At 44.3% G+C, this 71332-nt stretch overlaps 5 protein-coding genes across 5 annotated transcripts; all 5 read left to right on the forward strand.

The window, feature by feature from the left end:
• The first annotated feature begins 4057 nt into the window (after positions 1 to 4057).
• On the forward strand, positions 4058 to 4990 carry LOC136653942 (olfactory receptor 4Q3-like). The gene has a single exon (XM_066630807.1). It carries the CDS (start codon positions 4058 to 4060, stop codon positions 4988 to 4990), a length of 933 nt encoding a protein of 310 aa, XP_066486904.1.
• A 10336-nt stretch (positions 4991 to 15326) lies between these two features.
• Positions 15327 to 16265, forward strand: LOC136653943 (olfactory receptor 4Q3-like). Its single transcript, XM_066630808.1, has one exon. It carries the CDS (start codon positions 15327 to 15329, stop codon positions 16263 to 16265), a length of 939 nt encoding a protein of 312 aa, XP_066486905.1.
• Positions 16266 to 31954: 15689 nt separating this feature from the next.
• On the forward strand, positions 31955 to 32893 carry LOC136653944 (olfactory receptor 4Q3-like). The gene has a single exon (XM_066630809.1). The coding sequence runs from the start codon at positions 31955 to 31957 to the stop codon at positions 32891 to 32893; it is 939 nt and encodes a 312-aa protein (XP_066486906.1).
• Positions 32894 to 38267: 5374 nt separating this feature from the next.
• LOC136653945 (olfactory receptor 4Q3-like) lies at positions 38268 to 44597 on the forward strand. The gene is made up of 3 exons (XM_066630810.1): positions 38268 to 38413; positions 42569 to 42669; positions 43645 to 44597. Exons 1-3 carry the CDS (start codon positions 38268 to 38270, stop codon positions 44595 to 44597), a joined length of 1200 nt encoding a protein of 399 aa, XP_066486907.1.
• Positions 44598 to 49575: 4978 nt separating this feature from the next.
• On the forward strand, positions 49576 to 50514 carry LOC136653946 (olfactory receptor 4Q3-like). The gene has a single exon (XM_066630811.1). The coding sequence runs from the start codon at positions 49576 to 49578 to the stop codon at positions 50512 to 50514; it is 939 nt and encodes a 312-aa protein (XP_066486908.1).
• The last annotated feature ends 20818 nt before the right edge of the window (positions 50515 to 71332 follow it).

A 71332-nucleotide genomic window follows, 5' to 3' on the forward strand; every position in this document is an offset into this window, starting at 1 on the left:
GATCTTTAGAGGTAATCTGTTCCTTATTTCATAAGCACTGCAAAATGTTCAGAAGAATATAATCTCCTATCTCTTGTGCCCATTTAAACATAAAATCTGCAAACTGTTCTAGTTTTGAGACATATTTTCACAATGGTTTGTACAGTTGTGGAAGACCATTCCTTTCCCAGCCATCAATATTTCTTCCTACTCTGTCAGTCTTCCCTTTTAACAATTTTTTTTTCACAAACTGTCATGAGGGTGTCCTCTAAACTGCAGGGTACAAAAACAAAGGTTTTTGTGTTTGGGGCTATGAATAGTTAAGGAGAGGCTAATTAGTTTATGAAGAAGGTTCATTGTTTTTTTTTGCTGGATAGAATTTTGCTAGACAGAGAACCCTGCATGATAACTAGACCTAAAGTTAAGAAATAAACTGGAAGAGCTATATGAATAGAACCATGAACCTTGAAATAACAAATTCAGTTTGATCATAAACCAGAAGCAAAAAAATACTATTTCATTTTCTGGTGGAAAATCAGCAGTCAGAATGTTATTAGGACTTAAACTGAATTTCTTTTTTCATCATTTACCAATCACAGTTCAGTATCCCCAAATCAATCATTAGTGCCGTAGACCAGTGGTTCTCAAACTGGTGGGTCTTGAGCCATCAGTTTGTGTAAAGTTACCCCATCCCTTTAAGGGGCCGGGGAAGGGGGGAGGTAACGACGCGATCTCCAGGATTGCATCACTAAGGGGGGGGGCAAGGGGATGCTTTTACTCACACAGGGTTGCAGGATGTTGCAGGAGGTGCAGGGAACCCCACACAGCCATCTGCAGGGCTCCCCAAGCCTTGGAACATTAAAAAAAAAAGCACAAAGCACTTCCGGTCAGTAGCATAGCTAGGAGGGTGCAGGGGATAGCAGCTGCACCGGGCTACAGGGTGGGTGGGGGCAACACCCTGGCTAAGGGGGCAACAACTTGCAGGCAACAGCACCTGTGTGCAACAGCACCCTGCCAGTGCCAGGCACTCTGGAGGGAGAAGGGGCAACAGCCATGGAGAGGGGCGAAACTGCATGTTGACCCTCCCTGCAGCTGAGATGGAAGGTAGGTTGCTGGCAGGCAGGAGGAGCTGGCCCTCTCCCCCTCCTGCAGCTGAGATGCTAGCAACGGGCACAGACCTCCACCTGCCAGCCCTCATTTCCTCCATCTGTCCTACTCAACATGCTGCCCCCTGAAGCCCTATTTGCCTTAAATGGCAAGAGAGGTGCATGGGGAGTGGAGCAGAGCATGTCAATGCTTGTTTGTGTTTAGAGAGGAGGAAGAAGTGTGTTGGTGAGGGGAGAGGGCTGCTGGATGCTGATCAGGACACTGTGTGTGTGTGTGAGAGAGAGAGAGAGAGAGTGAGATGGAGCCCCCAATAGGCAGCCATAGCCCCCAGAGACCCTTGTGGAGCCCAGCCTGGACTGAAGAGGGGGTTCCCCTTGTGCAGCATGACCAGTTGCTCACCACTCCCCCGCCCTGCGCAGCTTACTCTCCTCTGCTCGTCACAGTCCTCTCTCTACTTGCCTGCCCCCTTATCCTCCTCTCTCCTCCTGGCAAGGCTGCAGCAGCCCAATTGTCTCTGCAATCTAAGCCAGTAGGGCTTGCTCCTGAGTAGGCATGCAGGAGATTGGGTTCTTGCTTGCTTCCAAGTAGTCAGACAGAGGATTGGGCTCCAAGGCTGCAATCTTCTCCCCACTTTCCTGGGAGTAAGCCCCATTGACTAGACTGGGTTTGCTTCCAAGTAGACATGCAGAGGATTGGGCTCTGAGTTGGCTGACTGTGACAGGTTACCTGCACATGTGCAGAAACCTGAAGAGGGTAGCAAGCAAGGCACAGCAACCTGGGAGGCAAGTTGCAGCTGGAGCACTGAGCAGCAGGTGGTTTGGCCTCATCATTTATTCCCATAATTCCTCAATTCCACTTCCTAAAGGTCAGCTGCTGGCCCTTATGATTGTCTCCAGTCCCCTCCTGCACATCTCAAACTGTGTAAGGCTGCAATCCTACCTTACTTCACTTACCAAGAAGTAAGCCCCATTGAACACAATGGGACTTACTTTTGAGTAGACATGAATAGATTGCACTGTAAAAGTGCAATAAGTACTTTCAACAAGTGTTTGCTATTTTAAAATATTAGCTAACATTTCTCACTCACTGTATGTATAAGACCCAATGTAATTAATTAAATTTGATGTCATTGCCAGGAGGGGGGCTACAGAATTTTTTTTTGCACCGGGAAGCAACTTGCTTAGCGACACCACTGCTTCCGGTTTCCAGAAGGTGATTTATGATAACTTGTTTTGAATGTTCCAAACTGTGGGGAGCCCTGCGGAAGGCTGTGCAGGGCTCCCTGAATCCCCTGCAACATTCTGCATCTCCGTGTGAGTAAAAGCACCCCCTTCTCCCTCCCTTAGCAAACGTGATCCTGGGGGTCACGCCATTGCCCTCGCCTCTCCCCTGCAAAAACTTAGGGAGTAAATCTCCCTAAAAGTTTGAGAAACACTGCCGTAGACTGTTAATGAAATATATCTTGACCAAAACAAAACAAAAAGAAAACAAAACAAAAAAACTCATATTCAATCCCCCAGTTCCATGTGATGACAGAAACAGAAGGGTCTACTGGATTTGAGTATAACATTAATATTTAATGGAGGACAAACAATTACTTCAATATTGATCAGGATGTCATTGAACAGAGTCATATGCTGAAATTACGAGTGATAAATGTTTTCTGGTTCAATAGTGGACACTGTCTCAATCCATATTTTTATCTGCCTCCAGAACTCCAGTAACAAGAAGAGGTGGAAATCTTTGCAGAGCACAGAAAGCTGCCAAGTGTCCAAATCAGAATAGTGGTATGTGCCGTGCTTTTTTCATTTATAACCCATCCTTCCTCCAAGGAGCTCAGGCAGCATATATATTCTCCTTTTTTTCTTCTCAACATTCTTTTGAGGTAGGCTGGATTGAGACAGAGTGACTGGTCACGGTCACCCAGTGATCTCCGTGGCTGTCTAAGGGTTTGAGCTTCTATCTCCTCAATTTTGCACAATACTCTGGCTACTCCAACACGATGGCTCAGTAGCCCAGAACTGCCTTGCTTTTTGAGCTCTTTTGAATTGTACTAGTAGAAGTGGAACTTTAGAACTTCTCCATGCAAAGCTTCTATCATTGAACTGCAAACTATCCTCATTAGTCAGTACTATGCTAGTTATTGTGAAAGGTCTTAGCTAGCTTTGTGTTGATACAGTGCCCTTATTCCTCACAGGCACACAAATCTGTCATAGGCACATAAATCAGAATACACTCAGAAATGCTGAACTTTCTTTAAAAAAAATTGTTTCTAGTCCTCAGGATATGAAGATATGCTTGCAATGTCTAGTGAAATTGGAGGAGTCAAATCAATCCTAGTGTCTAGCAAGAGGAGAGAACGTCTGCTGTATCCTGCATTGACTCTCACAGATTCCTTAAGTGGAATTCCCCAATTCCCTTAGTTCAGCAGTTCCCAAACTGTGGGCCGGAGGCACCAATTTCACCAGTGGGTTACAACTCAGCTTTTGGTGGGTTGCAAAACTAACAAGGCAAATTAGGCTATGTGAATCAAGGGTTAAACAACCTGCTACTTGACAGATGGGGTGGCTGACCACCATTATAGCCACAGAGGCTTAAGTGGCTGGTAAACATTTTTTTGTTAGTGAGTCCCGATGCTCATAGGTTTGGGAACCACTGTTCTAGCAGAAGCAAACTCTCCCAATTGTAAATTGGCCAAAAAGACATTGATGCCATCAGTCTGCAGCTTTTTACATAGAAATTCTTCAGAAAGCAAGCATAGTCCTCAATACTTTGCTGAGATAATTGTATGCCATACAATGAGACAGGAGGAAAATAAGAGCAAAAACCGATTTACTCTTCTCTTCTCTTCGAAATTCAGTCTGATTCTATTCATAGCTCGAGATGCGCTAGTGAGGCAGGTAAGGTGAGCAAGCCCTGGAGGGTAAACAGTATCCCATTTCCCCCCCCCCCACTAGAACCAGCCATCAAGATGAATGGATCCACCGTTACAGAATTTGTCTTCTTGGACTTCTCCGGCTCCCAGTCTGCCCAGCTGTTCATTTTAACTCTGGTCTTCACCTGCTACACCATCGTCCTTGTGGGGAACTTGCTCATCATGGTGACTGTGTGGACTGAGCCCAATCTCATTCACTGCCCCATGTATTTCTTCCTTGCCAATCTGTCCCTCCTCGACATATCTTTGGGCTCAGTGGCTGCCCCAAAACTACTGACTGACCTATTGTTCAGTGGCAGGACAATTTCATATGGAGGCTGTATGGCCCAGATACTTACCTTCCACCTTTTTGCCGGTGTAGAAATGTTCCTCCTCAATGTCATGGCCTATGATCGCTATGTGGCCATCTGCCAGCCATTGAGGTACACAACCATCATGGACCGGCAGCGCTGTCTCGGTCTCCTCATACTTTGTTGGATAGGAGCAATCATTCATAGTATTTTTCAAACAACAGTCACGGCCCAGCTACCATTCTGTGGACCGAATGTGCTGGATAATTTCTTCTGTGACATCACACAGGTAATGAAGCTTTCCTGTTCAGACATCCATGTCAGTGAGATACTCTTAGTGTTCAGCGACAGTGTGATCATTATACCCTGCTTTCTGACCCTGCTGGTTTCATATACCACCATCCTGGTCACCCTCTGTGGCCGTTTTGGAAAGGGCAGTAGGAAGGGCCTCTCCACCTGTGGCTCCCACCTGATGGTCGTCTTCCTCTTCTATGGGCCCATTGCTTTTGTGTACATGAAGCCTTCCTCCAGCAACCAGGTGGACAAAATGGCTGCCGTGTTCTACATGGTGGTCACCCCTGCCCTCAATCCCCTCATCTATACTCTGAGGAACAAAGAGGTGAAGGGAGCTATGGGGAAATTGAAAAACAAATGTATACATTTCCTGCTGCCTCAATAGGAGTAAATGTGTGAAACTTTCTTATTTTGCCAAATCAAATGCTGTGCATTTGAAATCAAAATTCACTGTCAAGTGGGCTTCAAAGTGTTGCATTTTTCGACAGATTGACCCTCCTTACCTGCAGGATCAACACCCATGGATCTGACTTGCCATAGGTGCCAACCTGCTGGAGGGCTTCAATAGACCTCCTGGACACTACCGGAGGTGCCTTCCAGTTGCATCTGGGTGGTGTTCAGAAGCTCAGGGAGGCCTTGTGTGGCCTCCTTGCACCTTAGAAGCCCTCTGGGAGGCTTCCAACAGGCACTTCTGATGAAAAACCAGGTGCCTGTTAGAAGCTTGCCAGAGACTTTATGAGGTGTAGGCAGGCCACATGAGGAAGGCACTTCTGGTTGCATCTGGAGATCCTCTGACCACCACCCCCCCCCCCCGCAGATCTCAATATCCATAGGTTCGGTATCTGTGGGGGGTCCAGGAACGGATCCACCATGGATACCGAGGGCCAACCTGTATTTAGCATGGCGAAAGCAATTGCCTCTGTTCACTCCAGACAGTGTCTCCTCTGTTTGGGTGTTTACTGGTGTTTCTTCTTCTTTGTTAGAGAGCCCTTTGGGAGAGGGGACACTTTATGTAATAATTTTTTGCTTTGTAAACCACTTTGTGAGCTTATTTTTTGCTGAACACTGATCTATAAATATTTGTAATACTAATTTCTGAAGATGCATAATTGATACAGTTCAGGTCTACCTTCTACGCGTATCACTTCTTGGATAGAAGAACACTATTCTGACTCAAGATTCCTCTGGACCTTCTATGAGGAAACCAATGGCAGGGAAGGGGGGAAGAGGTTATTAAGTTCAATTGCCAGCTGACCAGGACTGGAAAATGAGTGCTACACTAGGCAGATGTTTTATTCTGTCAAGCACAACCTGTCCTTCCATTTCTAACTTGATTGTCCTCTAAGCTCTACCCTATATGACTTGCAGAGGGTATCAGCAATTTTCTAGCTGGGTCCGGATTTAGCTGGCATGCTGTGGATATTTGATTTTAGCTCAGAAGGTTTACAAGAAGGTTGCAATTTATGAAAAGTTTCAGTGACTTTCTCTCCCAATAACCCAGTAAACCACCCCACACCCAAGCATCTGAGATATTGGGACCCACTGTATGTTCAGGGGATAGGACAGAACAGAAATTTAAGTTCATTGTTACAGGAATCCCCTTCTCATTTGCAATATCATTTTGTTCTATGAAGATGAAGCACAAGTTTGATCTTCATATATTCATGGGTGAAATCTTTCAATTTCTCCAAATCTGTGTCACATATGCTGTGTGTGTGTGTGTGTGTGTGTGTGTGTGTGTGTGTGTGTGTGTAGGGGGTACCTGAGCAAAGAATCAGCCAGTTTCAAGCTGGATCTGGATTTTTATGCATCACTTGTCACCTGTAGGGCTCGAGGTGGGCAGGATATTGACCAGACACCTGAAAACCACTTACCTGCCCTCTATGATGATAAGCGAAGGATGCAGATTCTTAATCTCTGTCTCCATAATGGTGCACAGTCATTATGAGCAGTGGTGTGGTTAGAGGGGGTGAAAAGCACTAAGTTTTGCAGGGAGCCTTGCCGCAGCGTGCAAAAGGTCCTTCCCCCTTCCCTTCAGATTCATTCCAGGCGAGGGGAAAAAAAACAGAGGCTCCAAAGGGGAGTAGTAGGGGCTGCTTGCATGCTGTAGTGAGGCTCCCTGCAAAATCTAGTGCTTTGTACCCCCTCTAGCTATGCCACTGATTATGAGCACCCTCTCTCTTTCATACACACAATGACAACAGCACTAGGGTTCACTGCTCCATAACTAGTAGGCACCTCCAATACTTCAGAAAATGTGTACCACTGTAAAATGGTAAGGTGTTTCTTTTGGAACTTTAATGGCCTCTGCCCTTGTGTGTGCTTATTGATAGCAACAAACTAGCTGGGTGGTGGAATTTCCCCTAGGAAAGGGCTTCTTCTGCAGGTGGCTACTCTGCTTTCCAACACAGGTAATACTGTGCCAAAACCGCTGTGCTGTGCCCCGCAGTAAATAAATAATACCTCTAGTGATTGGACAACAGCACTGAGCAATTTCTTCTCCTACAACTTGTGCTTTGAATGCACATGAAAAAGGGTCATCCCGAAATAGTTATTGTAAAAAAGGGCCAAGTTAATCCACTCTCTCCCATTGACAGTTTTTGTTGTTGTTGTTGTTGTTTTGGCATCCTTCAGTCTCGGAAGACTATGGTGTCACGCTCTGAATGGTGGTTCTGGAACAAAGTGTCCTCTCCAGTGCGCGAAGCCTGGGTAAAGTAGATATGGAGGATAGACTGTTTCCCATGCAGCAAATTTCCCCTCCACGTCGCTGAAATGGTCCAATGGAAAGGCAGAGGCCAATATGGTTGGTTCCAGCAGTGTTGCAGGAGTTGCCAGAACATGACTGTCTTCAGCCATGAACTGCCTCAGGGACTCCGGCTCCAGATTTTGCCTCGAGGTTGACTCCTGAAGCCTTTTCCATAACTGGATGTAGCCACAAGGCAGTGGAGGTTTGGGATCAGAGTTTTCCTCCTCTCAGATGAGCTGCCTTCCCAGGCTAACGAGTCCCATCTACCCATTGACAGTAGTGGCTTTAAAAGGGCTTGGCCTGGCTCAATCTTGCCCATTAGTCCTGCGGTTGCCACTGAGCATTCCCCCATGCTAAAGGCCAAGGCAGCATTGAAATGAACGATGGGTCTCACATGTAAACCACTGAAGGTAGACCCAAAGGTGCTGCCCCCTAGTTTCACATGTGACAGATTTAGCAGCACTTGCATCTAGAGAACAAGATCAGCCACTGCATGAGAACTGGCAGCAAGTATTTAAGGGCTTTCTTGCAAGCATGCATTGGCCAGTCCCCTGAATGTGTGCAGGGGAGGACATGCAACAGGGACAGAAACCCAGTGGTGTCTGGGCGTCACACTTTGTGAAGATTGCCCAGTCTTTCTGAGGCCAAATAGGCAAACTTCAAGTTGATTATGAGGTAGATTGAAGTGATCACCTCAGTTGACAGATTGGCAGGGGGCGGAGGGGGCAGTCACTGCCAACCTCTGGGTCATTTCTATCCCTTCTCACATGCTCTCTTGATTTGAAAAGGAAAATGCAAATGGATTGCAAAAGGAAGTGGAGGGCAGGAGACTAGTGGGCTAGAACATCTCCTGGGAGACAATCTAGCCCTCTCCTCTCCTCCACCTCCACTCTCCTGCTCCATTCTCATTTTGTCTTTTCAAATCCAGAAAGTGGAGGAATAGCAGCCTGAGTGAGAGCAGAGGCAGTGCTAGCATTTGGCACTTGCTGATGTGTAACTGAGGAAGGGCTGGTGGGAACTTTTGGCTTGCAATCTCCTGTACTGGAAGTTCTGGGGCCACCATGCTCATCTCCAAGTGTCCCAGAAATCTCTTTCTAGAAGAATTCCAAATATCCCATTCCTTCTCCAAGCTCTTCAACAGGCCCAAGAGATTTGACATCCAATTGAGTTTACTCTCAGAAGCTTTGATCAGTTTTCTCCCTGGAACATTCTGTTCTTCTGCTATGTTGAACTATGGATCCTGGGCACATTGTATAGACTGGGAGAGACACACTTGCATGTGTTCATTGCAAGAGGCACTGAGTGCGTTCCATGAAAACTTTGAGTGATAACCTGTGTGGTTTTGTAGTTACATTACTGAACTTATGCCTCTGTTCTATCTGTGGCTTACAGTAGTGATACTGCATGAAGCAGTAGCCCCCAGACTCACCACCGGAACAGCTAAGGTGCAGGCATGGGCAGTTTGGAGAAGAATCAGGGCAGGGAGCAGGTCAAACTCTGGGATGCTTGAGGGTTTTAGCAGCATCTGTGCATTCCAAGATCGTATCCCTCTTTTCCCGGACTTATCAAAACTTCACATATAGGCTGATGGGTTCTGAGCTGTCTGTGACAGATCAGGAGAGAGATCTTGGGGTGGTGGTGGACAGGTCGATGAAAGTGTCGACCCAATGTGCGGCGGCAGTGAAGAAGGCCAATTCTATGCTTGGGATCATTTGAAAAGGTATTGAGAACAAAACGGCTAATATTATAATGCCATTGTACACATCGATGGTAAGGCCGCACCTGGAGTATTGTGTCCAGTTCTGGTCGCCACATCTCAAAAAAGACATAGTGGAAATGGAAAAGGTGCAAAAGTGAGCGACTAAGATGATTACTGGGCTGGGGCACCTTCCTTATGAGGAAAGGCTATGGTGTTTGGGACTCTTCAACCTAGAAAAGAGGCGCCTGAGGGGGGACATGATTGAGACATTATGCATGGGAAGGATAAAGTGGATAGAGAGATGCTCTTTACACTCTCACATAACACCAGAACCAGGGTGTCAGGCCTTTGGCATCCCAGACCCTGAATTGTTGTAAGCCAGGATGTGGCAGGAGGGGCCTTGATGTCCAGGCTGGTGTAAAATGTAATTAAAGGAACAGCAGCAGCACTGTGTATGTATGCTGATGGAATCAGCTGCACCTGTTGCAGGTGGGAGTCACGTGACTCACATAGGCTATGGTGGAGTGGTGCAATGCACCACTGGACAGCCAATCAGAGTGGGTTACAAGACTATCTTGTGACTATGAGGTTGCCCTACTCTGATTGGCTGACCCCAGTATATATGAGGCAAGCACAGACACCGAGGTGTGGGTTGTTGTGGTGTTTCTGCGTGCTGTGCTGCTGGTTTTCTGTTCTGACTTGGAGTGTGCTCATCGTGACTGTGCCTCTCTGCTGTGTCCCTGACTTCTGGACTGTTTGACTGACTACTCTTCTGCCTGCTCTTTTTACCAATACATGCTTTTGCAACAAACAAGCCTGTGCCTGCTTCTTTGGCTCTGTTTGGGATCGCCTGCTTCTTGTGCTGTCTTCCTATGCTCCCATGCCTCTTTGCTATCAGGAAAGCAAGAGCTATCCTCCCCTGCTGACCTGACACAGGGGACATCCACTAAAATTGAGTGTTGGGAGAGTTAGGACAGACAAAAGAAAATATTTCTTTACTCATCGTGTGCTTGGTCTGTGGAACTCCTTGCCGCAGGATGTGGTGACGGCATCTGGCCTGGATGCCTTTAAAATGGGATTGGACAAGTTTCTGGAGGAAAAATCCATTACGGGTTACAAGCCATGATGTGTATGTGCAACCTCCTGATTTCAGAAATGGGCTATGTCAGAAGGCCAATGCAAGGGAGGGCACCAGGATGCAGGTCTCTTGTTATCTGGTATGCTTCCTGGGGCATTTGGTGGGCCGCTGTGAGATACAGGAAGCTGGACTAGATGGGCCTATGGCCTGGTCCAGTGGGGCTGTTCTTATGTTCTTAAATAGCTGGTACAGGTTTAAGGCGACCCATTGGAGACCTGGAGGCCTGTGGGGTAGTAAGGAAAATAAAAGATTTTTTTTCCTCTCCAAGACCATCTGGTCCTTCCTCCACCATAACATGCAGCAGCATGAGTTAGTGGTGCTGCATGCTATGGGCTGGCAGGGGACTGGACTGGGGAGTTAGATCACAGAGTTTTACAGCCCAATCCTTCCCAAAGCTCCAACAATGCAGCCACATGTAGGGACGCTGCCACGTCGGCGCTGGCAAACCACACCACCCGTGGTTCAGCCTCCTTGCACCAAACCCAAGCCAATTAACACAAAAGGCGTATGTGGCGTGATATAATCAGGTTGTTTGATTATGCAAAGAGAGTTTCGGGAATGAGGGGGGGAGAGGGATAAAAATAAAGAGCTCTCGACAGAGAGGGAGAAGATCTTCCACCAAGCCCGCCTTCGTCTCTTTCTTCATCTCTATTGAGATCCCACAGCCACATCACTGGAGCATGCACTGGATTCTGCTAGAGGGGCAGTCCCAGAGGTCCTCTCCAGGTAAGGAAACATTTATTTACTTCCCTGGCAGGTCTACTTGGATCCGTGCCCTCAATTTTTCTGGCACAAGTCTGAGTGGAGCTGGGAATGTGGCTCAAGGCAGATAGGGGCAGGGCCGGCCTTTGGGCAATTTTACCCTGCGTCTGGAGGGGCCCCGCACTGGGATGTCAAGTGGAGCACCTGCACTTCATTTTGTAGCTCTCCAGCATGGTAATCTTCCATGCTGAGGCATCGCAAGGAGGGTGCAGTGAATAGAGCATTGCTGCAAGACGGCCCTCCCTCCTTTCTGTCCCTGGGTCCAACTGACTTGGAATCAATCCCTTCCCCAGAAGCAGTTGACAGTGACTCCACTGCTGGGCGCCTTTCCACTGTTGCTCATTCCGGTGAGTAGGGGAGGCCAGTGAGGGTAGGGGTTCTGCAAAAATGTTTTGCATTGGGCCCTATAGCTCCTAAGGCGGGCCCTGGGTAAGGGGTTAGGATATTGGTGGAGCTGCTGGCACTGATATTGCCCCCTTCATGGCCTCAACACACCCCTTCTGGTCCCAGTCTCTGCCCCATTCCTTCTCCTCCCTGTTCAGTTCGCCCACTGCCCACACTCTGTGCTGACTTACTGGCACTGGGGTTTTTCTGGAAGCAAAGGTGGCCTGGCTGCACAGAATGGCAAGTTGCATTTTGCAATCACCATAATGCACACTGCCAGAATGCGAGTAGGACTGGGCCTTTGCAATCCTAAACATACATACCATAAAGTAAGCCTCATTAAGCTTGATGGGACTTATCTCTGAGCAGACAGGGATAAGATTGTGTTTTGATTGCTCCCTTGGGTGATTTGGGACCAGTTACGATCTGTCAACCATACTGGGCTGTTGTAAAGATAAAAAGGAAAGAAAATAATGTTTGCCATGCTGAGGATGGGTGGGGTTCAAATTAAGTGAAGGAACTGCATCAACATGGATGGATGCAGGCTCTCCTAGGGGAAAAAGATCTTGGAAACAGCACACAAGCCCTCTAAAGTTCAGAGCTCCCTAAAGTACTGCTGTGTACCAGAACTTCAAAATCTTTTTCATTTATAATTAACCCATGTGGGACTGAAGAGCAGTCAACACTATCCAGGATGCCGACATCTTTGTTGTTTTAAAGAGAACATCACAGGCTTTGAATACAGAGGGAGAAATCCAAGAACCTCAAGTATCAGGTTTATGTCAAGGAAAACTTGAAAGCATTATGTCCTCTTAAATTCCAGATGAGGTGAAAGCTATCGACGGATGACTATTCTCACTCTAATTCTCCACTAGCTTTCTTGCATGGAGCATCTTATTTTCACTGAAGTTCCAGTTCTCTCAGTTTCATTAAAACATCACGCTGGACAACTCCATCTTCCATTTCCATCTCCAGTCTTTTGCTCTCCTGAATTTCTTCCACCTCCTTTGTTCATCCTTTCTGAGCCTTCTTGAAAAATCCAAACTTTGGAGGATGCAATGAAGAACTGATTGCTGAGACAGAAGGCACTTGTTCCCAGATCCCCTTTTATTCTGAATTGCAATGCGAGTGAGAATCTCTGCAGAAGGTGGATTCTAACGTATATGACAACAGACCCCTCAGGCAGATTGACACTTCCATGATACAGAGATACTGCAGGTATTAATTTTATTTACAATTTACAATAAAACCATAGAATAGAGTTGGATGGAATTAAATTGAACATTAAACAGATTTCCTGTTAATTCACTTTCTGGGAAAAACAATGTTCCCTATTCTAGAAACTCTCTCAAATGTTCAGAGGAGTATAATCTCCTACTTTTTCTGTTAATTTAATCATATTTTTTTTACAACTTCTAGCTTGCATGCATATTCTCACAAAAAATTTCAACTTTGTCAAAGTCTATACTTTTCTCCAGTCATCAATACTTCTTCTTATTCTTCAGCAGCAGCAATTTTACCACGACTTAAACTACATTTCTTCAGCAGTTGCCAATTGCAGTTCAGTACCACCAAGATAACCATCAGCAAAGGCTTTCATCAGCAAATGAAATAAAAGGAATGCATCCTGTTCAAAAGGAAAAGTCTCTGATGCAGTCTTTTAGTTCTGTATGATGTGAGATGAGTCAATTATGTCTGAGTATAAAATTATTATTCCATGGCCAGCAAATAATTGGTACAGTTATTGAACAGAAACTTGTTGAACAGAGCCGTACTCTTTTAGACTGAAATAAGAATAAATAAATTAAGTGGAAAGACACTTCCTTGAATTGAATAATTGTCTCTTGGAACAGTGCCTGAAACTATATTTCATATCAACCTTCAGAACTCCCAGAATGGGAAGAGGTAGAAGTGTTTGTGGAAAGCTTGAAGCTTCCTGATGTACTGATTGCAGCAATATTGCACATGATATTATTTCATCTATTTCCCATCCTTCAAGGATCCCAAGGCACTTCACATGTTCCCCATTTTTTCCCCTCACAAAAATCCTCTTGGGTAGGTTGGAGACGGAGTGACTAGCCAAGGTCACCCAGCAATTGCCATTGCTGAAAAAGGGTTTGAACCTGGGTCTCCCTGATCTCTGCACAACACTCATAATTTGCTCTTGAACCCAGTTACTCTGGACCAAACACCACATGGTTGCTGGTTCAGATGAAGGTCCAGATGAACGACATCTCAGCAGCCCCAACTCAATCATGCTCTCCAGCAGGAAGAGAGAATGGCCTCTGCACCCTGCAGCGACTCTCCCAGACTTCTTCAGGCTAGACAGAAAACTCCCCCAATTGGGAATCTCCATTAATCTCCCTGATTTGCACATTAAAAAAAAAAAAAAAACCAACAGGTTATTGACAGAGAGAACAGAGAGTCCTGAATATTGGCCAGCAATTTTTCCTTTGTTGTAGTAGTATGAGACCGAAGCCTGGAGTTTAATCATGAAAAATTGGAGCAAAAAGGTGTTGATTTTATTAAGTATGTTTGATTTTATTAAACAATCCAGGAGGGGAACGAGATCTAGCTGCTGAGGGCCTGAACCTGAGCCCTGCGTGCAGGCTTCTTGCTGGTGCACACTGTTGCAAACGTGCCTTAAGGCATGTTTGCAAGCCCTTACTGCAGCACCAGTGCCCAGGCTAGCCCCGTGCAAGTCCAGAGTGGGCACTGGGCCTACATTACATCACCTGGTGGTCGCCTGGATTGCCAGATGGCAGAGAGTGTTGCCCAACACGGGACTTGCGGCCCAACACAAGACTCTCCGAATCTGCGCCAGCTCCAGAACTGCCGCAGAATCGAGTAACCCCATTGCAGGGCTACTTCTCTTACTTGGGGGAATTGGACAAAAGTCCCCATCTCCAAAGGAGATAGCAGTGGCTGCCCAGGGAGTGTAGGAAGCTGCAGCCATTTTGGCAACGCGGCAGCCCCGCACTCCGGGCAACTCAGGATTGGGCTGTGAATTTCTCAGGGCAAAAATGGGTTATGGGGGATGAACCCTCTCTGGTTTAAACAGATTCAACAGAGGAAACTGTCTCAGTATGTATTTTTTTTTCTCCCTTCAGAACTGCAGTAACAAGACGAGATGCAAATCTGTGTGGAACACGTGAAGTTACCTAATACAGTCATCAGATCAGGGGTATGTGTTATCATATCTTGTCATTTATATGTAGAGGTGGGTGAAAACCCCCCTCCCCCCCACCATGGACTTCACTTTTTTTCTGAGTTTTCCAAAGTTAGAGGCGCATAAAGAGATGTTATGTGTTTTTATTTCAAGGGTACATTTTAATAAATTATATGTATAAATTATAAATGTTTTTAAAGTGAACTAGGTAGGTGATGTAGGTGGTGCAGTGTCAGCAGATGCAGCTACATGCATGTAGGAGTGTTAGATGACAATGGTTTTGTGTTCATTATTATTATTATTATTATTAACATCAAAATGACAACACAGCTAATAATTGTATATGTACACATAAAAACCACAACATTATCAGGTGGTAAATCATCATCATCATCATCATAGCAGATTATGTAGATGTCTTATTTTTTTTAGAAAAATGAGGAGTGATGTTATGTGCTATCACAGAAAAAGACCCACTCCTCTTTATAGGCCCTCCAACGAGCTCAGGGCAGCACACATTGATCCCCTTTCTTCCTCACAACTGTCCTTGGAAGCGGTTTGGAGTGGGACAGAGTGAGTGGCCGTGGCCACCCAGAAATATCCATGGCTGAATAAGGGATAACGGTTTGAACTTCTGTCTCCTCAACCTGTGCACAATACTCTGGCTACTCTATCACAATGCCCTGGTAACCTAGAGCTATCCAGCCTTGCTACTTGAAGTCATGTTACATGCAATGGTAGGAGTGGACCTAGGGAGAGATGAGAAGGACCTGGAGGATAAACCCTAACTCATTTGTTTCTCCCACCAGAACCAGCCATCAAGATGAATGGATCCACCATTACAGAGTTTGTCCTCCTGGGCTTTTCTGGTTCCCAGTTTGCCCAGCTGTTCGTTTTACCTCTAGTCTTCACCTGCTACACCACCATCCTTGTGGGCAACTTGTTAATCATGGTGACTGTTCGATCTGATCCCAAACTGTTTCAATGCCCCATGTATTTCTTTCTTGCCAATCTATCCCTCCTTGATATATCTTTTGGTTCAGTGGCTGCCCCAAAACTACTGACCGATCTACTGAACAATGGCAGTACCATTTCTTATGGAGCCTGTATAGCCCAGGTATTTACTGGCCATCTCCTTGTAGGTGTAGAAACATTCATCCTCAGTGTGATGGCCTATGATCGCTATGTGGCCATCTGCCACCCACTGAGGTACACAATCATCATGGACCGGCAGCGCTGCCTCAGTCTCCTCCTACTTTGCTGGGTAGGAGGCCTCATTCATGGCATCTTCCAGACAGTGGTCACCACCAAGCTACCACTCTGTGGACCGAATGTGCTGGACGGTTTCTTCTGTGACATCACCCAGTTAAAAAAGCTGGCATGTGCAGACATCTATGTAAGTGAGGTGCTTTATATTTTCAGTGACAGTTTGATGATTCTTCCCAACTTTCTGATCTTGCTGTTTTCATATGTGACCATCCTGGCCAGTCTCTGTGACCATTTTAAGCAGGGTGGTAGGAAGGGCCTCTCCACCTGTGGCTCCCACCTGATGGTGGTCTCCCTCTTCTATGGCCCTATTATAGTTGTGTATATTAAACCCTCCTCCACCTCCCAAGTGAACAAAGTGGCCAGCATATTGTATGCGGTGGTCACACCTGCCCTCAATCCCCTCATCTATACTCTGAGGAACAAAGAGGTAAAGGAAGCCATGAAGAAGTTGAAAAACAAATGTGCGCATTTCCTTCTGCATCTGAAGGAGTAGATGTGTGGCAATTCCTTTTCCTGCCAAATCAATTTGTGTATGAGTCCTAATGAGCCAGAATGGAAAAATGGATATTATGTTGTTGCAAGGTCAAGAGCAAAGTTCAAAAGCAAACTCAGTAGGCAAGAGTGGTGATCGTCTGCAAGCTTTATTTCGTTGCCAGCAACGGGCCTCTCAGAGACTCCTTGTCCAAAGCGAAGAGAGCAATGAGAGCCATGTGTCAACTCTCAAAGCCCTCAGAGAGAGCAATTTTCCAGTGTGAGCCTCTCCCTTAAATTTATTTATTTATTATTAATTTTATTTATTTATATCCTGCATTTATGCCCAAAGGGCACACAAGGCTGTTTACAACAATTAAAAATACAACATTAAAAACAACAATTTAAACAATTTACAATTAATTAAAAATCTAAAAACAAACCCCGTGGATTCTAATATAAAAGGAGAAAGAAAGCCAGCCAGCCTGTCAACACTTAAAAGCTTTTTGAAATAAAAAGGTCTTCAGTCCACGCCGAAATGTTAGCAAAGAGGGAGCAGTTCTCAGTTCTAAGGGGAGGGCATTCCAAAGTTTGGGGGCCACCACCAAGAAGGCCCTCTTCCTGGCTGCCGCCCCCCTCACATCTCTTGGTGGTGGCACAGTCAAAAGGGGCCCCCAGATGATCTAAGAGCCCGGGCAGGATTGTAAGGAAGGAGGCAGTCTCTCAAATAGCCCGGACCCGAGCCGTAAAGTGCTTTAAAAGTCAAAACTAGCACCTTGAATTGGGCCCGGAACAGAACCGGCAGCCAGTGTAGCCACTGAAGCAACGGCTTCACAAAGTCAAACCAACATGCTTCAGCCACCACACAAGCAGCCGCATTCTGTACTAATTGTAATTTCTGGACCGTCTTCAAAAACAGCCCCACGTAGAGCACATTGCAATAATCTAATCTAGATGTCACTAGGGCATGGGTTACTGTGGCCAGGTCCGCGCAAGTCAGGTACGGTCGCAGCTGGCGAATCAACCGAAGCTGAGCAAAGGCTCCCCTGGCCACCGCCGCCACCTGGTGACATCAGAGATGGAGGCCTTCTCAGGATTGGCCACAGAAAACTTTGTGTCTTTTGCTCTTATCTTTTGCTACTCTTTACTTATTTATTACTGGCCTTTGGTATGTCTTTGTTTATCTCTTGCCATTCCTCACTGGCCTGTCCCTGACATGTTTCAAACAGCCATCTGCTTATCTATTCAACATTCCTTTCTGTCTGGTTTCATCAATCACTGGTTAAACTAAGCCTTTTGTTGTCCCTCTATTAATTCCATATTTAATTCCCTTTATGTGACTTATTACTTTGATGTATAGTGGTATAATTATATTTATTTAATACAGGACAAACTATCCTTATTGTAAATAAAGATTTTAAGAAACTTTTCTCTTTATTTCAATTAAATCTAGCTTCTTTTGTCAGCTTTTAGAGGCTCTAATGATGTTTTGCTGGCTTAATCTGTTCCTGTCTAGCTGTTATTTACAGGTGTCTGTATCTCTGTTGTTGCTCAATTATGTTTCTGCCTGCCAAACAAGATAAGTTGCATTACTAAGACTTTCTCATTAAAATGTTTCTAATTGGGGTATTTTCTTAGCCTCATACTCTGATTTATGTTCCCAAGTGATATGTTATTCCAATTAGTTGGAGCAAGCCATCCTGCTTCCTGACTACTAAATCTCTTTTTGAGTTGTAAATCTGTCTCTGAATTGTAACTCCTTAGTTCCTCTGTATGTTGTATCTAATCTCACTTTAAGTTGTAAATCTCTAGTGACAGGTGGGAGATACAGAGTTAGGAATGCCCTTGCCTAAATAAGAGTCTTATCTGTAAGCTGTAACTTCTCTAGAGTCTCCTTGTCAAACTCTTAATTAACTTTAGCCAGGCATCTGCCTTTTAAAGGTTGCATTTGAATTACATGGCTTGAGCAGCCTTAATGGTCAAATTTAACTGCTTTTACTATTCTGTGTATTCAGGCAATCAAACTATTTTAACAACAAGAATTCACTTTGAACTATTATATGTTGCTATTAACATTAATCTATACTCTTAAGCAATAACTATTAAAATATTAAAGAATGCATGGAAACATAGTATTCCTTTGACATTTCTGTGATGCCCTGGTGATAACTCTTTCAGTATTCATTTAAAATGGCATAACTGTTTTTGTTTTCTTTTTTTTGGATTTAAGGAAGCTTAAATCTGCAAAAAGCCTCTTCTTGCCATGGGTTTCAATTCTCTGTTCAGAAGCAGACATTCAAGCTTGGGAGTGCATTTTGATTTAAAATGAAACTAATCTGTTCAGTTTAGTTTCATTTATCATATTACCAATTAAACTTGACAGCTGGAAATTCTAGCTTCTTTTCACAAACAGTGCTTTGAAGCCTGAACCTTATTGTGCCCTTGACAGCTTGCTAAGATACATTCCTTTGCTGATTTATAGCCTGCACTTCCTACAGTGAGACAAGAGAAATGTTTTTGGTTCTGAACATATAAGCATTGCTTATATGTTCATAACATTTTCCTTAAACATAACATTTTCCTTATTTCTTAAACATTAAACCAATAACCAATTTAACTATTAACACCCATAACATAGCATTAACATTATTAACATAAGTAAACATAAATGATTGGTTTCAGCATAATGGCTATGAATACTCATAGCATGGCATAACATTTGCTTCATTAAACATTTGGTCGGTTAGCATAAGTGGCTTTCATGGCCTTGCCTCAATGTATTAGGGCAGGGGTGTCAAACTAGTTTCATATAGTGGACCAAATAGCATCCATGATGCCTACTGTGGGCTAGAAGGGATGTCATTGAGCAGGAAGCAATGTCATTAAACAGGTCATGACCAGAAATAAGCACTTTTTCTCACTTAGAGCTCATTAGTTGCAAAAGTCAGAAAAGAAATACCCAAATCTTGCTCATGTTTTCACAATATGGGAGAGCCCAATTATCATGCTAGCTGTCCTTTCAACAATTACAACTCCGTTCAGCAGCTGCGAGCAGCTGATAGTTGAACTGGGATAACCTGAGGGCCACATAAAGAGCTTCCAAAGGATGTAGCCGGCCCACAGGCCTTGTGTTAACACCCCTAATTAATCTTGCCCTACTTCCTCTCTCACTGCTACAAATCGAGGAAGCATGGCATCCTGCCTATAGAACTGCATGCCAGGATCCTAAAAACAGAGAACATTGTGGATAGTGGTGTTGGAATTTTGGTTGCAATGCTACCTGCAGGACTTTGGAGGGCCTCGTAATGCCCAGTCACCAGCAGAGACCATCTACCTGCCTGCTGTGACACTTGCAGGAGTTAAGAGCTTTGAATCTATTTCCTCCCTGCTAATTTCCCTCCTACACTCTTTTCTTCCTTCCACACCATTGAAGAAAGGGGATGTGCTGCCTGAGGGCTCTGTCCCCGCAATGGTAGATCTCCCATCATGCTTCCACACAATGAGGACAGCTCTAGGGTTCTCTGTTCCATAGTAAGTACCTCTGACTACACAGAAGATGTATATACAACTATAAAACAGTGAGTAAAGTATTTCTTATGGAATGGTAACCAGCCTCTGCTCAAGTATATATTTTATATAGAAACCGCTTTCTGAGCTTCTCTTTGCTGATCACATATACATATTTGTAATAAGAATAACTCTGAAGATGCAGGTCAGGTCTACCATTCATTACCATTTGGACAACAGAACCATCTTCCAATTCAGGATTCCTCAGAATCCCAGCTACTAGGAAGACAGTGGAAGAGTGGCTGTTTTGCTTTAGAGCCTCACTTGTCAACTGTCTGGAAGGATTTCCCAGTTGACTACTAGTGGACAATGAGTCCTGAACTAAGTGGATTCTTTATTTGATCCAGCAATGTGTGTCCTCCTTCCACTTCCAACTGAGCCTCATCAAACCTCTGCTCTAAGGAAATTGCAAATGCCGTCTGCAAGTTTCTGGCTAGTATATATTTGGCATGATGGGGCCATGATGCAGCAGAGAGGTAGGGAAAAGAATTTTTTACTTAACTACTGTACTGTATCAGGGTTGAAAATGGGCCTACTTGGATCCACACCAGCCCTTTTGTTGGTACAAGTCCAACAAAATGTGGACCCACACAGTTTCTCTATCAAATCCAACTCCATCATGGAACACACTTAATGCCTCTTATAGTGAACACATGCAAATGCATCAATCATTGTCTTGACAATGTGCCCAGGATCTATAATTCAATACAGCAAAAGACCAGAGTGGCACTAGTGAGTACTCCATGGAGGAGAGAGGCCACTGCTGCTGAGAAAAAAACTCAATGAAAAGTTAATGCTCTTAGACCTGTTGGAGACCATGGGGAAGGAATGGGGATTTTGGCGTTCTTCTAGAATTGGGTTTGGAAACATATGGAGCTGAGTGAGGTGGCCCAAGATCTTCCTTTATAAGAGGTTGGGAGCCAAAAGTTACCACCAGTGCTTCTTCATTGACACATAAGCAAGTTCAAAGAGCTGACGTTGCTGCCAGAGCTTACAGTTCTGCTGTTTTCCTCCAAATTGTGAATTTGAAAGCACAAATGAGAATGCAGAAGGAGGAGGAGGAGGAGAGGACAGGAGACATTCTTGACCACAGCTCTTCTGTCCTCCACTTCCTCTTCCAATTCATTCAGAGCACAATCCGAAGATTTTGCTGGGCCAGCGTCAGCCCTTAAACCAGCCCAGTTGTGTCCCCTAAGGTACATTTGCACCTCCTTCAAAGTCATTTGGGCCGGCGTACAGATGTGTACTCCGGGGTGGGGGGAGGGTGGGCTTGTGGGTGGCCCAGCGCCAGGCAGGGGGTGGAGCCAGGATCCAGCACTTAGGCTGGCTCCTAACCTCACTCCCTGGCTGAATCCTAAACCCACTCTCCACAGTGCCAGGCTGCTCGGACCTGCACCACTTCCTTAAGTGGCGCAGATCATATTAGCCCCATTGGTGCTGCTGCCACATTACCCAGGGCAAGGGGAATAAATCCCCTTGCTCTGGGCTGAGTCACAGCCAGCCCCAACCCTGCGTCAGATAAAGCACAGTCCTACCAGCCTTCCTGTTCCAGCCAGGTTAGGATAGGGCTGCCACTCTCTCATCCAGGAGTGAGAAGGAGTGGCCAGTGGTGGGCAGTGGCAGAGCACCTTGCCAGTCTTTCACCTGAGGTGACGATTTCAATCTGCCTCATAACTAACTTGAAGTTTTCTAGTTGAACTTGTTAAGGTTTAAGGGGGGCTTGTATAAAATTATAAGAGGATTGGTGTAGGTTCCCAGTCTTGTCCCAATATGAGCAGGTTGCAAGAACAACACTTCAACTACAGCAGAGTACTTTCAGCAGTTGTATTGGTCAAGGGATATCACATTTAGAGTAGTCATTTAACAGTCCAAGAGTCAGCATGGAGAGCAGTCAGTTCCAGTATAACAAATCCAAATCAGTTCCAATAATACACAGTCAAAGGTTCAGTCCATAAGTCAGTAATATCACATACATACAGTATCCAGCCTCTTCAGTCACTGGCAGCAGTCTCACAGTTACTCCATCAACTCCCCTACTGCTGCACCTGAGGCTTCTCCTGACTATCTTCATATAGTCAGCTCAGCCAATCAGTACTGGCTTGGTCATACCCAGGGTGTGCCTGTCCCAGGTGCTTGTTGATTCTGCTGAATCATTGCTCTGCACCTGCTCCCTGAACCAACATGTAAGCTTTGGTTCTGCATCACTCAAGCTGACATTCTCCTCCTTGGTTCAGGTCCTCTCTCATATCTAGACCCTTAGTCCCAGCATCTCACAGTTTTCATGATGCTTCTTAGTTCCTTGCACTTTTGTCAGTGCGACCGCCACGTTCTGGCTCGACTTACAGTACGTTAGGTTTATTAACCCGTCAGACACACATTGCTTCACATTTTGGAAGCGTACATCTGTGTGTTTTGATCTCCCTCTCACACCAGGTGTCATAGCCATCTGTATGGCTGCCTGATTGTCTTCCATTATTTCAATAGGTTTAGGTACTTGTATGCCCAGGTCTATCAGTAGTTCGTTGTACCAAACAATCTCAGTGCACATTGCACTCAGCGCGGCAAATTCAGCCTCACATGTGGATAGCGACACATGTCTCTGTTTTACAGTTTTCCACCCAACTAAGGCTCCTGCCAAAAATAATGTCATGCCTGAGGTTGACTTCCTTGTCTCTGTGTCAGAGGCAAAATTAGCATCTACATATGCTGTAATACTCAGACTACCCTTAGGTTCTAGGTACAATGCTAAGTCAATTTTTTGTTTTAAGTACCTCAGAACACGTTTTGCTGCTTACCAGTGTTTGTTTGGGTTGGCTTGTGGCTCTGGCCAATATATTGCAAGCCATTGCTATGTCCGGTCTACTCCACTGACTAATATACGTTAAACTTCCCAGTAATTATTTATACATGTTAGTGTCAAACATGGGACTGGGTGAGTCATCTTTTTCAAAGTCAGTCTCCATGGGCGTCTTTACCCCATTACACTGTTCCATGTTGAACTTTTTCAGTAAGGTTGCTATCTTGCCTCTTTGAGAGATTTTATAGCCAGTTTCTACTTTGGTTATATCCAAACCAACATAATTACGTATTTCCCCTAAATCACGTAATGTAAACCTTTTTTTTCAATGCTTCAATAAGACCATTTGTTAGTTCTTCATTTTTACGCAATATTGCCAGGTCATCTACAAAACATAATATAATACATTTCAACTGGCCTTTACCCCTGGTAAAAATACATGGGTCAGCTGTGCCTTGGTGGAATCCCTCTTCCTTCAGTGCAGTAGAAAGGCATTGGTTTCATTCATATCCAGATTGCTTTAGTCCATATAGGCTCTTTTTCAGTAGCCAATATCCTTTGTCAGTTTCAGCAATCCCCAAAGGTTTTCTCATGTATACAGTGTGTCTAAGTGGCGCATGTAAATATGCGGTCTTAATGTCTACATGCCTTATTTTATATCCTTCCTTTGCTGCTAACACCAGCGCACTATACAAGGAACTATTCCTGAGAGTAGGCGCAAACAGTTCATCATAATCAGTTGCTTCCTGCCCAAATCCTTGGGCGACTAGTCTGGCCTTACATTTTGTCTGACCATTTTCATCCCTCTTCACCTTGAATACCCATTTACTTCCAATTGCTTTCTCCCCTTGTGGGAGATAGGCTACCTCATATACATTTAGCTGTTGCATAGATTGCAATTCAGCATTGATCGCTGCCTTCCATGCTGTTTGTTCAGTTAAAGGCATGTCCTTTATAGCTTCATATGAGGAAGGTTCAATGGATACTTGGCAAATAAATCCGGGTTTAAACCGATCAGGCTCCCTTCGTTCTCTTGTAGATCTACGGGGTATACTGACATCATCATTAGTCACATCAGTAGGTTGTGGATCTGGTATTTCAATCTCAGTTTCTGATTTCAATTCATTGTCATCCATTTCAGATGATGTTTCCTCATCCCTAGGCTCCTCCTTCAGTATAGGAGGTTTTCTTATAGGCGTTTTCTCCTTTACAGGGACAGATTTCTTTGGTTGTAGCCCATTATAGTCCGCTATCGGGTAGGATGTGGCAACACATGGCCCCAAACGTTCCCACCCTGTAGTGTCCTCAAGGAATTTTGCACTTGCACTGATAACAATGTCCTTTGAGTGCAAGTACCCAAATCTGTACGCCTTGTGGTTTGATTCATACCCCAGGAAATACATCTTTCTGCTTTTCTGTTGTCCTTTAAGTCTTTTCGCCTTAGGTATGTGTACATAAGCAGGGACACCAAACGTATGTACATAGTCCAGTGATGGTGTTCTCCCATGCCATATCTTATATGGTATCTCTCCAGTGCCAGAATGCCAGATCACATTCAACGTATGCGAAGCACACATCATTGCCTCGCCCCAATATTTAAATGGTAGACCACTGCCCTTAAGCATACAGAATGCCATATTCTGCAATGTTTGACCACAGTGGGCATTGTGTTGAGGTCGATAAGGTGCTGACATACGGTGCTCTATGCCATTTTCTTTTAGTAATCTTTCAAACCTTTGGTTTACAAATTCACCACCCTGGTCAGTTATGATGCATTTTGGTAGTCTGCCAGTTTCTCTTTTGACAAACTTTAGCCAGTATTCTACAGTCTGGCTGGTCTGTGCTTTTGTGCCCATTAGATAACAAAAAGCATAACGAGAATGGTGGTCCTCAATGGACAACACAAATCTTGCTCCTCCCATGCTGGGAGTGAATGGCCCAATTAAGTCCATGAAGATTAGATCCAGGACCTCTTTTGTTTCATATTTGCCAGGCTTTCTGGTGGGAGTAGCTTTGGACTTTACAGCTTTGCATACCTCACAGTCCAGGTATAAACCACAGGGTTTTAATTTTATCCCTTCTGAATGTTCAACAGTCTTTCTGAGGGCTGGAAAACACGCATGACCAAGTTGACGGTGCAACTTATGAATACAATGGGAGTGTTCTGCTCTGTTAATCAACACTGACCCCACAGTTTCTTTTGCACTACTGTATAACACATACAATTCATCATGTAGTTTAGCAGTTGCTACATGCTCAGCATTTTTCATTATCTTACACTCCTCCATATTGAATTGCAGAGTGTAGCCCTGCCTTGTCAACGCGGCAACAGATAGGAGGTTGTAGGTTAGGTTTGGCACATACACCATTTCAAGAGTTCTGTGCAGTATTGGCAAAACAATCTTTCCCTTTCCACACACTTTTGCTGTGACTCCATCAGCTAGTGTAACACATTGGTTTGTTGCTGGCTCAAATGATTGAAACAGTCTCTTATCTTTGCAGTTTATCTTATCTTATCTCTTAATGTTTGCCGTTGCCCCACTGTCAATTACAAAATAGGTTTCACAGTCCTTTGTTTTTCCAGTGACAGTCAAATTTACTCCTCCTCCCTTGCCATAACGGAGGGGTTTCTTTTCTCCCCTTTTAGACCTACAATCTTTGATTAAGTGGGAAGGGCTCTGGCAGTTATAACATTTTTTCACAGCAGAGTAAGCTTTTGCAGAGTCAAGGTCACTTACTCTTTCCACCGGTGCTTTCCCTCTTTGCAGGGCTGAGGAATTCTGCTTGTGATTTCTAAGCACTCTGTTGTCTTTTCTCCTCCTTTCCTCATCAAGGAGTCTACTTATCAGGCTGGCAATTGTTAGTTCTGCTTGTGGGACTACTTCCAAATTCGCCACAAACTGGTCATAGCTCTCATCAAGGGAGCAGAGAATTATATACACCTGTTGCAGTTCAGTAAAATTTAGCTCTTTTTCCTGGAGTTCCCCCAGAGTTCATTTCATAAACTCTAGGTGAGTCAGCATGTTCCCTCCTGAACATAAGAACATAAGAACATAAGAACAGCCCCACTGGATCAGGCCATAGGCCCATCTAGTCCAGCTTCCTGTATCTCACAGCGGCCCACCAAATGCCCCAGGGAGCACACCAGATAACAAGAGACCTCATCCTGGTGCTCTCCCCTACATCTGGCATTCTGACTTAACCCATTCCTAAAATCAGGAGGTTGCGCATACACATCATGGCTTGTACCCCATAATGGATTTTTCCTCCAGAAACTCATCCAATCCCCTTTTAAAGGCGTCTAGGCTAGACGCCAGCACCACATCCTGCGGCAAGGAGTTCCACAGACTGACCACGTGCTGAGTAAAGAAATATTTTCTTTTGTCTGTCCTAACCCGCCCAACACTCAATTTTAGTGGATGTCCCCTGGTTCTGGTATTATGTGAGAGTGTAAAGAGCATCTCCCTATCCACTCTGTCCATCCCCTGCATAATTTTGTATGTCTCAATCATGTCCCCCCTCAAGCGTCTCTTTTCTAGGCTGAAGAGGCCCAAACGCCGTAGCCTTTCCTCATAAGGAAGGTGCCCCAGCCCCGTAATCATCTTAGTTGCTCTCTTTTGCACCTTTTCCATTTCCACTATGTCTTTTTTGAGATGCGGCAACCAGAACTGGACACAATACTCCAGGTGTGGCCTTACCATCGATTTGTACAATGGCATTATAATACTAACCGTTTTGTTCTCAATACCCTTCCTAATGATCCCAAGCATAGAATTGGCCTTCTTCACTGCCACCACACATTGGGTCGACACTTTCATCGACCTGTCCACCACCACCCCAAGATCTCTCTCCTGATCTGTCACAGACAGCTCAGAACCCATCAGCCTATATCTAAAGTTTTGATTTTTTGCCCCAATGTGCATGACTTTACACTCCTGGCTGGAGGCGTGTCTGTAGCAGTTTTTGCATGAGATGTATCTGCGCGCCAACACTATCTCGCACATAAATCCTTTTGAGCGCCTCCCAACTTTCTGTAGCCGAGGTTTGTCCATCAATGTGGACCAGCTGCTGGTCCTCCAAGGTCAAGCCAAATAAACACAATGCTCTTTTGTTTTCCCTTTGATAAGTTTGTATCAGTTCTGCGTCATCCTCATTGAGGTCTGCCAAGTCTGATGGATTAACAACCACATTCCACAGACCCTCTCACTTCAGCAGTAACGAGACTTTACGTGACCAAGTGGCATAATTATGTCCATTCAGCCGGGTTATCAAGAACCCTGAGGCTGCGACTGTGCTCATCTCCATGCTCTTTAAATCTTTGCAGTCACTTGTAGCTCTAATAGTAACAACAGCAGTTCTTGTAGCTCACAGGTTCAACTCAGCAGTTGCAGGGACCAAGTCAGCAGTTCCTGGGCCCATAACCCATGTTAAGGTTTTAGGGAGGCTTGTATAAAATTATAAGAGGATTGGTGTAGGTTCCCAGTCTTGTCCCAATATGAGCAGGTTGCAAGAACAACACTTCAACTACAGCAGAGTACTTTCAGCAGTTGTATTGGTCAAGGGATATCACATTTAGAGTAGTCATTTAACAGTCCAAGAGTCAGCACGGAGAGCAGTCAGTTCCAGTATAACAAATCCAAATCAGTTCCAATAATACACAGTCAAAGGTTCAGTCCATAAGTCAGTAATATCACATACATACAGTATCCAGCCTCTTCAGTCACTGGCAGCAGTCTCACAGTTACTCCATCAACTCCCCTACTGCTGCACCTGAGGCTCCTCCTGACTATCTTCATATAGTCAGCTCAGCCAATCAGTACTGGCTTGGTCACACCCAGGGTGTGCCTGTCCCAGGTGCTTGTTGATTCTGCTGAATCATTGCTCTGCACCTGCTCCCTGAACCAACATGTAAGCTTTGGTTCTGCATCACTCAGAACTCAAGCTGACAGACCTCAGCATGACTTCTTAGTCCTCACAACGTGTCACTCCCAGAAGCCTCTGGGTTCCTGTCTCAGAGTGTATGTCCTCCCATGCAGGCATTCAGGAAACTGGCCAATGGTTGCTTGCAAGAGAGCCCTTGAATACTTGAGCCAGCCATGACTGGCTGCCACTCTGCATGTGGGAACCATCACTGCTGCCAGTCCTCATGCAGTGGCCTGTCATGTTCTGCAGATGCAAGTATTGCTAAATGGCATCTGTCACATTTTAAACGGGGGTGGGGGGGTGGGGGGGTGGAGCAGCACTCTTAGGTCCATCATCATCTGTTATATAACTAGCTTATATATATATGGTATATAAATACTGTCGTTGTTGTTGTTGTTGTTTATCTGTGAGACCCAGGATTCATCCAGCAAAGTCAAGCCCTTTCAAACCCACTGCTCTCAATGAGAGAGAGTGATGCGCATGATTAGCTTGTAATCCCTCAGCCTTCCTGGGCTATTGTAAAGATAAAAAGGAAAGAAAATCATGTTTGCCACACTGAAGATGGGTGGGGTAGAAATAAAATAAAGGAACTTCATTAACCTGAGTGTAAGTAGGCTCCTGCAAGGGAAAAGGATCTGGGAAAAAGCATAGAAGCCCTCTAAAGATCTGAGGTTCAAATTAAGTGAATGAACTGCATCAGGCTCTCCAAGGGGAAAAAGATCTTGGAAACAGCACATAAACCCACTAAAGTTCTGAGTAAAGTTCTGCTGTGCACAAGAACTTATAATTAACCCATGTGGGACTGAAGAGCAGTCGACACTGTCCAGGATGCTGACATCTTTGTCGTTTTTAAGAGAACATCACAGGCTTTGAATACAGAGGGACAAATCCAAGAGCCTCAAGTATCAGGTTTATGTCAAGGAAAACTTGAAAGCATTATATCCTCTTAAATTCCAGATGAGGTGAAAGCTATCGAAGAATGATTATTCTCACTCTAATTCTCCACTAGCTTACTTGCATGGAGCTTCTTATTTTCACTGAAGTTCCAATTCTCTCAGTTTCATTACATCATCATGCTGGACCACTCCATCTTCCATTTCCATCTCCAGCCTTTTGCTGTCCTGAATTTCTTCCACCTCCTTTGTTCATCCTTTCTGAGCCTTCTTGAAAAATCCAAACTTTGGAGGATGCAGGCTTACCTTGCAATGAAGAACTGATTGCTGAGACAGAAGGCACTTGTTCCCAGATCCCCTTTTATTGTGAATTGCAGTGTGAGTGAGAATCTCTGCAAAAGGTGGATTCTAACGTATATGACAACAGGCAGCTTGACACTTCCATGATACAGAGATATTGCAGGTATTAATTTTATTTATAATTACAATTTACAATAAAACCATAGAATAGAGTTGGATGGAATTAAACTAGAACATTAAATAGATTTCCTATAAATTCACTTTCTGGGGAAATCAATGTTCCTTATTCTAGAAATTACCCCAAATGTTCAGATGAGTATAATCTCCTACTTTTTCTGTTAATTTAATCATATTTTTTTTACAGCTTCTAACTTGCATGCATATTCTCACAAAAATTTTCAGCTGTGTCAAAGTCTGTACTTTTCTCCAGTCATCAATATTTCTCCCTCCTTCTTCAAAACTTTTTCAATCTCTATCATGAAGTTGCACTCTGCATTGCAGGGTGCAAATCAAATAAAAGTACATTTGTTTTTGTTGGGGGTGCGAGTAGGTTCAGAGAAACAAATGTGATTGTTAATAAGAAAGAAACTGAATTTAGTTGGAAAGAGAACGCTGTATGAATCTAGTTTAATAGTTCAGAAATACACTGGAGGGCATATATAAATATAATTATGAACCTTTGTAAAACACATTAATCAGCTAATATACCTATGGGAAAAATTAAACTTTTCATTTTCAGGTGGAATAACAGCAGTAGGAATTTTACCATGACTTAAACTACATTTCTTCAGCAGTTGTCAATTGCAGTTCAGTACCACCAAGATAAGCATCAGCAAAGGCTTTTAATGAAATAAAAGGAATGCATCCTGTTCAAAAGGAAAAGTCTCTGATGCAGCCTTTTAGTTCTATATGATGTGAGACGAGTCAATTATGTCTGAGTATAAAATTATTATTCCATGGCCAGCAAATAATTGGTACAGTTATTCAACAGAAACTAGTTGAACAGAGCCGTACTCTTTTAGACTGAAATAAAAATAAATAAATAAAGTGGAAAGACACTTCCTTGAATTGAATAATTGTCTCTTGGGACAGTGCCTGAATCCATATTTCATATCAACCTTCAGAACTCCCAGAATGGGAAGAGGTAGAAATGTTTGTGGAATGCTCGAAGCTTCCTGATGTACTGATTGCAGCAATATGATATAATTTCATCTATTTCCCATCCTTCAAGGATCCCAAGGCACTTCACATGTTCCCCATTTTTTCCCCTCACAAAAATCCTCTTGGGTAGGTTGGAGACGGAGTGACTAGCCAAGGTCACCCAGCAATTGCCATTGCTGAAAAAGGGTTTGAACCTGGGTCTCCCCGATCTCTGCACAACACTCATAATTTGCTCTTGAACCCAGTTACTCTGGACCAAACACCACATGGTTGCTGGTTCAGATGAAGGTCCAGATGAACGACATCTCAGCAGCCCCAACTCAATCATGCTCTCCAGCAGGAAGAGAGAATGGCCTCTGCACCCTGCAGCGACTCTCCCAGACTTCTTCAGGCTAGACAGAAAACTCCCCCAATTGGGAATCTCCATTAATCTCCCTGATTTGCACATTTAAAAAACAAAACAAAACAGATTACTGACAGAGAGAACAGAGAGTCCTGAATATTGGCCAGCAATTTTTCCTTTGTTGTAGTAACATGAGACCGAAGCCTGGAGTTTGATCATGAAAAATTGGAGCAAAAAGGTGTTGATTTTATTAAGTATGTTTTATTTTATTAAACATTCTAGGAGGGGAACAAGATCTAGCTGCTGAGGGCCTGATCCTGAGCCCTGTGTGTAGCCTTCTTGCAAACATGCCTTAAGGCATGTTTGCACGCCCTTACTGCAGCACCAGTGCCCAGACTAGCCCCGGGCAAATCCAGAGTGGGCACTGGGCCTACATTGCATCACCTGGTGGTCGCCTGGATCGCCAGATGGCAGAGAGTGTTGCCCAACACGGGACTTGCGGCCCAACACGAGACTCTCCGAATCTGCGCCAGCTCCAGAACTGCCGCAGAATCGAGTAACCCCATTGCAGGGCTACTTCTCTTACTTCGGGGAATTGGACAAAAGTCCCCTTCTCCCAAGGAGATAGCAGTGGCTGCCCAGGGAGTGTAGGAAGCTGCAGCCATTTTGGCGCCGCGGCAGCCCTGCACTCCGAGCAACTCAGGATTGGGCTGTGAATTTCTCAGGGCAAAAATGGGTTATGGGGATGAACCCTCTCTGGTTTAAACAGATTCAACAGAGGAAACTGTCTCAGTATGTATTTTTTTTTTCTCCCTTCAGAACTGCAGTAACAAGACGAGATGCAAATCTGTGTGGAACACATGAAGTTACCTAATACAGTCATCGGATCAGGGGTATGTGTTATCATATCTTGTCATTTATACGTAGAGGTGGGTGAAAACTCCCCTCCCCCCCGCCATGGACCTCACTGTTTTCTGGGTTTTCCAAAGTTAGAGGCGCGTAAAGAGATGTTATGTGTTTTTATTTCAAGGGTACATTGTAATAAATTATACGTATAAATTATAAATGTTTTTAAAGTGAACTAGGCAGGTGATATAGGTGGTGCAGTGTCAGCAGATGCAGCTACATGCATGTAGGGGTGTTAGATGACAATAATTTTGTGTTCATTATTATTATTATTATTATTAACATCAAAATGACAACACAGCTGATAATAATTGTATGTGTACACATAAAAACCGCAACATTTATCAGCTGGTAAATCATCATCATCATCATCATCATCATCATCATCATCATAGCAGATTATGTAGATGTCTTATTTTTTTTACAAAAATGAGGAGTGATGTTATGTGCTATCACAGAAAAAGACCCACTCCTCTTTATAGGCCCTCCAAGGAGCTCAGGGCAGCACACAATGATCCCCTTTCTTCCTCACAACTGTCCTTGGAAGCGGTTTGGAGAGGGAAAGAGTGAGTGGCCGTGGCCACCCAGAAATATCCATGGCTGAATAAGGGATAATGGTTTGAACTTCTGTCTCCTCAACCTGTGCACAATACTCTGGCTACTCTATCACAATGCCCTGGATCAATGCCCTAGAGCTATCCAGCCTTGTTACTTGAAGTCATGTTACATGCAATGGTAGGAGTGGACCTAGGGAGAGATGAGAAGGACCTGGAGGATAAACCCTATCTCATTTGTTTCTCCCACCAGAACCAGCCATCAAGATGAATGGATCCACCATTACAGAGTTTGTCCTCCTGGGCTTTTCTGGCTCCCAGTTTGCCCAGCTGTTCATTTTACCTCTAGTCTTCACTTGCTACACCACCATCCTTGTGGGCAACTTGTTAATCATGGTGACTGTTCGATCTGATCCCAAACTGTTTCAATGCCCCATGTATTTCTTTCTTGCCAATCTATCCCTCCTTGATATATCTTTTGGTTCAGTGGCTGCCCCAAAACTACTGACCGATCTACTGAACAATGGCAGTACCATTTCTTATGGAGCCTGTATAGCCCAGGTATTTACTGGCCATCTCCTTGTAGGTGTAGAAACATTCATCCTCAGTGTGATGGCCTATGATCGCTATGTGGCCATCTGCCACCCACTGAGGTACACAATCATCATGGACCGGCAGCGCTGCCTCAGTCTCCTCCTACTTTGCTGGTTAGGAGGCCTCATACACGGCATCTACCAGACAGTGGTCACCACCAAGCTACCACTCTGTGGACCGAATGTGCTGGATGGTTTCTTCTGTGACATCACCCAGTTAAAAAAGCTGGCCTGTGCAGACATCTATGTAAGTGAGATGCTCTATATTTTCAGTGACAGTTTGATAATTCTTCCCAACTTTCTGATCTTGCTGTTTTCATACGTGACCATCCTGGCCAGTATCTGTAACCATTTTAAGAAGGGTGGTAAGAAGGGCCTCTCCACCTGTGGCTCCCACCTGATGGTGGTCTCCCTCTTCTATGGCCCTATTATAGTTGTGTATATTAAACCCTCCTCCACCTCCCAAGTGAACAAAGTGGCCAGCATATTGTATGCAGTGGTCACACCTGCTCTCAATCCCCTCATCTATACTCTGAGGAACAAAGAGGTAAAGGAAGCCATGAAGAAGTTGAAAAACAAATGTGCACGTTTCCTTCTGCCTCAGAAGGAGTAGATGTGTGGCAATTCCTTTTCCTGCCAAATCAATTGGTGCATGAGTCCTAATGAGCCAGAATGGAAAAATGGATATTATGTATTAGGGCAGGGGTGTCAAACTAGTTTCATATAGTGGACCAAATAGCATTCATGATGCCTACTGTAGGCCAGAAGGGATGTCATTGAGTAGGAAGTGATATCATTAAACAGGTCATGACCAGAAATAAGCACTTTTTCTCACTTAGAGCTCATTAGTTGCAAAAGTCAGAAAAGAAATACCCAAATCTTGCTCATGTTTTCACAATATGGGAGAGACCAATTATCATGCTAGCTGTCCTTTCAACAATGGCAACTCCGTTCAGCAGCTGCAAGCAGCTGATAGTTGAACTGGGATAACCCGAGGGCCACATAAAGAGCTTCTGAAGGCTGTAGCCGGCCCACAGGCCTTGTGTTAACACCCCTAATTAATCTTGCCCTACTTCCTCTCTCACTGCTACAAATCGAGGAAGCATGGCATCCTGCCTATAGAACTGCGTGCCAGGATCCTAAAAACAGAGAACATTGTGGATAGTGGTGTTGGAATTTTGGTTGCAATGCTACCTGCAGGACTTTGGAGGGCCTCATAATGCCCAGTCACCAGCGGAGACCATCTACCTGCCTGCAGTGACACTTGCAGGAGTTATGATCTTTGATTCTATTTCCTCCCTGCTAATTTCTCTCTTACACTCTTTTCTTCCTTCCACACCATTGAAGAAAGGGGATGTGCTGCCTGAGGGCTCTGTCCCCGCAATGGTAGATCTCCCATCACGCTTCCACACAATGAGGACAGCTCTAGGGTTCTCTGTTCCATAGTAAGAACCTCTGACTACACAAAAGATGTATATACAACTATAAAACCGTGAGTAAAGTATTTCTTACGGAATGGTAACCAGCCTCTGCTCAAGTATATATTTTATACAGAAACTGCTTTGTGAGCATCTCTTTGCTGATCACATATAAATAATAATAAGAATAACTCTGGAGATACAGGTCAGGTCTACCATTCATCACCACTTGGACAACAGAACCCTCTTCCAATTCAGGATTCCTCAGAATCCCAGCTACTAGGAAGACAGTGGAAGAGTGGCTGTTTTGCTTTACAGCCTCACTTGTCAACTGTCTGGAAGGATTTCCCAGTTGACTACTAGTGGACAATGAGTCCTGAACTAAGTGGATTTTTTATTTGATCCAGCAATGTGTGTCCTCCTTCCACTTCCAACCGAGCCTCATCAAACCTCTGCCCTAAGGAAATTGCAAATGCCGTCTGCAAGTTTCTAGCTAGTATATGTTTGGCATGATGGGGCCATGATGCAGCAGAGAGGTAGGTAAAAGAATTTTTTACTTAACTACCGTACTGTATCAGGGTTGAAAATGGGCCTACTTGGATCCACACCAGCCCTTTTGTTGGTACAAGTCCAACAAAATGTGGACCCACACAGTTTCTCTATCAAATCCAACTCCATCATGGAACACACTTAATGCCTCTTATATTGAACACATGCAAGTGCATCAATCATAGTCTTGACAATGTGCTCAGGATCTATAATTCAATACAGCAAAAGACCAGAGTGGCACTAGTGAGTACTACATGGAGGAGAGAGGCCATTGCTGCTGAGAAAAAACTCAATGAAAAGTTAAATCTCTTAGACCTGTTGGAGAGCTTGGGGAAGGAATGGGGATTTTGCGTTCTTCTAGAATTGGGTTTTGGAGACATACGGAACTGAGCGAGGTGGCCCAAGATCTTCCATTAAATGAGGTTGGGAGCCAAAAGTTACCACCAGTGCTTCTTCCTTGACACATAAGCAAGTTCAAAGAGCTGACGTTGCTGCCAGAGCTTACAGTTCTGCTGTTTTCCTCCAAATTGTGAATTTGAAAGCACAAATGAGAATGCAGAAGGAGGAGGAGGAGGAGAGGACAGGAGACATTCTTGACCACAGCTCTTCTGTCCTCCGCTTCCTCTTCCAATTCATTCAGAGCACAATCCGAAGATTTTGCTGGGCCAGCGTCAGTCCTTAAACCAGCCCAGTTGTGTCCCCTAAGGTACATTTGCACCTCCTTCGAAGTCATTTGGGCCGGCGTACAGATGTGTACTCCGGGGTGGGGGGAGGGTGGGCTTGTGGGTGGCCCAGCGCCAGGCAGGGGGTGGAGCCAGGGTCCAGCACTTAGGCTGGCTCCTAACCTCACTCCCTGGCTGAATCCTAAACCCACTCTCCACAGTGCCAGGCTGCTCGGACCTGCACCACTTCTTTAGGTGGCGCAGATCCTATTAGCCCCATTGGTGCTGCTGCCACATTACCCAGGGCAAGGGGAATAAATCCCCTTGCTCTGGGCTGAGTCACAGCCAGCCCCAACCCTGCGTCAGATAAAGCACAGTCCTACCAGCCTTCCTGTTCCAGCCAGGTTAGGATAGGGCTGCCACTCTCTCATCCAGGAGTGAGAAGGAGTGGCCAGTGGTGGGCAGTGGCAGAGCACCTTGCCAGTCTTTCACATGATTTCAATCTGCCTCATAACTAACTTGAAGTTTTCTCGTTGACCTCAGCATGACTGCTTAGTCCTCACAATGTGTCATTCCCAGACGCCTCTGGGTTCCTGTCTCATAGTGCATGTCCTCCCATGCAGGCATTCAGGAAACTGGCCAATGATTGCTTGCAAGAGAGCCCTTGAATACTTGAGCCAGCCATGACTGGCTGCCCCTCTGCATGTTGGAGCCATCACTGCTGCCAGTTCTCACGCACTGGCCTGTCATGTTCTGCAGATGGAAGTATTGCTGAATGGCACATGTCACATGTTAAACTGGGGGGGAGGCAGCACTCTTAGGTCTGTCATCATCTGTTTATCTGTGAGACCCAGGATTCATCCAGGGAAGTCAAGCCCTTTCAAACCCACTGCTCTCAATGAGAGAGTGATGAGCATGATTAGCTTGTAATCCCTCAGCCTTCTTGGACTATTGTAAAGATAAAAAGGAAAGGAAATCATGTTTGCCACACTGAAGATGGGTGGGGTAGAAATAAAAAGAAGGGTGTAAGTAGGCTCCTGCAAGGGAAAAGGATCTGGGAAAAAGCATAGAAGCCCTCTAAAGATCTGAGGTTCAAATTAAGTGAATGAACTGCATCAGCTTGGATGAACGTAGGCTCTCCAAGGGGAAAAAGATCTTGGAAACAGCGCATAAACCCACTAAAGTTCTGAGTAAAGTTCTGCTGTGCACAAGAACTTATAATTAACCCATGTGGGACTGAAGAGCAGTTGACACTGTCCAGGATGCTGACGTCTTTGTCGTTTTTAAGAGAACATCACAGGCTTTGAATACAGAGGGACAAATCCAAGAACCTCAAGTATCAGGTTTATGTCAAGGAAATCTTGAAAGCATTATGTCCTCTTAAATTCCAGATGAGGTGAAAGCTATCGAAGAATGACTATTCTCACTCTAATTCTCCACTAGCTTACTTGCATGGAGCATTTTCACTGAAGATCCAATTCTCTCAGTTTCATTACAACATCACGCTGGACCACTCCATCTTCCATTTCCATCTCCAGTCTTTTGCTCTCCTGAATTTCTTCCACCTCCTTTGTTCATTCTTTCTGAGCCTTCTTGAAAAATCCAAACTTTGGAGGATGCAATGAAGAACTGATTGCTGAGACAGAAGGCACTTGTTCCCAGATCTCCTTTTATTGTGAATTGCAATGTGAGTGAGAATCTCTGCAAAAGGTGGATTCTAACGTATATGACAACAGGCAGCTTGACACTTCCATGATACAGAGATACTGCAGGTATTAATTTTATTTATAATTACAATTTACAATAAAACCATAGAATAGAGTTGGATGGAATTAAACTAGAACATTAAACAGATTTCCTGTTAATTCACTTTCTGGGGAAATCAATGTTCCTTATTCTAGAAATTCCCCCAAATGTTCAGATGAGTATAATCTCCTACTTTTTCTGTTAATTTAATCATATTTTTTTTGCAACTTCTAGCTTGCATGCATATTCTCACAAAAAATTTCAGCTTGTGAAAGTCTGTACTTTTCACCAGTCATCAATATTTCTCCCTTCTTCTTCAACACTTTTTCAATGTCTTTCATGAAGCTGCACTCTGCATTGCAGGGTGCAAATCAAATAAAAGTACATTTGTTTTTGTTTGGGGGTGTGAGTAGGTTCAGAGAAACAAATGTGATTGTTAATAAGAAAGAAATTGAATTTAGTTGGACAGAGAATGCTATATGAATCTAATTTATTAATTCAGAAATACACTGGAGGGCATATATAAATATAATTATGAACCTTTATAAAACACATTAGTCAGCTAATATACCAATGGGAAAAATTAAACTTTTCATTTTCAGGTGGAATAACAGCAGTAGCAATTTTACCACGACTTAAACTACATTTCTTCAACAGTTGCCAATTGTAGTTCAGTACCACCAAGATCAGCATCAGCAAAGGCTTTTAATGAAATAAAAGGAATGCATCCTGTTCAAAAGGAAAAGTCTCTGATGCAGTCTTTTAGTTCTGTATGATGTGAGACGAGTCAATTATGTCTGAGTATAAAATTATTATTCCATGGCCAGCAAATTTGGTACAGTTATTGAACTGAAACTAGTTGAACAGAGCCAGACTCTCTTAAGACTGAAATAAGAATAAATAAATAAAGTGGATAGACACTTCCTTGAATTGAATAATTGTCTCTTGGGACAGTGCCTGAAACTATATTTCATATCAGCCTTCAGAACTCCCAGAATGGAAAGAGGTAGAAATGTTTGTGGAATGCTTGAAACTTCCTGATGTACTGATTGCAGCAATATTGCACATGATATAATTTCATCTATTTCCCATCCTTCAAGGATCCCAAGGCACTTCACATGTTCCCCTTTTTTTCCCCTCACAAAAATCCTCTTGGGTAGGCTGGACACAGAGTGACTAGCCAAGGTCACCCAGCAATTGCCATTGCTGAAAAAGGGTTCAACTCAATCATGCTCTCCAGCAGGAAGAGAGAATGGCCTCTGCACCCTGCAGCGACTCTCCTAGACTTCTTCAGCCTAGCCAGAAAACTCCCCCAATTGGGAATCTCCATTAATCTCCCTGATTTGCACATTTAAAAAACAAAACAAAACAGATTATTGACAAAGAGACCTGAATATTGGCCAGCAATTTTTCCTTTGTTGTAGTAATATGAGACCGAAGCCTGGAGTTTAATCATGAAAAATTGGAGCAAAAAGGTGTTGATTTTATTAAGTATGTTTGATTTTATTAAACATTCCAGGAGGGGAACAAGATCTAGCTGCTGAAGGCCTGATCCTGAGCCCTGTGTGCAGGCTTCTTGCTGGTGCACACTGTTGCAAATGTGCCTTAAGGCATGTTTGGAAGCCCTTACTGCAGCACCAGTGCCCAAGCTAGCCCCGTGCAAATCCAGAGTGGGCACTGGGCCTACATTGCATCACCTGGTGGTCGCCCGGATTGCCAGATGGCGGAGAGGGGAGGCTGGGGAGGTTCTGGGGCAGGGTGAGTTGGGGGAGGGCAGGAAGAGGGCAGGCAGAAGGTGTTGCCCAACACGGGACTTGCAGCCCAACACGAGACTCTCCGAATCTGCGCCAGCTCCAGAACTGCTGCAGAATCGAGTAACCCCATTGCAGGGCTACTTCTCTTACTTGGGGGAATTGGACAACAGTCCCCTTCTCCCTAGGAGATGGCAGTGGATGCCCAGGGAGTGTAGGAACTGCAGCTGCAGTTTAAATTTGCACTTAAACTACATTTTTTCAGCAGTTGCCAATTGCAGTTCAGTACTATCATGATAAACATTAGCATAGACTTTTAATGAAACATATTCTGATCAAAAGAAAAGTCTGTGATGCAGTCTTTGAGATTTGTCTGATGTGAGAAGAATCTGTTATGCCTGAGTGTAAAATTATTATTCCATGGAAAGCAAATAATTCCCACAGTTATTGAATTAAAGCATGTTGAACAGTGTCAGACTCTCTTTTACTGAAATAAAATTAAGTTATAAGGAAAGATTCTTCCCTGAATTGAATAATTGTCTCTTGGGACAATGCCTGAATCCATATTTTTTTTTATCTACCTTCAGAACTCCCAGAATGGGAAAAGGTAAAAGTGTTTGCAGAATGCCTGTAGCTGCCTAATGTACTGATCACAACAGTTTTGTGAACAATATTATTTCATCTGTTTCCCATCCTTCAAGGAGCTTAAGGCACTTCAAATGTTCCTCTTTTTTCCTCACAACCATCCTCAGAGGTAGGAGTGAGACAGAGTGACTGGCCAAGATCACCCAGCAATTTCCATTACTGAATCAGAAGTTGAACCTGGGTCTCCCTAATCTCTGTACAACACACTGGCTACTCATCCCTTGCTCTGGAGGCCAGTTATTGTGGAAGGTTGCTAGTTCTGATGAAGAGTACGGGATGGCAAGTGAAATCTCAGCAACCCCAACTCAATCATACTCTCCAGCAGGAAGAGAGTATACACACTGCACTCCTTCAGGAAAGTCCCAGACTCCTTCAGGAAAGCCAAAGCAAACTCATCCAATTGGGAATCACCATTACTCTCCCTGATTTGCACTTTAAAAGAGAGAGAGAGAGAGAGAGAGAGAGAGAGAGAGAGAGAGAGAGAGAGATTAGTCACAGAGAGAACATAGAGTCCTGAATATTGGTCTGCAATTTTTCTTTTGTTGCAACACGAGGCTGGAACCTGGAGTTTAATCTTGAAAACATGGAGCAAAATCTTATTGATTTTATTAAGCATTCCACAAGGGGAATGGGATCTAGCAGCTGAATTGCTCAGGAGGGTTAACAGGATCCAAACTTTTTCTCCTACTAGTACAAGTCACCAGGATGAATGCCTCAGTCACTGCAGTATTTGTCTCCTGGATACCTCCTCCCATACTGTCAAAGTGGTCCTTTTAACTGTGGTCTTGACTTATTGCATCACTGTCTAGTTTTGAGGCATATATTAACAATCCTATGTACGTTTGTGAAATTATATACTTTTCTCTAGCCATCAATATGCTTTCCAACTTTGTCACCCTCCTCTTTTAACCATTCTGTCATAAAATGTCATGACATTGTGCACTAAATTGCAGGGTACAGGCAGCACTAGAGCCTGTGGCCGGGTGGAGAAGGCCTCCAGAAGCCAAAACTCTACTACAGGATGCAGCAGGTGTTGAGGGGAGTTATAGTGGACTGGACTGCCTCCCTTTCTTATGCAGAAATAAAGACATAGTTTACAAGGGATGGACCCTCTAATAGTTATAGAAAGGACATTGTCTAAATCTTTATTTTGAGATTGATCAGAACAGTGGGATACATTGATCAGAACAGTGGGATGTGTCAACATATCTTGTCATTTATATGCAGAGGTTGGTGAAAACAGTTCTTTTTTTTTTTGCAGATTTTGTTTTTTTTCTGTGTTTTTCAAAGTTAGAAGTGCATAAAGCTGTGTTATGTGCTTTTATTCCCAGGGTGCATTTTTATAAATTATAAATATAAACTATAATCATTTAATAGTGAACTAGGCAGGTGATATAGGTGGTATAGTGTCAGTGGATGCAGACACATGCATGTAGAGGTGTTAGAGAATATGCAGAATTGTTAGAGAGTGGTTTTATATTCTTCACAGATTTTGCAGATTTTTTAAGCAAAACTGGGAAGTGCAAAAAGTACTGTTATGTGTTTTTAATCCATTAGCACAGGACAAAAAAAGAAAAAGAAAAAAGCCAGTCTCTATTTATAGGCCATTCTTCCTCCAAGGAGCTCAGGGCAGTACAAATTGTTCTCCCTTTGTTCCTCACAAGGTGACCAGATGTCCAGGACTAGGACCAGGTACCCCAAAATGACATCCAAGAAAAATGTAGGACATGACAAAATGAAAGCTAAAACCACTTGTGTATTGATCTCATGTGATTAATTTAAACACTATATTGTTTATTATTAAATGTTAAACCTATATTGCATATAATGTATTAATTACAAGAAGGCTATGTGCTGCCTGCTCACAGGGGAAAGGAGGACATTTAAGTTCTTTGCCAGGACATGAGGCTAAAAAAGAGGACAGGTCCTGGAAAAAGAGGATGTCCAGTCACCCTGGTTCCTCACAACACTCCTTTGAGGTAGGTTGGAGTGAGACAGAGTGACTATTCGTGGACACTCAGAAATATCTGTGACAGAGTAAGGGTTTGAACTTCTGTCTCCTCAACCACTGCACAAAACTCTGGCTACCCTATCACAATGGCCCTGTAGCCAGAATTGTCCAGCCCTGCTACCAAACTATGTCCTGTCCTCAGCTATAACTGCTATGCCAGTTATTGTAGAAGGTCCTTGCTAGTCTGTGTGAAAACTGTACTCTGTCATGGGCACAGAAATGAGAATAGAAGTATGAAAATATAAGCATTATTTACAAAACTAAGAACCAAATAGTTTCTAGTCCTCAAGGCCCTGAGGATATGAGGATATATCAAGTGAAATATGAGGAGCTATGTCAATCCTAGTGTCCACAGGAAGAGAGAATGGCTACTACACCCTGTAATAGTAGTAGACCTACCCAGATACCTTTACAGCTGAGTCCAATGTAACTTCCCAGGAGTGGATGCAGCCCTAAGAATGGAGTATGTGTTGAATCCTGCAGGTGAGTTTTAAATCGGAGCCCTCTGTGAATGTTTCTCAGACTGTGGGTCAGGACCTACTAGGTGGGTTGCAAGCCAATTTCAGGAGGGTCCCCATTCATTTCAATATTTTATTTTTAATATATTAGACTTGATACTACCATAGTATGTGACTGCCATAGTATGATACTACCATAGTATATGACTATGTGACATAGTATGTAACATTTTGGAGAAATGTTACAGATCTGTACTTTTAATAGGCTACTATGTATATGCTTTTAGCTATGATAGTAAATGGGACTTATTCCTGGGTAAGTGTGGGTAGGATTGCAGCTTAGGAATGTTAACACTCTTCCTGCTTGATGATGTCATTTCCAGTCACGACATCACTTCTGGTGGGTCCTGACAGATTCTCATTCTAAAAAGTGGGTCCCAGTGCTAAACGTTTGAGAACCACTGCTCTGTGATACTTGCCACAGGCCCCACCCTGTTCCTGCCCCTCCCTGCCCTATACTTCCTTTCGCCTCCCCCCCCCCCACCACACAACCTTACCTTGTGCTGGTGGATGATGGCCTGTGACAGAATCAAGGCACTTCTGCCAGTATCTTGCTGGGTCCACCAGCATAACACACACTCCTCCAAAAAAGGATTTACATGGGATTGGGCTTAACTCCTGAGCTGCCTGGAGCTGCGGGACCCGGTGGCTCCATGGAGGGCTCCCGCCAGATCCAGCGCCTCCCGCGCTACCACGGGAGGCTCCTTGGGAGAAGGGGACATTTGACCCCTTCCCATGAGTAAGGGAAGCAGCCCCACAATGGGGCTACTCACTTTAGCGGTGACTGTTTGGACGCCGCTAAAGTGAAGTTGCTCTTGTAGGGCAAGCAGCCCTGCCTGAGCGCCCTGGATCCTGCGAAGCTCAGCTCCGCTGACCCACCTCTCCCCCGCACCCCGACACGCCTCCCCCATGCCCCCGGCCACACCTCCCCCCTCCCCCGAATGCCTCCCCCACGCCCCTGACCATGCCTCCAACTCCCGTTCCGCAGCCCGGTGGTCACAGAGACTGCTGATCTGCAGAACCCGGGCGCCCACCATGCGCTGCTTCAGCACCAGCTGGAGCTGAGCCAGCTCCGGTGGGACCCCAGCAGTAAGCCCTGCAAATGTGCCTTAAGGCACATTTGCAACTGTGGTCCATGCCACAGAGGCGTGGTGCAGACCACAGGATCGGGCTCTCAGTCTAAGCGAACTCCCCCAATTGGAAATCGGCTAACAAGATGCAAACCCCATTTATCTGCCTGATTTGCACAGCTTTTTGCAAACAGATTTTTCAGAGAGAGAAAATAGTTCTTTGTATGCAGTACAGAGACAGGATCCAGCAGTGGGATAGCTAAGGGGGTGTAGGGGGTAGCGGTTGCACTGGGCATCAAACTTTGGGGGGCAGTAAACTGAGCTTGACACTAGTGGCCAAAATTGTGAAAAACCTTGGCATGTATGAATAATACCATCATGTTATATATCATTGGAGAGGTATTTTAATGCAGAAAGTAATGAAACAAACACCACTGGAATATCTGTATTCTATCAAAAGTTATGGCCAATTAACCAGAAACTGAAAACACAACTGCTTTAAGGAACAAAAAGTTGATTTCTTTACCTCAAAACTGATCTATGAGACTGATTGTTCTGAAAGCCAATGAGATGTTATTATGATAGACCATGGAACAAATAAGGTGTTAATATGAGTCAGTTATTTCCATGTATCATAATAAAGTTACCCCTGCTAACTGGGCAAAGAGGTAAATACCTCAGCTATGTCACTGGCCGGGGGAGGCAGCAGGGCAAATGGGTGGCAAGCTCCTGGGGGAGGAGGCGGGTTTTCCCCCGATTTTCACTTTTTTTAAAGCCTGGGTGTGATGTCACTTTCTGTTGTGACATCACTTCTGGGACATCACTCTGCACTGGGGTACACAATCATTAACTACACCACTGGAAGCCAGCAATTCCATCTATCAAAATGAGAGCAAGACTTTTTCATTCTGTTCATAGTTCCAGGGGAGGAATGGTAGGGAAGATGAGCAGGACTTAGAGAATAAACAGTGCCCTGTTTGTTTTTCTCCACTAGAACCAGCCATCAAGATGAATGGATCCACCATTGCAGAGTTTGTCCTCCTGGGCTTTTCTGGCTCCCAGTTTGCCCAGCTGTTACTTTTACCTCTGGTTTTGACCTGCTACACCACTGTCCTTTTTGGCAACTTGCTAATCATGGTGACTGTTCGATCTGATCCCAAACTGTTTCAGTGCCCCATGTATTTCTTCCTTGCTAATCTATCCCTCCTTGACGTATCTTTTGGCTCAGTGGCTGCCCCTAAATTACTGACTGATCTACTGAAAAATGGCAGTACCATTTCTTATGAAGGCTGCCTAACTCAGGTGTTTGCTGTCCATCTCCTTGGAGGTGTAGAAACATTCATCCTCAGTGTGATGGCCTATGATCGCTATGTGGCCATCTGCCACCCACTGAGGTATGCAACCATCATGGACCGGCAGCAGTGTCTTGGTTTCCTCCTACTTTGCTGGATAGGTGGCCTCATTCATGGCATCTTCCAGACGGTACTCACTGCCCAGCTACCGCTCTGTGGACCAAATGTGCTGGATGGTTTCTTCTGTGACATCACCCAGTTAAAAAAGCTGGCCTGTGAAGACATCTATGTGAGTGAGATCCTCTATATCTTCAGTGACAGTTTGATCATTCTACCCAACCTTCTGACCTTGTTGTTTTCATATGTGACCATCCTGGCCACCCTCTGTGGCCGTTTTGGGAAGGGTGGTAGGAAAGGTCTCTCCACCTGTGGCTCCCACCTGATGGTAGTCTTCCTCTTCTATGGTCCTATTATACTTGTGTATATAAAACCATCCTCCACCTCGCAGGTGGACAAGGTGGCCAGCATATTGTATGTGGTGGTCACACCTGCTCTCAATCCCCTCATCTATACTCTGAGGAACAAAGAGGTGAAGGATGCCATGAAGAAGTTGAAAAACAAATGTGCACATTTCCTTCTGCTTTCAAAGGAGTAGATGTGTGGCAATTCCTTTTCCAGCCAAATCAATTGTTCTATGAGTCCTAATGAGCCAGAATGTAGAAATGGATGTTATGTATTAGGGCATGTTACTGGGGAGGTAATGTATCTTGTCCTACATTCTCTCACACTTTTACAAATTGAGGAAGTGTGACATTCTGAATCTAGAACTGTGTACCAGAATCCTAAAAACAGAGAATATTATGGATAACTGTTGGGATTTTGGTTGCAATGCTGCCTGCAGGACTCTGGAGAGCACTGTAATGTCCAGTCACCGAATTCCATCTACCTGCCCTGCCCCCTGTGACACTTGCAGGAGTTGTGGTCCTTAATTCTATTTCTTTCCTGCCCTTTTCTCACACTCTTCATCTTTTCACACCATCAAAGAAAGAGGGTATAGCGCCTTAGGGTTCAGTCCCCACAGTGGCAGATATCCCTTCAGACTTCCACAGAAAGAGGACAGCTCTAGGGTTCTCTGTTCCAAAGTAGTAGGAACCCCTGACCACTCTCAGAGGAACTGAGAGTTCCACTGAGAGTTCCACTGGTCTGTGGAACTCCTTGCCACAGGATGTGGTGATGGTGACTGGCCTGGACGCCTTTAAAAGGGGATTGGACAAGTTTCTGGAAGAAAAATCCATTATGGGTTACAAGCCATGATGTGTATGCGCAACCTCCTGATTTTAGAAATGGGCTATGTCAGAATGCCAATGCAAGGGAGGGCACCAGGATGAGGTCTCTTGTTATCTGGTGTGCTCCTCCCTGGGACATTTGGTGGGCTGCTGTGAGATACAGGAAGCTGGACTAGATGGGCCTATGGCCTGATCCAGTGGGGCTGTTCTTATGTTCTTATGTTCACTCAGATGATATACAGGTGGGGCCTGGGTATCCGTGGGAGATTTGTTCTCGGATCCCCTACAAATACTGAAAACTGTGGATAAGTTAATCTGTGGTCTCAGCTCTTTAAATCCTCAGAAGTCTTTCTGAATCCCTCAGAGACAACACATGTCTGGCCCAAAAAAACTACTTCTGGTTTGCCAAAATAATGTTTTTATGCCTTTTCTGACTCTTGGGGAGGGCTTCCTTGGACCTCAAAATGCCTGAAAAGACATAAGAGCGTCACTTCTTTCTTTCTTTCTTTCTTTCTTTCTTTCTTTCTTTCTTTCTTTCTTTCTTTCTTTCTTTCTTTCTTTCTTTCTTTCTCCCTCCCTCCCTCCCTCCCTCCCTCCCTCCCTCCCTCCCTCCCTCCCTCAATGGCCATTCTGAAACCCACAGAAAGGGCTTCTACGGGCTTCAGAAAGACCTCCAGAGGCAACCAGAATTTTTTACTTACATGCTGTGCTGTGTCATGGCCCAAATGAGGCTACTTGGATCCACACCAGCCCTTTTGTAGGTACAAGTCCAAGTGGGCCTACACAGGTTCTCCAGCAAAGTTTTCATGGAACACACTAGATGCCTCTTACAATGAACACTTGCAAGTGCCTCAGTCCTAGTCTTGACAATATACCCAGGATCTATAATTCAGTACAGCAAAAGACCAAAATGGCACTAATGAGTACTCCAGAGAGGAAATTGTTCAAAGCTGCAGAGAGCAAACTCAGTTGGAAGTCAAATTTCATATACCTGTTGGACACTATGGGAAAGTAATGGGGTTTTTGGCATTCTTCTAGAATTGGGTTTTGGAGACATGGAGTTGAGCAACGTGGCCCAAGATCTTCCATTATATGAGGTTGGGAGCCAAATGTTACCACTATCCCTTTTTCACTGACACATAAACAAGTCTAAAGAGCTGAAACTACTGCCAGAGCTTTTCCAAATTCTGAATTTGAAAGCACAAATGATAATGCATTAGTGATGGAGAAGGAGGAGGAGAGGACAGGGCTAGATTGTCTCCAGGAGACATTCTAGACCAGCATACTTCTGTCCTCCACTTCCTCTTCCAATCCATTCACTCTTTCATCCATATTACATATGAGAAGGGGTGGAAATGACCTAGCGTTTGGCAGTGGCAGCACCTTCTGCCTGTCACCTGCCTGTCACCTGAGGTGACCACCTCAAATGCCTCATAACAAACTTGAAGTCTGCCTAGTTGACCTCAGAAAGACACCCAGTTGCCTCTGGGTTCCTGTCTCAGAGGGTGTGTCCTCCCATGCATGCATTCAGGGGACTGGCCAATGGTTGCCTACAAGAGAGCCTTTAAATACTTGAGCCAGCCATGACAGGTTGACAATCTGCATGTTGGAACCGTCACTACTGTCAGATCTCATGTTGTGGCTGATCTTTTTCTGCAAACACAAGTACTGTTAAATGGCATCACTCACATGTAAAACTAGGGGGCAGCACCCTTGGGTCTGTCTTCATCAGTTTACATGTGAGACCCATGATTCATCTAGTCAAGTCAAGCCCTTTTGAACTCACTGCTGTCAATGGGAGAGAGTGATGTGTGTGATTAACTTACTATCTCTCAGCCTTCCTGGGCTGCTGTATGGATGGGGTACAAATTAAATGAAGGAACTTCATCATCTTGGGTGAATGAAGGCTTTTCTTGCAAGGGGAAATGATCAAGGAAAAAGCACAGAAACCCTCTAAAGACCTGAGCTCTTTAAAGTTCTGTTGTGTAAAAGAACTGCAAAATCCTTTTCATTTATAATGAACCCCTTTGGGACTGAAGAGCAGTTGCAGCTATCCAGGATGCTGACGACTTTGCTGACAAAGACCTCAAATTCCAGAAGGATGAGATAAAGGGAAACTTGAAGAATTGTGTCCTCTTAAATTCCAGATGAGATAAAAGATATGGGAGAGAGGTGAATGACTACTCTCACTTTAATTTTCCACTTGCATAGTCACATGGAGAAACCTATTCTCATTCAAGATCCAATTGTCTCATGGTCAAATGAGAATACCATTCTTTACCACTCCATCTTCCATCTCCGCCACCATCATTTTGCTCACCTGGATTTCTTCCACCTCCTTTCTCCATCCTTTCTGAGCCTTCTTCAAAAATCTCCAAACTTTGGCAGATGCAGGATTACCTGGCAATGAAGAATTGATTGCTGCCACAGAAGGTGCTTGCTCCAGATCCCTTTTCAATGTGAACTGCAACAAGAGTGAGAATCTCTGCAAAAGATGAATGCTACCATAGCTGATAACAGTCCCCTCGGGCAGCTTGACAAGTCCATGATACAGAGGTACAGCAAGTATTTATTTCTAATTACAATGTGCAATACAATATTTACCACAGAACAGGGAAAATAGGGAAAATAGATGTTCCTTATTCTAGAAACTCTTATCAGAGGAGTATGTTCTTCCACCTCTTGTGTTGATTTCACCATAAAATTTTTAAGTCTAGCTTGATGGCATATTAAAAAAAAAAAAGCTATGTGAAAGTCTATACTTTTCTCCAGTCTTCAATGATATTTCCAACTTCATCACCACTTAGTTTGAACAACTTTTTCAGTATCTTTCATGAAGCTGTGCTCTAAATTGAGGTGTACTCATTAAAGAAAAATCCTTTTTCTTTTTGCTTGTGGGTACCTGTTGGAAAGGAGAAGCAAAATTGGATTGTTAATAAGAAGGAAATTGAATTCTGTTGGACAAAGAACGCTGTATGATATCTAGCTGTAAAGTTCAGCAACACTTGGGAGTCATATTTAAATATAACTTTGAACCTTTATAAAATGAATTAGGACCCAATCTTATGACCCTTCAGTGATGGCGCTCAGCACCGGTACTGGATGTCATAAATGTGCCGTAAAGCATGTTTACCGCACCCTCTGAGGAGGAAGCATTGGTGCCCAACAGACAATGCCTGAAGCAAGGTAAGAGCTACAGGAGGTGGTATGGGCATTTGGGTGGTGGGAGGCCTTCTGGGGCAGCAGGAGGGAGAGGCTAGCAAAATAGCCGGTGCAGACCTAAGAAGCCTCATTGCAGGACCTGGGGCTTTCCTTGGGGGAAGAGGAAGTGAGTCCCCTTCTCCCAAGGAGACCTCCTGAAGCCCCAGTAGGGCCACTGGATACAGCAGTGGCCATTTTGGTGCCATTGCGCCGGCAGCATCGCTGGAGATAGGATTGGGCCCTTAATCTGTTAATAAACCAGTTTGAAAAATCAAACCTTTCATTTTCAGATGGAAAAACAGCAGTAGGAATGTTATCATGGCAGAGTAAATTTCTTTCCTCCGCAGCTACCAATCTCTATTCTTTATTACAAAATAAACATTAGAAAAGACAATGAAATGTATCCTGATGAAAGTAAATCATCAGCCAGCCCTATGGGGCTTCTCTGATCTGTGCCAGCTACATAATCCAGTCTAGTCTGATGTAATTTAGCTCATGCAGTCCTGTGAATGGGGCACATGCTGTATTCTGCAGGTGAATTTCTAATCCAAAGCCTCCTTGGTATCGGTCCCTTCCCACCCTTGATACTTCGCCATCCCTGTGCCAGTCCTCATCCAGCCCTTCCCTGCCCTGTACCTCCCTCCACCTTCCCTCACCACTACCTACATACCTCTTACACCACCACAGTACCTCTTGCCAGTGAATAGTGGCCTACCAGTGATTTTGGCAGAATGAAAGCACTTCTGCCTGTATCTTGCCAGCAATGCCAGCATAACACACACTCCTTCAACAATAGATTTACATGGGATTGGACTGTAAATCTATTCAAAGCAAATTCCCCCAACTGGAAATCTACTAAAAAGATACAAACTTGGTCAAACTGCCTGATTTGCACAGTTTTTTGCTAACAGATTGTTCAGAGAAGGCAAAGTGTCCAGAATATTGAGACTGAAATAGTTCTTTGTATACTGGACAAAAAGAGGAGCCAGCAGTTCCATCTCAGAAAAATAAGAGCAAGACTAAAAAAAAAAAAGTTCTACTGTATTCTTGGTTCTAGGTGAGGAATGTAGGATGGTAGGGGAAATGAAATGATCTGGAGGTTTAACAATATCCCATTTGTTTCTCCCACTAGAAACAACCATCAAGATGAATGGATCCACTGTTACAGAGTTTGTCTTCCTGGGCTTTTCCAACTTCCAGTTTGCCCAACTGTTAGTTTTCCCTCTGGTCTTGACCTGCTACACCACTGTCCTTGTGGGCAATTTGCTGATCATGGTGACTGTGTGGACTGAGCCCAAGCTCTTTCAATGTCCCATGTATTTCTTCCTCGCCAGTCTGTCCATCCTTGACATATCTTTGGGTTCCATCGCTGCCCCAAAACTACTTACTGATCTACTGATTAGTGGCCATACAATTTCTTATGGAGGCTGCATGGTTCAGATATTTACTGTCCACTTCTTTGCAGGTGTAGAAGTTTTCCTGCTCAGTGTGATGGCCTATGATCGCTATGTGGCCATCTGCAACCCACTGAGGTACACAGCCATCATGGACAGGCAGTGTTGCCTCAGACTGCTCATACTTTGCTGGCTTGGAGGCCTCATTCATGGCATCTTCCAGACAGTGGTCACAGTCCAGCTACCATTCTGTGGACCGAATGTCCTGGACAATTTCTTCTGTGACATCACACAGTTAAAAAAGCTGGCCTGTGCAGACATCTATGTGAGTGAGATCCTCTATGTTTTCAGTGACAGTATGATCATTCTAACCAACCTTCTGACCTTGCTAGTTTCATATGCCACCGTCTTGGTCACCCTCTGTGGCCGTTTTCGGAAGGGTGGTAGGAAGGGTCTATTCACCTGTGGCTCCCACCTGATGGTTGTCTTCCTCTTCTATGGTCCAATTTTATTTGTGTATATGAAGCCCTCCTCCACCTCCCAGGTGGACAAGATGGCTGGCATGTTGTATGTTGTGGTCACCCCTGCCCTCAATCCCCTCATCTATAGTCTGAGGAACAAAGAAATGAAGGGAGCCATGTGGAAGTTGAAAAACAAATGTGAACTTTTCCTACTGCCTCAGAAGGAGTAGATGTGTGGCAATTCCTTTTCCTGCCAAATCCTTGTAGGAGTCCTAATAAACCAGATTGCAGTAACGGATGCTATATATTAGGGCATGTTACTGTGGATGTAATGAATCTTGCCCTTTGTTCTTTCACACTGCTACAAATCTAGGAATCATGGGATCCTGAATCTAGAATAGTGTTCCAGGATCCTAAAAACAGAGATCATTACTGAAGACTTGTTGGGATTTTGGAGGCAACGCTGCCTGCAGGGACTCTAGAAGGCATTGTAATGTTCTGTCACCTGAGACCATCTACCTTCCCTCTGTGACTCTTGCAGGAGTTGTGGTCTTTGATTCTGTTCCCTTCCTGCTCTTTTCTCTTGCACACTCTTTCCTTCGTTCCACACCATTGAAGAAAGGGGATGTGCTGCCTGAGGGCACTGTCCCACCATGGCAGATATCTCTTCACACTTCCAAGCAAAAAGGGCAGCTCGAGGGTTCTCTGTTCCTTAATAGTAAGAACTTCTGACCACACCAAAGATGTATATACAACTATGAAACAGTGAGTAAAGTATATCTCATGGAAAGATAACCAGCCTCTCCTCCTGTATATTTTTTATTAATAGCAGCCTGTCCAGGTGTTATATATTACTCTAGGAATCTACTCTAGAGGGCGCTTTTCCTGACTGCTCTACTCCTCCTTTATTTTTCCCAACTGCTCCACAGTCACTCCACAAACTGCTCCACAATAACTGGGAAAGAGGCATCTTTTGAAATTGCACATCTCTTATACAGGTGTGCATCGCTTAGAGATGTTTCGACCAACGGACTGCATATATAACAACCTGTCATTGGTACAATAGTTGAAAACTCCTTGCCTTTGTGTAGGTGGTGCTGATGTGTTATTAGGAGTCCCCAGAAGCCTCTTCAGGGTTGCATCGGGCCTCTATGGGCCTCCACGGGCCTTGGAATGACCAGCAGAAGCCTCTAGAAGCTAGTTTTGGTTTTTGGGAAAACTATTACCTGTTTGCTTCTGAAAAAAAGTAGCTTCCGAATGCTACTTTGGGAAATTCAGAGGCACAGGGTGGCCCTGCCTGACCTGGAAGAGGCCTCTGGGATCTCCTATTGACAACAACACCAACACAAAGGAACATTTTTTGCATAACCACGAAATTGCTTAATGACGGGGTTTGGAGAAGGTATCCGTTAAGCAATGCATTCTGGTATTTAGCAGGGAGAGAGAAACTATCCCTATTCACTCCAGCATATTATCTCTTCTAGTGGCTGTTCACTGGAGTTCTGTATTTTTTAAGGTTGTGAGGCTTTTTGGGGTATGGAAGAAATTTGCTCTATAATGTGCTTTGTGAGCTTCCTTTTGTTGATTGTATATAAATATTTGTAATAAGAATAACTCTGGAGATGCTGGTCAGGTCTACTGTTCATCACCACTTGGACAACATAACCCTCTTCCAATTTAGGATTCCTAAGAATCTCAGCTACTAGGAAAACAGTGGAAGAGTGGTTGTTATGCTCTAGAGCAGGGGTGCCCAACCCCCAGCCTGGGGGCCACTTGTGGCCCTCAGGGGCTCCCAATCAGGCCCTCGGGGAGCCCCCAGTCTCCAATGAGCCTCTGGGCCTCCAGAGACTTGCTGGAGCCCATGCTGGCCCAATGCAACTGTTCTCAGCATGAGGACAACTGTTTGACCTCTCACCTAAGCTCCCTCCACTACTTGCTGTTTCACGTCTTTGATGCAGCAGTGTCAGTGAAGGAAAGGCTGGCCTTAATGCAAGTGGGCCTTTGAATCTGGATTTAAATAGCTCAGTAGGATATAAACAAAAATATTCAAATTCACAATAACAAAGAGATGTCTGATAAGATTCTTACAAAGCAGAGAAAAACCAAATTGCCAACCGCATGATGGCAGTCATGATCAATAGGATCTGTAAATGCTGGCAGTAGGGTAGCTGGGTTCAAGCAGAGTGCGGCCTTAAATCAAAAGTTTTCTCCTAGACAGTTCATAGATAAAGAAGACTTGAAGCTCCAAGTCTGTACGGGAGGATCCAGAAAACCGGCGTAAATCAGGCAAAATTAACAGATGTGCAGGTTACCACACCAATTATAACATTCTTGGCTTGGCAACAGAGAGTAGTACCAGGCATTCTTTTGTAACAGTACAAGGTCAGGTTAGAACAGACAAAGGAAGCGGAAATAGAAGTATTTTTATTAGGAGCCCCTTCTATAATCAGGTTTAATAATTTTAAATTAAAATAATAACCTATACATTCCTAAAACAGTGAAAGGTCACTTACAGAATTAAATATGAAGGTCCCATAATGTTTAGAACAGAAGAAGGAAGTTTAATGAGCAAGTGCAAAGAGCAGAAGAAGAAACAGTTCAGTGTTATAAATTTAGGAAAAGAAGTTTGGGGAAATTAGTTCACGAAGATTGGTAAAGGGACCCTTAAAGAACAGGCTAAAAGAATGTGAATGAGTAGTTTAGCAAAACCATGAAATTAAAGGTTTAAAAACATAAGAGTTTACCAAGTGTTTGCTTTCATGTTCATGCTTAAGTATTTGTATGTATCTTAATAAAATGATATAAAAACCTTGTTTTTATTACAAATTTTAACAAATGTGAAAACAGCGCACCCAACCGGTTTTAAGATTGTATAATTTTGGGCAAAGTTTTAAGATGAAACTCCACCTGTATGTAAATGAGAACCAATCAGTGGTTGTGTTCACCTGTTGGCCACCTCTCTTCCATCTTGTATGTAAATAATATATAACTGTGAAATTAAAAGTTGTGTGCCGTTTATGACATCAAAAGTTCAGCCAATAAAAGATTTAGATTTCAAACAAAGGGATGAAAATTCTATAAAGGTCCTGAGCACTTTCAAGTGTGGGACCCATGATTTGGACTAGTCAATTGTATCCAATTTTTTTAAAAAAATAAACTTTGAACTTTCATCTGCGTACTGAGTTGCTGTGTAGAGTTGGCCTTTGGGCCTTGCAACAGCCTTGCTTTGTGTAAGGCCTTTTTTAGGCCTTGAGCTACTGCAAGACCTTCATTCATTCATTCATTCATATAAGTTCCATCTCTAATAAATTCATTTATGTCAAGTTATTCAAATTTTAAATGTAAATTAAATCTTTTTTTTCCCCCGGTCCCTGACACAGTGTCAGAGAGATAATGTGGCCCTCCTGCCAAAATGTTTGGACACCCCTGCTCTAGAGCCTCACTTGTCAGCTGTCCAGAAGGATTTCCCAGTTGACCACTAGTGGAAAATGTGTCCTAAACTAAGTGCACTTTATTTGATCCAACAATGAGTGTCCTCCTTCCACTTCCAACTTGAGCTTCATCAAACCTCTACCCTGAGGAAATGGCAAATGCCATCTGCAGGTTTCTAGCTAGCATATAGTAGCCATGATGTGGGCTAACCTGGGCCATGATGCAGCAGAGAGGTAGGTAAAAGCATTTTTTTATTTACCCACTATGCTGTGTCAGGGTTGAAAATGGGCCTACTTGGATCCACACCAGCCCTTTTGTCAGTACAAGTCCAAGTGGGCCCACACAGGTTCTCTATCAAATCCAACTCCATCATGGAACACACTTAGTGCCTCTTATAATGAACACATGCAAGTGCATCAATGTCTTGACAATGTGCCCAGGGTCTGTAATTCAATACAGCAAAAGACCAGAGTGGCACTATTGAGTGCTCCATGGAGGAGAGAGGCCACTGCTGCTGAGAAAAAACTCAGTGAAAAGTTAAATCTCTTAGACCTGTTGGAGAGCATGGGGAAGGAATGGGTTTTTAGTGTTCTTTTAGAATTGGATTTTAGAGACTAATGGAATTGAGCAAGGTGGACCAAGATCTTCTATTATAAAAGGTTGGGAGCCAAATGTTACCACCAGTCCTTCTTCACTGACACATGAACAAGTCCAAAGAGCTGACGTTGCTGCCAGAGCTTACAGTTCTGCTGTTTCTCCTCCAAAGTCTGAATTTGGAGCACAAATGAGAATGCAGCAGAGGAGTTTGTTTCCACACTGCCCAATGAACACTCGAGACAACAGATACGGGAGAAAGGGCCACTTTATTTAGCAGTTACAGCAGAAGAGGAGGCTGAGACCTGCAGCATCCGAGGCAGCCAGAGCCCCCATGGTGCCCACCTGCAAAGGAGGAAGAGGGCTGGGTCTAGTGCCTTTTAAAAGGCCCGCTGTAGCTGCTAGACCCAGCCCCCCTCCACGCCCCCATGGAAGGAGACTCTCGTGTCCCAGGCCAGGCCAAACAAACTCCGATCACCTTTTAATTAGGTGATCGGGAGAAGGAGGATGAGGAGGAGAGGACAGGACTAGATGCAGGGGAGGATACCAGGAGGGGGGTTGTGTCTTGTTGTCTTGTGTGCTCCCTGAAGCATTTGGTGGGCAAGTGTGAGATACAAGAAGCTGGACTAGAGGGGCCTTTGGCCTGATCCAGTGGGGCCCTCATAGTCTTGGTTTGTCACCCAGGAGACATTCTAGACTATCATTCAGGGTGCAATCTTAAGATTGCTCTGGGCCAGCATAAGTCCGCCCTTACGCCAAACCAGGAATATCACAATGTGCCCTAAGACATGTTTGCACCTCCTTTGGAGTCAGCTGTGCTGGCACACAGGTGTGTAACTCCTAGTTCCCTCCGGGTTTTTCTCTCAGAATGTATGTCCTCCCATGCAGACATTCAGGAAACTGGCCAATGGTTGCTTGCAACAGAGCCCATTAATACTTCAGCCAGCCATGACCAGCTGCCCCTCTGCATGGTGGAGCCATCACTGCTGCCAGTTCTCATGCTGTGGCCTATCTTGTTCTGCAAATGCACGGATGCTAAATGTCTTCTGTCACATGTTAAACTTGGGGGGGGGGGAGTACCCTTGAGTCCGTCACCATTGATTTACATGTGAGACCCATCCAGTGAAGTCAAATGCTTTCAAACCCTCTAATGTCAATGGGAGAAAGTGATGTGCATGATTATCTTGCTATCTCTCAGCCTTCCTGGGCTGTTGGAAAGATAAAAAGGGAAAGGAGTCATGATTGCTACACTAAAGATGAGATGGGGTACCAATTAAATGAAGGAACTTCATCAGCTTGGGTGAATGTAGGCTCTTCTTGCAAGGAAAAACTATATGGGAGAAAGCACAGAAGCCTTCTAAAGATCTGAGCTCTTTAAATTTCTGTTGTGTACATGAACTGCAGAACCCTTTTCATTTATAATTAACCCCTTTGGGACTGAAGAGCACTTGCAGCTATCCAGGATGCTGACGACTTTGCCAACAAGGTCTTCAAATTCCAGAAGGATGAGATCAAGGGAGATGTGAAGAATTGCGTCCTCTTAAATTCTAGATGAGGTGAAAGATATGGGAGAGAGGTGTATGACTAGTTTTCGATTTGCGTAGTCACATGGAGAAACATATTCAAGTTCCAATTGTCTCATGATCTTATGAGAGTACCATTCTGTACCCTACTGACTTCCATCTATAGCTCCATCCTTTTGCTCACCTGGATTTTTTTTCCCATTCTTTCTGAGTGTTCTCAAAAATTCATCCATCTTTGGAGGATGCAGGATTACCTCTCAATGAAGATTTGGTTGCTGGGACAGAAGGTACTTGCTACATACATCCCCTTTCAATGTGAATTGCAATGAGAGTGAGAATCTCTGCAACAGGTGAATTTTATCATATCTGATAACAGTCCCCTCGGGGAGCTTGACACTTCCATGATACAGAGGTACAGCAGGTGTTTATTTCTAACTACCATCTGCAATACAATATTTATAATAATAATAATATTCCCTGTAAATTCACTTTCAGGGAAAATAGATGTTCCTTATTCTACAAACTCTCCCAAATTATCAGAGGAGCATATTCTCCTATTCTCCTATGTCATGTGTTGATTTCACCATAAAATTTTTTTTCTAGATGGATGGCATATTTTAACAAATTTTTAGCTCTGTGAAAGTCTATACTTTTCTCCAGTCTTCAGTGATATTTCCAACTTCGTCACCACTTAATTTTAACAATTTTTCAGTATCTTTCATGGAGCTCTAAATTGAGGGGCAGGGGGAGTGACCAGCCCAGAAGGGGGAGGGTGGGACTGGCAGAGCTCTGCTCTAATGGATCCTATCCGCCACTTTTGTACTGCAAAGCCCAACATGGAGGTTATCAAGTCAGCACTGGTAAAATAGTTGGTGCAGACCTGAGACGCCCCATTGCGGGACCTGGGGCTTTCCTTGGGGGAAGGAAACAAAAGTCCTCTTCCCAAGAGGAGACTTTGGCAGCCCCAGTGAGGCCACTGGATACAGCGGTTGCCATTTTGGGGACAGGATTGGGCCCTCAGTATGTTAATTAACCAGTTGGAGAAATCAAATTTTTCATTTTCAAATGGAATAATGGCAGTAGGAATGCTCTTATGAACTTTCCATTCATCAGGAACTTTACTTGTTGAAGTAAATTTCTTTCCTCAGCAGTTGTCAATTGCAGTTCATTATTACAAGGTCAGCATTAGCGATGACTTTTAATGAAATAGATCCTGACCCAAAAGAAAAAATCTCAGATGGGCAGCCCAGTCCTAAGCTGTGCTGGTGCAGCCAAGTTTCATAGCCTGTGCTGCATCCATTGCAGTTTAGGAGCTGGTTGGAGGTCACCTTGGGGTAAAAGGATGTTTTCTCTCTTCCATGAGTAAAGCCCCAGAGAGCCCTATGGGGCTACTCAGATCCGCACTAGCTACATAGCCCAGCCTAGTCCAATGAAAAGTCCCAGGAGCTGATGCAGTTCCATGAATGGAGCACATGCTGCATCCTGCAGGTGAGTTTCTAAACCAAAGTGAGGGAGATTTTAGGGGTTTAACTGTTTTATAATCTTCCTATGTAATACTTTATGTAATCATGTAACCTAAAGAGCCAGAAATGAACATTGCTCTGTAAATTGATAGTTGAGCCTACTATCATGGCTGTAGGCAGAGGCTTGCAGTTCTCTGAAGTTTATCTGCCTAAGCAGCAGATAAAATGAGAAAAATATGTTTATGACCGAAAGGCTCAGTTGGCTATGGGCCAGGGACTTTTGTTGGAAGAACAAATATGTCAAGATGTTGAAGAAATATGTTAAGATGTTTTGGGGCATGGTGACCCATGGTGATGGGAGTTATGGAAATTCCCATAACTGGAGCCAAAATTACATCAAGGGTTTTATATAACTTGTTTGTGTATTATTATAAAAATGAGTGCAAGTGGGAGGTTATTGGGGGCTGGTCCATGTCCTATGATGTTCTGTGCTATCCTGTGATTGTTGGAGCAATAAAGCTGCACTGAAGGAGAACAGCATCAGATCTCTGTCAATTCTTATTCAGCTGCTTAGCTAAAGAACAAAAAACTAATTTATCTGTATCAGTTGGCACCCCTAGATGAAGGACGAAGCAGGCGGCTGGCTTGGGTGAGTAGCTCTGGCCTTGCCAGACATGCTTGGTGTGCACCTTCCTAATTTTGGGAGGGAAGCGTGGCTGGCCAGCTATGGGCTGCTGTTCTGGGACAGCTGTCAAGCTGTGACCACCCCCAGCTCTTGGAAGAACAGACTGTCTGATTTGGCTTCAAATTTACAAGGTGCAGCACAATGGAAGGGTGAGATGGTGTGATGTTCTATGTCCTTGTGTGTCCTTGTGTCCTATGTTCTTTGTGATGTTCTGTGTCCTTGTGTGATGTTGTCTGCCTCATGTTGGAACCTGGTGGAATGCGGAGGTGGAATGCGGAGAATCAGTGGGATACCGCAATCCCGGGCTATAAACTCTACAGGAGGGACAGGCAGGGGCGTGTTGGAGGTGGGATGGCCCTTTATGTTAAGGAAGGGATAGAATCCAGCAAAGTAGAGATTGAAGGTGGGTCCGACTCCACCGTAGAATCTCTGTGGGTTAAATTACCAGGCTTGAGCAGCGATGTAATACTGGGGGCGTGCTATCGTCCTCCAGACCAGAAATCTGATGGGGACCTTGAAATGAGGAAACAGATCAGGGAGGTGACAAGGAAGGACAGGGTTGTAATCATGGGGGACTTCAATTATCCTCATATTGACTGGGTCAATTTGTGTTCTGGTCACGATAAGGAAACCGGATTTCTTGACGTGCTGAATGACTGTGGCTTAGATCAGCTAGTCAAGGAGCCCACCAGAGGACAGGTGACTCTGGATTTAATTTTGTGCGGTACGCAGGACCTGGTTAGAGATGTAAACGTTACTGAGCCATTGGGGAACAGTGATCATGCTGCGATCCGTTTTGATGTGCACGTTGGGGGAAGAATACCAAGCAAATCTCTAACAAAAACCCTTGACTTCCGACGGGTGGACTTCCCTCAAATGAGGAGGCTGGTTAGAAGGAGGTTGAAAGGGAGGGTAAAAAGAGTCCAGTCTCTCCAGAGTGCATGGAGGCTGCTTAAAACAACAGTAATAGAGGCCCAGCAGAGGTGTATACCGCAAAGAAAGAAGGGTTCCACTAAATCCAGGAGAGTGCCCGCATGGCTAACCAGCCAAGTTAGAGAGGCTGTGAAGGGCAAGGAAGCTTCCTTCCGTAAATGGAAGTCTTGCCCTAATGAAGAGAATAAAAAGGAACATAAACTGTGGCAAAAGAAATGTAAGAAGGTGATAGGGGAGGCCAAGTGAGACTATGAGGAACGCATGGCCAGCAACATTAAGGGGAATAATAAAAGCTTCTTCAAATATGTTAGAAGCAGGAAACCCGCCAGAGAAGCGGTTGGCCCTCTGGATGGTGAGGGAGGGAAAGGGGAGATAAAAGGAGACTTAGAGATGGCAGAGAAATTAAATGAGTTCTTTGCATCTGTCTTCACGGCAGAAGACCTCGGGCAGATACCGCTGCCCGAACGGCCCCTCCTAACCGAGGAGTTAAGTCAGATAGAGGTTAAAAGAGAAGATGTTTCAGACCTCATTGATAAATTAAAGATCAATAAGTCACCGGGCCCTGATGGCATACACCCAAGGGTTATTAAGGAATTGAAGAATGAAGTTGCAGATCTCTTGACTAAGGTATGCAACTTGTCCCTCAAAACAGCCACAGTGCCAGATGATTGGAGGATAGCAAATGTCACGCCTATTTTTAAAAAGGGAAAGAGGGGGGACCCGGGAAACTATAGGCCGGTCAGCCTAACATCCATACCGGGTAAGATGGTGGAATGCCTCATCAAAGATAGGATCTCAAAACACATAGACGAACAGGCCTTGCTGAGGGAGAGTCAGCATGGCTTCTGTAAGGGTAAGTCTTGCCTCACGAACCTTATAGAATTCTTTGAAAAGGTCAACAGGCATGTGGATGCGGGAGAACCCGTGGACATTATATATCTGGACTTTCAGAAGGCATTTGACACGGTCCCTCACCAAAGGCTACTGAAAAAACTCCACAGTCAGGGAATTAGAGAACAGGTCCTCTCGTGGATTGAGAACTGGTTGGAGGCCAGGAAGCAGAGAGTGGGTGTCAATGGGCAATTTTCACAATGGAGAGAGGTGAAAAGCGGTGTGCCCCAAGGATCTGTCCTGGGACTGGTGCTTTTCAACCTCTTCATAAATGACCTGGAGACAGGGTTGAGCAGTGAAGTGGCTAAGTTTGCAGACGACACCAAACTTTTCCGAGTGGTAAAGACCAGAAGTGATTGTGAGGAGCTCCAGAAGGATCTCTCCAGACTGGCAGAATGGGCAGCAAAATGGCAGATGCGCTTCAATGTCAGTAAGTGTAAAGTCATGCACATTGGGGCAAAAAATCAAAACTTTAGATATAGGCTGATGGGTTCTGAGCTGTCTGTGACAGATCAGGAGAGAGATCTTGGGGTGGTGGTGGACAGGTCGATGAAAGTGTCGACCCTATGTGCGGCGGCAGTGAAGAAGGCCAATTCTATGCTTGGGATCATTAGGAAGGGTATTGAGAACAAAACGGCTAATATTATAATGCCGTTGTACAAATCGATGGTAAGGCCACACCTGGAGTATTGTGTCCAGTTCTGGTCGCCGCATCTCAAAAAAGACATAGTGGAAATGGAAAAGGTGCAAAAGAGAGCGACTAAGCTGATTACGGGGCTGGGGCACCTTCCTTATGAGGAAAGGCTACGGCGTTTGGGCCTCTTCAGCCTTGAAAAGAGACGCTTGAGGGGGGACATGATTGAGACATACAAAATTATGCAGGGGAAGGACAGAGTGGATAGGGAGATGCTCTTTACACTCTCACATAATACCAGAACCAGGGGACATCCACTAAAATTGAGTGTTGGGCGGGTTAGGACAGACAAAAGAAAATATTTCTTTACTCAGCGCGTGGTCAGTCTGTGGAACTCCTTGCCACAGGATGTGGTGCTGGCGTCTAGCCTAGACGCCTTTAAAAGGGGACTGGACGAGTTTCTGGAGGAAAAATCCATTATGGGGTACAAGCCATGATGTGTATGCGCAACCTCCTGATTTTAGGAATGGGTTAAGTCAGAATGCCAGATGTAGGGGAGAGCACCAGGACGAGGTCTCTTGTTATCTGGTGTGCTCCCTGGGGCATTTGGTGGGCCGCTGTGAGATACAGGAAGCTGGACTAGATGGGCCTATGGCCTGATCCAGTGGGGCTGTTCTTATGTTCTTATGTTCTTATGTTGTTGGTCTTATTTTCTTGTTGATCTGTCTCCTGTTGTCTATCTCATGTTGTCTGTTTCATGTTGTTTGTCTGTCTCAATGGTTTGTGTGTTATGCTTCTCTAACATTCATCTTAGCTTACAGTTGGCTTAAAATGTTCTGCGCAGTAGCTGGCTATGTAGAGTCAGCTAGGTTATTGTTTAACAGGCAGTGAGGAACTTATTGGGAACGGAGAGTCTGTGAAAAGAACCAGACTCTGTCGGAGTGCGGTTTGTCATGAAGGGGTTATTAGAAATTAAATTTTGGGCTTTTAGCTGCAGGTAAAACAGGTTTTCCTTTGGATTTTCTTTAATCTGCAAGGATGGGGCAGTCCACAAGCTGTGCTGCCGATGCTCCTCTTTCCCTGATTTTGAGGGATTGGGATAGCATACATGGATCAGTGGGGTTGTCAAAAAAAATGTATGACTACACTCTGTACAACGCTCTGGCCTTTGTTAACCTCATCATTGCCAGAGTCTGTACAGTGGCCAGATTGCGGAACATTCTCTGTGGAAAGGATGAATGTGTTGAAAGATATTTTGTTGGATCAACGTCCTGGTCAAATGGGCTATTTGTTTGTATGGTATAATTACAAGCCTAAGGATGGCCAGCAGGCTATCCAAGCTATGTGTATGGGGAAAAACAATTGTGGGGTAAGCAGTCCACCTCCCTATAATTCTGATTCCACTTCCCAGGTGGAGGATGATCAATATTGTCCAGACCTGTACCCATTTCATTTGTTGACTCCTACGGGACTTGCTGGAGATGCTCCAGTTCCTCAGGTAGTTGAGACTGGGAGTGGAGGTGTGGGGAGGCAACCTCAATCTACACTGAGGGCCACAGCTCCTTGGGATCAATTGGCAAGCCCAATATTGAGGAGCCAGGCTCAGGGACAAGATTCCCTGGGTCTTCTGGTTCTTCTTGGGGAGGTGCTTCCAGTAATATCTGTCAGGCTTTGAACTTAGAGGCTCCCTCCAGTACTTGTGTCAGACATAGCTGTGATCCTACTGTGCTTAAAACAAGTCCACTTACTGACCATGACTTGTCTGTGGCCAGATCAGTCAATAAGATGGCTAAAATTTACACTAAAGCACAAATTGAAGGTAGAATACCTGACAGTGTGGAATAGTCTTTTTCTTCTTCATGTACAACTAATCGGATTGATAGATTTAAACCCCCAACATCTACTCCTGGTAAAGATTTTTTAGCTCCTCTGAGAGCATACCCTGTTCCTACAGCTGATGGTCATGAATTGGTGTACACTCATGCTCCCTTTACTACATCTGATTTGCTGAACTGGCAACAAACAATACCACTGTTGCAAGGTCAAAAGCAAACTCAGTAGGCAAGAGTGGTGGTTGTATGCAAGCTTTATTTCATTGCCAGCGACGGGCTTCTCAGGGACTCCTTGTCCAAAGCAAAGAGAGCAATGAGAGCCATGTGGGAACTCTCAGAGCCTTCAGAGAGAGAGGGCAATTTTCCAGTGTGAGCCTCTCACTTATATTTGATTCTGGCTCCTTTGTTTGAGGAGTCTTACACTTCTCATTGGCTGGTGTGTGACATCAGAGATGGAGGCTTTCTCAAGGTTGGCCACAGATAACTTTACAAGCATTTGATTGGTTGGTTTCAAGTTACAGACTCCAAAAAAGGCAATTACATACATTGAGACATATAGAATTTAAAGATTTCAACAAACACTAGATGGCAATGTTTACTCATTTATTACATAAATGGATTTTTGGTATGTTTTGTGCTTATCTCTGGCCTTGACAGAGCCACCAGTACTATCTTTCTAAATTCCTTTCAATCATTGTGGGCTTTCTGCTAACCTCTGTTTGAACTAAGCCTTTTGGTTTTCCTTTATTCCATGTGTAATTCTCTATATGTGATCTGTATAGTGGTGTAATTTCATTTATTTAATACAAGACAAACTAACCTTTTATTGTAAAAAAGAATTTTAAGAACTCTTCCTTAACTAAATCCAGCTTCTTCTGTCAGCTTAGAGGCTCTCATTGTGTTTTGGCTTAATTAGGGGACTTTCTTAGGAATGTTCTTTCTGTTATCTCTGTTATGAAATTCTATTTCTGTCTGTCAAACAAGGTAAACTGTCTGCTTAGATCTTCTCATTAAAAATGTCTCTAACCTGTGTATAACCTTTGGTTTTCTGCTTCTTGGTGCCAAGAGATATAACTCCCTGGCTACTCCCTATTTGTTATCCTGTATGTTGTATCTAAATCTGTCTTTCTGAGTTGTAAATCTGTCTCTGAGTTGTAACTCCTAGTTCCAATTAAAGTATCAGGCAGGACTTTATCCTCAAGGTCTTACAGAGATACAAGCTCCCATATTCCATATCTGTGAGCTGTCTGTGAGACAGGCCCTGTGATACTTCTGCCAAGGTTGCATCTGAATCACATTTGTGGCTTAGGCCTTTTAATTTCATGGCTTCTATTATTCTGTGTATTTTATGCTTTGATCAAACTATTCTAACAGCTAAAATTCACTTTAAACTACTATGTATTGCTAATAACATTAATTTACACTCTTAAGCAATAACTATTAAAATATTGAAGAATATTTAGCTTACATGCTAACTTTGTGATCCTTTGGCATGAAACTCTGGTTAGTACCATCTAAATACCTTTCTTAGTGCTCAACATATGTATATCCAGGCTGTATTTTGGTTTAAAAGGGAACTAATAGAATAATAGGTTGAAAAATCCAAAAAGCCTTTTTCTCTCTGGTTTAAGGAAGCCCGAATGTTTTAAAATGCAAAAGTCCCTTTTTCCCATTTGTTTTTCTAGCAGGGAAGAAGCTGGGAGTCTATTTAGTGTTCATTTGTCATAAATGGAAATTCCAGCTTCATACTCCCTTTTTAGATGAAGCGGTTCACCTTATCTGATGTCCTTGACAGTTTACTAAGAAACATTCCTTGAGACTAATTTACAGCCTGTCTGTTGTTTCAGTTTCAGACTTCTTCAGACAAACATAGTGAATTTCATATGTTTTAAGCATCATTTTCCCATTAAGCTGCTAAGCTAATGTGTTTGTGAACATGCTAAGCATATAAACATAACATTTTGTTTTAAACGAATTTAACTATAAACACCCATAACATAGCATAAACATTTGGTTCATTAGGCTTGTATACATTTAGTTTGTTAGTATAAGTGACCTTGTCTCGTTACGTCTAAGAGATTGCCCAGATGTTGTGTATCAGAAGTTTAAAACTATTTTTGCCACTCATTCTCCAGTGTGGGCTGATGGTGTTCAACTGCTGGAGTATTTGATGATTGAGGATGAGAGGCAAAAGGTGAAAATTAAGGCTACTGAATATATACGAGGGAAACCTGCCTCTAATGCTTGCATTTGTTAGATTGGCCAACAGTTGACCCTAAATGGGATCCAAACATTCCAGATGGAAAATTGGCATTGGCAAATTTTATGGAATCTGTTTTGGAAGGAATTAAAGCTGCAGGAGAAGTTACTCCAAATTGGAGTAAAATCACTGCTTGCACTCAGTGTTCTGATGAACATCCTTCTGATTTCTGTACTCGATTGACAAGTGAATTTAGAAAGCATGGGGCTTTAGATCCTGAATCTGAGCAGGGGCAGGAGGTGATGAAAACTGTTTATATGGCTCAATGTTCAGAGGATATTGCACGATGCTTCAGAGAACATCCTGATGGCATGCAGGGGAAAAATCTGGCTGAGATTGTAAGCATTGCCACCAGAGTGTTCAATGCAAGGGGGGATCTGAAGGAGAAGCAGAAAAGGAAAGGAAAGCATGTCGAGATGCAAGAGCAAGTTTCTCTTCTCGCAGCCGTGTTTGCTACTGGCAGAGATGAGGGGAGGGGGTTCCAAAACAAAATGTGGAATGGGAAAGGACATGGTAGAGGGAAGCCAATGAAACCAGGAGGGGTTAATATGGGTGGTAGTATGAACCCCCAAGGGGTAATCAAATTATCTGTTTCAGATGTGGTTTACCTGGCCATGTAAGGAAAAATTGCCCTTTGAAGTTTTGTGAGGGTCCCAGACAACCCAGCCAAGGGGCTGCTGCTGGGCAATTCATGGAAACTACTGACTGAAGTTGTGCACTGCCCCCCTCCAGAAGTGTTTGAGGCCGGATTTTTGCAGTTTTAATGTGATCCAAGATTCCCAACTATTCCATTAAAAGTGGGAGAGCAAGTTTTTAATTTATTGCTTGTTACAGGGGCCTCTCACACAGCCTTACTGGGGGGGGGGCAGCTCCAAGAGGGCAGGTGGAGAAGGAAGTCTTGGGAGTTACAGGGAGTCCAGAGAGACATTTCATGAGCACTGAGTGCTCAGCCTCTCTGGGTTCCCTGACCTTTGAACATTCATTCTTATTGATGAATGAGAAGGTGAGACAGGGGTGTCTTTCTTCACTTCTCAGATGTGACTTGCTTTCCAAACTGCATGTGAAAATATTCTGTGAACCTGATGGTATAACTGTTAGATTTCCTTTACATCAAATTCATCTCTTAGCAGGGTTAGAGGCTAAAGAGATTTCAGAACTTCCAGAAAGAGTACAAAATGAACTGAACCCTATAATATGGGGAGACAAACATACAGTGGGGTTAGTGAAATCAGCAGCTCCTCTTTCTCCTGTTGTGAAAGAGGGAAGGCCTCCACCAAGGCAGAGATGATATCCATTGAAACCTGAAGCAATTCAAGGTCTTGTACCTCTTATAGATGCATTTCTAAAACAAGGGATTTTGGTTCCTTGTGGGTCTCCTTGTAATACACCTGTTCTAGCAGTAAAGAAAAAACAGGTGGGATCAGATGGAAAACCTCTCTATCAGATGGTGTAAGATCTGAGGTTGATCAATGATTATGTGATACCATCTTTTCCATTAGTACCTAATCCAGGTGTGATATTGTCCCAGGTGCCTTCAGGTGCGAAATTCTACTTGGTAGTTGATCTCTCAAATGCTTATTTTAGCATGAAAGTCACTGAAAAGAACCAATATTTGTTTGCTTTTACCCGGGGCCAACCAGGTGTGCACAGGTGTGTACTTAATTTACCTGAATGTGCACAGGTGAGTGTACCTGGACAGTTAACTTGGACTAGAATTCCACAAGGCTACGTGGAAGCACTTAGAGTCTTCTCAAAGGTGTTGGCTAATGATTTAAGTGATGTGCAATTACCTAGAGGTTCTACTCTTCTTCATTTTGTTGTTGATATTTTACTTGCCTCAAAAACACGTGAGGACAATGAGGTAGACTCTATTTACTTGTTGAATCAACTAACAGGTTGGGCAGCAGCTTTTCCTGTGAAGCGAGCTAATGCAACAACTGTGTGTAAACTGATTTTAAATGAAATTTGTCCTAAATTTGGTCCGCCTGCAGTGGTGGATTCTGATATGGGTTTGCATTTTACAGCTAAAATATGCAAATTACTAACAGAAGCTATAGGTACCAAGAGGGCTTACCACACCCCCCACCACGTTCAATTGTCGAGTCAGGTAGAGAAGATGAACCACAGTCTGAAAAGTGTTCTAACAAAGCTATGTATGGAACTTAAGATGAAATGGACAAAATTTTTGCCACTAGCTTTGTATATTGTTCGAACCATGCCTGGCAAGAGGACAAAGTTGTCGCCTTATGAACTTTTATTTGGACATGTTCCTCCTACCCTAGTTCCTTTAACCTCTGTTCCAAAAGACTGTGGGGCTAGTGGGTTAAATGAAGAGACTTATTTGAAAGCTTTGCAGCAACATCTAGTGACTTTGCAAATATATGCTGCTCAGTTCCAGTCATTACCTTTGTGGGAAGCTGTTCATTGTATCTCCCCAGGTGATTTTGTTTGGGTAAAGACCTACAAGAAGGCATCGTTGCTTCCCAAGTGGCAAGGTCCCTTTGAAACTCTGTTGGTGAGTCCCACTGCAGTTCAAGTGAAGGAACTTCCTACATGGATTCATCACACCAGAGTCAAGAGGAGCACCTCAACGGGGGCCTGCACCGAAGAACAGGCTCCCCAGAAGTAACCGGAACACTGAGGGAGCAGCACAGCTCACCGACTGGCAAGGTGGGCCAGAAGTAGAATAGCGTGGGAGCAGTGCAGCCTGACCGACCAGCAAGATGAAGACGTGTATGCCAGCTTTGCAGAATACATCATGCTGGGTTTGATCTCTTTTACCAATGTCCAGTGAAAATGGTTTCCCAATGATACCAACTCCTTTGACTGCACAAAACATGACATGGGCACCTTCTTTAAAGGATCCCACAGGGAAAACATTTGTGACATGGAAAGATGTGGGAATCATTTCTGATAAGTATATGATAGTAGTGCCAATTATGGGAGAGTGGTGTTTTGTGAGTCAAGGGGAACACTCTGTAGGCACTAGTGTCTGTAAAGGATATTTTAATGGTACACATTTTGGAACAAAGAGGGGGCAGGGAATAAGTTTGCAAGATGGGTATTCCTGTAGCAGAGTCTATTTGGCATACTCAAAGCCTTTAAATTGTGCTCTGATGTTTAAAACCCTCAAGTTACTGCGCAAAAGAGTTCTGTTGGATTGTAGTGCAGTGTATCCAGATGCACCTAAGGAAGACAGTAGAGGTTTCCTCTGCTACTGCAAAGATAGGGCTGTAGAACTACGCTTTGAAGGACTAGTTGTGTGGTCAGGACGGGCCCTATGAGTCTACGCCATAGTAGCTCTTCATAAACTCAGTCTCCTGTATGGTGTCTATTGGGTATGTGGAGACAAAGTCTATATCAGTCTTCCTAACTCATGGGATGGCTCATGCTACTTAGCATGGTTAAATCCTCCAGTTTTGTTTAGGGAACAACTGCCAATAGATAGAGTCCGAAATGTATGAAGTGTCAAGGAAGATGTGGATAAAACATGGCCTATGATGTGGAAAGTGCTAAATGATTGGACAGGTACCTGTGCAGCTTTCCCTTGGGCCTGTGGGGGAGCCTTCTGGAGAGTAGGCGAAGGCCTGATACGTGTTCAAGGGGTACTTGAACAAATGGTGAACAACACAGCAGAAGCCCTGCTTGATTTAGCTTCTGAGCAGAAGCAACTGAGGCAAAATGTGATTCAACATCGCATTGTTCTTGATCTCTTCTTGGATGCACAAGGAGGAGCTTGTGCACACATAGGTCAAGAGTGCTGTGTGTACATCCCAGATGTATATAATGCTACCTGGGATCGTGCTCATCACATTCGTAAAGTGGCTAAAGATATGTCAGGAAAACTAATAGTGGGATTCTGGGCTAATTTGTTCAATTGGATTCTTGATGTATGAGGTTGGTTGCATAACCTAATAAGAACTTTGGTTGTCTTGATTTGTACCTTACTGGTGATATATATCATGCTGAGATGTAGTTGTTGCCTAGTCAAAAAAATTATATCCAAAGCATATAAAATGCCTAGACCCAAGAGAGTGTATTAGTACCAGTATTAATACCAGCAAATGTAATCTAAGAAAATGTCAGTTAATGGAATGTATATCAACTCATATTATCATGTATCAATGTATGTAGAATATAAGGTTGTGTTAGTGGCTCAGATGAACTATTCCATCTGTGCCAAGAAGGGGCACTGAGGGAGATTTTAAGGGATTACCTGTTTTATACTCTTCCTATGTAATCCTCTATGTAATCATGTAACCTAAAGAGCCAGAAATGAACATTGCTCTGTAAATTGATAGTTGGGCATACTGTCATGGCTGTAGGCAGAGGCTTGCAGTTCTCTGAAGTCTGCCTACGCAGCAGATTAAGTCAGAAAAATATGTTTAAGACCGAAAGGCTCAGTCGGCTGGGGGCCAGGGACTTTTGTTGGAAGAACATATATGTCAAGATGTTTCGGGGCATGGTGATCCATGGTGATGGGAGTTATGGAAAGTCCCATAACTGGAGCCAAAATTATGTCAAGGGTTTTATATAACTTGTTTGTGTATTATTATAAAAATGAGTGCAAGTGGGAGGTTATTGGGGTGCTGGTCCATGTCCGATGATGGTCTGTTCTATCCTGTGATTGTTGGAGAAATAAAGCTGCATTGAAGAAGAACAGCATCAGATCACTGTCAATTCTTATTTGGCTGCTTAGCTAAAGAACCAAAAAACTAATTTATCTCTATCAAAAGCCGCCTCAGTATTGGCCCCTTCCCACTCCTGACACATCCCCATCTCTGTGCCGGTCCCCATCCTACTCCTGCCCCTCCCTGCCCTGTACCTCCCTCCACCTTCCCTCACCACTACCTTTCCTTGCCCTGATGGATGGGGGGCTGCTAGTGATTTGGGCAGAATCAAAGCACTTCTGACTGTATCTTGCCAGCTCTGCCAACACGCTCCTCCAGCACAGGATTGAGCTGTCAATCTAGTCAAAGCAAACTCCCCCACTTGGAAATCCACTAGAAAGATACAAACATTGTCACATTGCCTGATTTGCACAGCTTTTCGTTAACAGATGATTCAGAGAAGGCAAAGAGTCCAGAATATTGAGACCAAAATATTTCTTTGTATGCAGTGCAGAGGCTGGAGCCAGCAGTTCCATTCAGGAAAAAAAGAGCAAGACTTAAAAAAAAAATTATGTTGTATTCTTAGTTCAAGGAGAGGAAATGAGTAGGATCTGAAGGTTTAATAGTATCCCATTTGTATCTCATAAGAACATAAGAAAATAAGAACAGCCGCACTGGATCAGGCCATAGGCCCATCTAGTCCAGCTTCCTGTATCTCACAGCGGCCCACCAAATGCCCCAGGGAGCACACCAGATAACAAGAGACCTCGTCCTGGTGCTCTCCCCCAGACTGGTGCCTCATCTGTGTCCCTGGTCGACCTCTGGAATGGGGAAATGTCCAGGGCTGTGGATGAGATTGCTCCGGAGCGACCTCTGCCACGCCGCAGACTCGGAGCAGCTCCTTGGTTCACTGAGGAGCTGCGAACGATGAAGCGGCAGGGCAGGCGTCTAGAGCGACGGTGGCAGAAAACTCATGATGAATCCGATCGGACACGGAGTAGAGCTCATTATAGAGCCTACTCCGTGGCGGTGGTAGCAGCGAAGAGATCGTTCTTCTCTGCTACCATTGCGTCTGCTGATAGCCGTCCGGCAGAGCTGTTCCGTGTGGTGCGGGGCCTCCTCCATCGGGCCCCGCCAGTGGACCAGGAGGAATACACGGTCAGCCGCTGTGACGTGCTTGCCCAACACTTTGCAGATAAAATTGATCGTATTCGTCGCGACTTGGATGCCACATTGACAATGTCTGTTGATGTCCCCTTGGCAACTGCTTGTCCAGTATTGTGGGATTCTTTTCAGCTTGTGCAGCCTGAGGATGTGGACAGACTCCTTTGGAGTGTGAGGCCGTCTGCCTGCCTGCTTGACCCTTGCCCAGCTTGGCTGATTAGAGCGGCCCGGGGGGGACTGGCTGAGTGGACGGGGAGGGTGGTCAACTCTTCTTTGATGGAGGGGACATTGCCGCTCGCCTTGAAGCAGGCAGTGGTTCGCCCCCTCCTGAAGAAGCCCTCCCTGGATTCCACTGTGTTGAATAACTATCGGCCAGTCTCCAACATCCCGTTTCTGGGCAAGGTAATTGAGCGGGTAGTGGCGTCTCAACTCCAGAGGGTCTTGGATGAAGCGGATTATCTGGATCCTTTTCAATCTGGTTTCAGACCGGGCTTTGGGACGGAAACTGCCTTGGTCGCCTTGGTGGATGACCTACGCCGGGGACTGGACAGGGGGAGTGCGTCCCTGTTGGTCCTGCTGGACCTCTCGGCGGCTTTCGATACCATCGACCATGGTATCCTTCTGGGCCGATTGGCCGAGTTGGGAGTTGGAGGCACTGTTTTGCGGTGGTTTCGCTCCTACTTGGAGGGTCGGTCCCAGATGGTGGTGCTGGGGGATGCCTGTTCGACACCCTGGCCCTTGAGGTGCGGGGTGCCGCAGGGTTCAATTCTGTCCCCCATGCTATTTAATATCTACATGAAACCGCTGGGAGAGGTCATCCGGGGGTTTGGAGTGAGGTGTCATCAATATGCTGATGACACCCAGCTCTGTCTCTCCTTTCCTCCAGACTCCAAGGTGGCGGTTGAGGGCCTGGAGCGCTGTCTGGAAGCAGTGAGGATCTGGATGGGGGCTAACAAGCTGAAATTAAATCCGGATAAGACAGAGGCTCTCCTGGTTCGGAAATCCTCGATGCAGGTGCTGGATTATC

Source organism: Tiliqua scincoides, chromosome 5, assembly GCF_035046505.1.
Source record: "Tiliqua scincoides isolate rTilSci1 chromosome 5, rTilSci1.hap2, whole genome shotgun sequence".
NCBI lineage: Eukaryota > Metazoa > Chordata > Lepidosauria > Squamata > Scincidae > Tiliqua > Tiliqua scincoides.

Excerpts from the sequence above, each read along its gene's own strand:
- LOC136653946 (XM_066630811.1), top strand. The coding sequence starts at position 49,576 with ATGAATGGATCCACTGTTACAGAGTTTGTCTTCCTGGGCTTTTCCAAC.
- LOC136653942 (XM_066630807.1), top strand. The coding sequence starts at position 4,058 with ATGAATGGATCCACCGTTACAGAATTTGTCTTCTTGGACTTCTCCGGC.
- LOC136653943 (XM_066630808.1), top strand. The coding sequence starts at position 15,327 with ATGAATGGATCCACCATTACAGAGTTTGTCCTCCTGGGCTTTTCTGGT.
- LOC136653945 (XM_066630810.1), top strand. The coding sequence starts at position 38,268 with ATGTTTGGAAGCCCTTACTGCAGCACCAGTGCCCAAGCTAGCCCCGTG. Across the intron at positions 38,414-42,568 it reads TGGGGAGGTTCTGGGGCAGG|CCCGGTGGTCACAGAGACTG; the intron begins GTGAGTTGGGGG and ends CCCGTTCCGCAG. Across the intron at positions 42,670-43,644 it reads GCTCCGGTGGGACCCCAGCA|AACCAGCCATCAAGATGAAT; the intron begins GTAAGCCCTGCA and ends TTTCTCCACTAG.
- LOC136653944 (XM_066630809.1), top strand. The coding sequence starts at position 31,955 with ATGAATGGATCCACCATTACAGAGTTTGTCCTCCTGGGCTTTTCTGGC.